This window comes from Coregonus lavaretus, assembly GCF_964263955.1.
Source record: "Coregonus lavaretus genome assembly, contig: HAP1_SCAFFOLD_1316, whole genome shotgun sequence".
NCBI lineage: Eukaryota > Metazoa > Chordata > Actinopteri > Salmoniformes > Salmonidae > Coregonus > Coregonus lavaretus.
In genome coordinates this window covers 14,609-86,697 of record NW_028160031.1, presented here as the reverse complement: position 1 = coordinate 86,697, position 72,089 = coordinate 14,609, and the positions used below count along the sequence as shown (strand labels likewise).

General features: G+C 43.2%; 2 protein-coding genes across 2 annotated transcripts in view; both read right to left on the bottom strand.

Moving 5' to 3' along the window:
- The window catches only part of LOC311122258 (ATP-binding cassette sub-family B member 6-like), a 28,081-nt gene extending 14,924 nt beyond the window's left edge, over positions 1-13,157 (bottom strand). Inside the window, exons 1-6 of the mRNA XM_084196649.1 lie at positions 12,935-13,157; positions 11,119-11,655; positions 5,054-5,197; positions 4,689-4,878; positions 4,418-4,510; positions 4,029-4,221 (exon numbers count right to left, since the gene is read on the bottom strand). Coding sequence (XP_084052775.1) covers positions 4,029-4,221; positions 4,418-4,510; positions 4,689-4,878; positions 5,054-5,197; positions 11,119-11,643 — 1,145 coding nt within the window. The 5' untranslated portion in view covers positions 11,644-11,655; positions 12,935-13,157. The remainder of the gene's footprint in view (positions 1-4,028; positions 4,222-4,417; positions 4,511-4,688; positions 4,879-5,053; positions 5,198-11,118; positions 11,656-12,934) is intronic.
- Positions 13,158-22,841: 9,684 nt separating this feature from the next.
- On the bottom strand, positions 22,842-59,776 carry LOC311122253 (ATP-binding cassette sub-family B member 6-like). Its single transcript, XM_084196645.1, has 20 exons — positions 59,594-59,776; positions 57,768-58,304; positions 55,569-55,712; positions 52,573-52,762; positions 52,202-52,294; positions 50,438-50,630; positions 43,097-43,218; positions 42,743-42,852; positions 42,431-42,496; positions 38,832-38,957; positions 33,904-33,980; positions 33,575-33,638; positions 33,076-33,161; positions 32,840-32,897; positions 32,573-32,677; positions 30,129-30,303; positions 28,208-28,320; positions 27,741-27,835; positions 25,850-25,918; positions 22,842-24,996 (listed from the first exon to the last, which is right to left on the bottom strand). The coding sequence occupies exons 2-20, from the start codon at positions 58,290-58,292 to the stop codon at positions 24,837-24,839; spliced, it is 2,571 nt and encodes an 856-aa protein (XP_084052771.1). The 5' UTR covers positions 58,293-58,304; positions 59,594-59,776; the 3' UTR covers positions 22,842-24,836.
- Between the last annotated feature and the right edge of the window lie 12,313 nt (positions 59,777-72,089).

Below are 72,089 nucleotides of genomic sequence, written 5' to 3'. Positions count from 1 at the left end.
AGTGCCGTATCGTCAAAAACAATGGAGAAAATGTATCCCATAACATTTTAACATGGAAATAACTGTTCTATCATTCAGCCTACAGTAGCAGCCAATGTGAGTTGTTCAATGTAGTCCTACATTCCATAACACTTTTGAAAAAACAAAAACATGCATGGCTTGACATTAACCTGTTTATCCACTTGTCCTTCAGACACGGAGGTGACTGAAAATGTTGTTGTGGTGTTTGATGCAAGAAACCACTTTACAAAATAAAATCATTATTCCCATACCATTATTACAGAGAATCAGACAAATTATGCTATCCTCTGCATATTGGCTACTTAGCTTTTTCAAGCAATCACTCCCCCATTGCGGACTACAAATGATCTATAACTGGGCTAATAACTCACTCACTAGCAAAGGATATGAACAAATATGCACAGGTGGCTACATGTAGCTCTCGCTTTGATCTCAAAACAAGCGTATCTACTAACGACCACTCATGCTGTAAACACAGTCCAGTTCAAAGTGAGTGGCACAGGTTCCATATTTCCATATATGGCAATGGTCTATTTGCATATAGGCCTACTGCAACTCTGATTGGTTATGGCGCACCGGTCTGTGTATAGAGTACGGGCCTGAGTCTTGCCTGTCAATCCGATGCGTTCTCCCTACAACAAAATCTCTTGGATAGTTTGTTTTGTTTCGGTATGTTGCATTTAAAGTGGCTAATATTGCGTTGATTCGATCGCAATTACAACAGTAAAAGGAAAACATTGGTAGTGTTATCTTACGGGGGAAACTCTAGAAAGTTGGGTGAAGTTCAATATGATATGATATTTCTTCTGCGCAGTAGTCCCGGGGGAGCTGCGCGCCCATCTTAGAGGGAACATTGCCTCAGACAGTGTTTGACATATCCGACCAGTGTCTGAAAGTAATCATTTGTAATCTACGGCAGGTGAGTTTCCCTCTTATAATGGGTGTGTTCGTAAATTCAATCTGGAGTGCCAGAGTGCACTCAGAATGCATTGTCAGATTGTCTCTTCGTAAATTCAGAGCGTTTCGCTCTTAGAGCGTTCAGAGAGCACACTGGACGCTCTGGCCGAGGGTTGATCCGAGCATTCTGACCTCACAACGGCAGTCAAGCACCCAAGCTAACTGGCTAACATTGTCTAGCTTGCTAGTTACTTCCAGACACAAATGAGAGAGAATCTCACTGACCATTTTACTCACCCTAGCAGAGCTGGTTAGGGCGTTTTCATGTTATCCAGAGCATTGGTGACTGTAACTGTGCTGCTGGCAACAATTTAATTATGCTTTTTTGCCGACGTTTACTGACACCGGCCATATTCAACGGGTGTTGAGCGTTCGTAAATTCATCAGTTATTCTGCGCTCTGGCACACTCAGACGAGAGTGCTCTGAAATCGGAGAAGATAGCCAGAGTAAATTTACGAACGCACCCAACATAAAACGCTTAGAAAAATGCTATATAACTCCAACACACGCACGCACACAAACACACACCAGACCTGGGCAGAAAGTTGTTTATTTAAAAATACAAACTTTTCAAATACTCTATCTAGGTAGTCGAATATAGAGTTTAAAATATAGCGTTTTCAAAGGCAATATTTTTCTTTGATATTCAAATACAGGTCTAAAAAAAACAAATAATATTTGAAAGTATTTTGAATATTAAAGGTATTTGAATATATGCAAGTTAATTGAAAGCCAACTAAAATTTATTTGATTGCTGCCAAGTATTTGATGAAGAACCAAAAACTATAACAGTTAATTTAATTAGTCTAAATATATAATATTAGCACGTGGTTTGGAGGACTCTAAGATATGAATCTTAATATATAGCCTGGAATTAAATATGTGAGGGACATGGAATGATCTCAACATTAGAGTAGACCACTTTTGCAGCTTCAAAATGACTAACATATATATTTTCATAATGAGTGCGACATAAGGTAATACATCTGTAGTAACCTTGTGATTATTACAATAGCAACATTGTTGCAATTTAGGACTTTGCTTTATAATTGCATAATAGGGGAGTTATTACATAAGTGGGATAAGGAACAGTCACTATTCCTCTTATAGTAACAGTAGTTACAAAAACTCTGCTAATTGCTATGCAATTAAAATACAATATTACCAAAGTATTATGTAACATGCAAATCAAATTTGTTTTATTACACAGGTATAAGAACAGTTTAATGTTAAGTGTTACTGAGAATGATAACAGTTACAAAATAAGGCTTTTAATGTCGACACGAAACTAAATATCCAAGAACTGCCTTCAACTACAGCCAATGTTTGTACAGTTGAAATCGTAAGTTTACATACACTTAGGTTGGAGTCATTAAAACTCCTTTTTCAACCACTCCACAAATTTCTTTTTAACAAATTATAGTTTTGGCAAGTCGGTTAGGACATCTACTTTGTGCATGACACAAGTAATTTTTCCAACAATTGTTTACAGACTGTATCACAATTCCAGTGGGTCAGAAGTTTACATAGACTAAGTTGACTGTGCCTTTAAACAGCTTGGAAAATTCCAGAAAATTATGTCATGGCTTTAGAAGCTTCTGATAGGCTAATTGACATAATTTGAGTCAATTTGAGGTGTACCTGTGGATGTATTTCAAGGCCTACCTTCAAACTCAGTGCCTCTTTGCTTGACATCATGGGAAAATCAAAAGAAATCAGCCAAGACCTCAGAAAACAAATTCTAGACCTCCACAAGTCTGGTTCATCCTTCATTCCAAACGCTGAAAGGCTGCTCAGCAAGGAAGAAGCGACTGATCCAAAACCGCCATAAAAAAGCCAGACTACGGTTTGCAACTGCACATGGGGACAAAGATCGTACTTTTTGGAGAAATGTCCTCTGGTCTGATGAAACAAAAATTGAACTGTTTGGCCATAATGACCATCGTTATGTTTGGAGGAAAAAGGGGGATGCTTGCAAGCCGAAGAACACCATCCCAACCGTGAAGCACCGGGGTGGCAGAATCATGCTGTGGGGGTGCTTTGCTGCAGGAGGGACTGGTGCTCTTCACAAAATAGATGGCATCATGAGGGGAAGGAAAATTATGTGATATATTGAAGCAACATCTCAAGACATCAGTCAGAAAGTTAAAGCTTGGTTGCAAATGGGTCTTCCAAATGGACAATGACCCCAAGCATACTTCCAAAGTTGTGGCAAAATGGCTTAAGGACAACAATGTCAAGGTATTGGAATGGCCATCACAAAGCCCTGACCTCAATCCTATAGAAAATTTGTGGGCAGAGCTGAAAAAGCATGCGCGAGCAAGGAGGCCTACAAACCTGACTCAGTTACACCAGCTCTATCAGGAGGAATGGGCTAAAATTCACCCAACTTATTGTGGGAAGCTTGTGCAAGGCTATCCGAAACGTTTGACCCATGTTAAACAATTTAAAGGCAACGCTACTAAATACTAATTGAGTGTATGTAAACTTCTGACCCACTGGGAATGTGATGAAATAAATAAAAGCTTAAATAAATAATTATCTGTACTATTATTCTGACATTTCACATTCTTAAAATAAAGTGGTGATCCTAACTGACCTAAGACAGGGAATTTTTACTAGGATTAAATGTCAGGAATTGTGAAAAACTGAGTTTAAATGTATTTGGCTAAGGTGTATGTAAACTTCCGACTTCAACTATATGTAAAAGCTATTTCTTCTACTTTCAGGTTTTCCGAACTCACTTCACTCGCGAATAAGAGGGAGGCTTGCGCCACTGATTCTGGCACATGCGCAGATCAAATTCACTGCTGGAACGCCGATTAAGCGGTTTATATGTCCTAATAATTCAAAAGACTGCTCAGAAAATCAGGTGTTTTAATCGGCGTATGCTTACTTCGATTTTGACCTTTTAAGATAAGCAGAGTAAGGTGTTTACATGACTATTGTCATACTCGGCCTACTGCCATAATCAGTTTAATATCGAATTATTAGTGTGCATGTAAACGTACTCATTGACACACACACAATTTATTATTAGGAGACTCACCTGAGCAGGCTGTTGATGGAGGCGGTGCCGCGGTCGATGCTGCGCAGGACGTCCCCGGTGCGCCGGCCCAGGTGCCAGCGCATCGACAGCGAGTGCAGGTGGCCGAACAGACGCACCTGCACCACCCGGTTGGTGTACTGCTGCACGCGGATCCACAGGAAGGAGCGTATGTTACTGATGAAGCCAGAGGCACCTAGGAAAGAAAGGAGAAAGAAAGTGGAGGGGAAGGGGGAGAGCGTGGTTGGGGAGAGAGAAAGGGAAGGCGAAAGGGGAGAAGAGTGATAGAGACCGAGGAAACAAGAGAGATAATTAAAATAACAGCACTCAAGGAGTCCAAGGAATGGGTAAAGTGGTAGAGAAAGAAAATATGGGGTTTAAGTCCCACTCACCTGCCCCTCCACCTTGCAGGAACTTGAGCAGGACGTAGAGACACACAGTGGTGACCAAGGTCTTCCAGCTGCTTCCATCAGTCAGCTCATTCACTGTGACAGAGAAAGGAATGACAGTTCCAGGTCATCTTTTCTGCAGTTGTGCTGGGTAGATATTCAGATGTCAGCCTCAATGATATCACAAAGCCTTCAAAAAATTTTAATAATAAAAGGTGTTCAGAAAAAAGCTGGTTCTAGGGCAGACATTCAGAAATGAGGGAGGATCTCTCACCGATGTTCTTGTAGTAGATGGGCACAAAGACGTTGATGACCCTCTCCACGCCAAGCAGGCACAGGCAGAGCAGCACCAGGCCCTGTAGTAGAACATTGCCCCGGGGCCACATGTAGGGCACCAGCAGACGCACCTTCTGCCCAAACCCCTGCCAGGTAGACTGGGACTCCTCCGCACCATCCAACAGGGGCTGAGGTAGAGATAGAGATAGGGGTTATTATGGGACATGGTGGCATAGCACACCTACTATGCTATGCAGACAGACACACATTACAAACTTACACACACAAACTGAATCAGGATACATTCTTATTTATACAGTCATTGGATATTATACACACATAAGGGATGTGATTATAGGTTACCTGGCCAGTGCCGCCCTCCACATCACGTTCGTCCTCGTTGATCAGGAGCATGTATGGTCTCTGTGGCAACCCCGGAGCCTTCAGGCCCAGGAAGAAGAGTGTTCCTGTGCCGAGGTAGCGCATCAACCACAGAGAAAACTCCACCTCAGGTAATGAATGAAAAATGCTTAGTCATAACTGAACTTTTAAAGGGGCAATCCGCAGTTGAAACAATAACAAAGTGGGCACCCTGCCTGTTTTGGTAAAAAGTTGAGGGATGTGCCTGGAGAAATGAAACCACTCAAATTCATAGACCAAGCTATGTGTGCAAGGACTGACCATCCATAATATAAAAATTATAGTTTTAAATCATGCTTTGAGGCTATACAGTGTTTGTTAACATTTACAATGTTACCAACCATTGGAGTAAAACAAGCTTATATTTTGGGTTCTGATGGGGTGTGAAAGCTGAACTAAGCTTATGAGGCATTTTAAGTTATATTCTTCAAGAATCAATCAGAAAGTTTTAAGTCTTGAAATCTTTGGTTGTTTACTACCTTACTCACTCTGTTTAGCACATGGCCTTACATGTGAATCCTTAAAGAGATGGGTGGGGCTAAGGCTTAAGAGGGTGTGAACACTGCTGAATAGGTGTAAACAAAGAAGAGCTCTTTAGTAGGTGTACCAAAACATTCATGTGCATTCAAGGGCATTGTACACAATTTTGAAGCTCTGAGTCAGTACTTTTATCCAATGTAGAAAAAATAAATAATTTCGGAACATAAGACTGAAAAACCTAGGTCACATACAGTGAATGATTTATAAGTCCAAAAATGTGATGCAGCAACTGAAGATTGATCCTTTAAAGGAATACTACACTCAAAAACTATATTTTAGTATGTTGTCCATTAGTGCACTGTTAATTCAATCCCAATGGGACACAGACAGTGACTGTATAGAGTAAACTACTCTACACATTACAACACAAAGTAAACAGTGGACTGTGTAATATACATTGTGGTATAACGACTAGGGTTGAATATTTTCCTGGTATTTTACAAATGTTCCATCCCGAGAATAAATCACTTTTCTCCCGGGTAACACGGTATTTCCCGCCAAAACCGGAAGTGCCCATCAAAAGCAGTATAAAGCATATAAATAGGCCTATGTCTGGATTTGACTAGAGCTTTGATCTAAAATTCAAGCCTGAAGCTACCTGAGCCTGATGAGCCATACATTAAATACATTTTATGAGCCCTACATTAAAAATACATTTAATGAGCCCAAGCCCAAAAAAGCCCAAATGATTGTGCCGTTATCCAATACATACAGTATATGATATAGGCTACTGCACATTACGCAAGACAGAAAAACATAAAAGCCCATAGTTGTAGCTAGCCATATGCTCTCTTCAGTAAATAAATTAAACTAGCTCCAGCATGCTAATCATTGAGTGTGAAATGTATTACTGTACTGTATTATACTGTATTATATGGACTGAAATTACGCACATCGTTCAAGCCATGATAAAGCAGGGAGATAGCATGCAATTCTGGTGCAGCACATGCGGCCTACAAAGTTACAAGTAGCCTATAGGCTAGTGAATATGATTTTAACTTTGAAATATAATAAGGCCTATTTGTAAAGTTAGTAGGCTAACACATATATACCTTTCATAATATTTCCCCTAATGTTATTAGCCTACCTCATCTCCTTTTGTTGCTTCATTCCTTCCTCGCTTTCAACAGTTGTCCTTATCTTCATCATTCTAATGACATCCTTAAATAATATAGGACTAGAATTAGATGCAGAAGGCTTTCACTTCTCTTCACGAAGATTGAATGGTTATGGGTCTGAATAAATAACTGATATAGCCTACTGCCATCGCATGTTCGCTCTTCTTTCAAACTACCCGTGAGTTCTATAATGTCCATCAAGCTATTCTAGTCTAGCTTTTCCTGCATGGGACTCCAAAAGCTAAGGAGAGTTTTTTAAGTAGAGGCCAGCGGTGCACAGGTGCGTGCGTATTACGCAAGAGACATAGGCTATAAGTTAGATGCTTATATGCATAACCCATCATTAATTCGCTAAATATAAGGCTAATACTGCATTGAATGTATTACCTGAAAGAGGTAGGCTAGGATATCTATATACAGTTTACACATACATACATACATACATACATACATACATACATACATACATACATACATACATACATACATACATACATATATATATATACACAGTGCTTTCGGAAAGTATTCAGACCCCTTGACTCTTTCCACATTTTGTTAGGTTACAGCCTTATTCTAAAATTGATTACATTGTTTTTTTCCCTCATCAATCTACACACAATACCCCATAATGACAAAGCTAAAACATGTTTTTAGAAATTGTTGCTAATTTATTAAATATAAAAAACAGAAATATCACATTTACATAAGTATTCAGACCCTTTACTCAGTACTTTGTGGAAGCACCTTTGGCAGCGATTACAGCCTCGAGTCTTCTTGGGTATGAAGCTACAAGCTTGGCACACCTGTATTTGGGGAGGTTCTCCCATTCTTCTCTGCAGATCCTCTCAAGCTCTGTCAGGTTGGATGGGGAGTGTTGCTGCACAGCTATTTTCAGGTCTCTCCAGAGATGTTTGATCGGGTTCAAGTCAAGGCTCTGGCTGGGCCACTCAAGGACATTCAGAGATTTGTCCCGAAGCCACTCCTGCGTTGTCTTGGCTGTGTGCTTAGGGTCATTGTCCTGTTGGAAGGTGAAACTCGCCCCAGTCCGAGGTCCTGAGCACTCTGGAGCAGGTTTCATTAAGAATCTCTCTGTACTTTGCTCCGTTCAGCTTTGCCTCAATCCTGACTAGTCTCCCAGTCCCTGCCGCTGAAAACATCCCCACAGCATGATGCTGCCACCACAATGCTTCACCGTAAGGGTTTGGTGCCACGTTGCCTCCAGACATGACGCTTGGCATTCAGGCTAAAGAGTTCAATCTTGGTTTCATCAGACCAGAGAATCTTGTTTCTCATAGTCTGAGAGTCTTTAGGTGCCTTTTGGCAAACTCCAAGTGGGCTGTCATGTGCCTTTTACTGAGGAGTGGTTTCCGTCTTGCCACTCTACCATACCTGATTGGTGGAGTGCTGCAGAGATGGTTGTCCTTCTGGAAGGTTCTCCCATCTCCACATAGGAACTCTAGAGCTCTGTCTCTAGAGCTCTGTCAAAGTGACCATTGGGTTCTTGGTCACCTCCCTGACCAAGGCCCTTCTCCCCCGATTGCTCAGTTTGGCCGGGCAGCCACCTCTAGGAAGAGTCTTGGTGGTTCCAAATGTCTTCCATTTAAGAATGATGGAGGCCACTGTGTTCTTGGGGACCTTCAATGCTGCAGACATTTTTTGTCCCCTTCCCCAGATCTCTGCCTCGACACAATTCTGTCTCGGAACTCTACGGACAATTCCTTTGACCTCATGGCTTGGTTTTTGCTCTGACATGCACTGTCAACTGTAGGACCTTATATAGACAGGTGTGTGCCTTTCCAAATCATGTCCGATCAATTGAATTTTCCACAGGTAGACTCCAATCTAGTTGTAGAAACATCTCAAGGATGATCACTGGAAACAGGATGGACCTGAGTCTCATAGCAAAGTGTCTGAATGCTTATGTAAATAAGGTATTTTTCTGTTTGTAATTTTTCGAAATACCTGTTTTCGCTTTGTCATTATCGGGTATTGTGTGTAGATTGCTTTTTAATCCAGTTAATACATTTTAGAATAAGGCTGTACCGTAACAAAATGTGGAAAAAGTCAAGGAGTCTGAATACTTTCTGAAGGCACTATACATAATACTGAACAAAAATATAAACGCAACATCGCAGCCTCCAGTATCTATGCTGCAATAGTCAATGTGCCAGGGGGCTAGGGTCAGTCTGTTATATCTGGTGTTATTCTCCTGTCTTATCTGGTGTCCTGTGTGAATTTAAGCTCCCTCTAATTCTCTCTCCCTCCCCTCCCGGAGGACCTGAGACCTAGGACCATGCCTCAAGACTACCTGGCCTGATGACTCCTTGCTGTCCCCAGTACACCTGGTCGTGCTGCTGCTCCAGTTTCAACTCTTCTGCCTGCGGCTATGGAACCCTAACCTGTTCACCGGACGTGCAACCTTGTCCAAGACCTGCTGTTTTCAACTCTCTCTCTCTACCACACCTGCTATTTCAACCTCTAAATGCCCAGCTATGAAAAGCCAAGTGACATTTACTCCAGATGTACTGACCTGTTGCAAACTCTACAACCACTGTGATTATTATTTGACCCTGCTGGTCATCTATGAACGTTTGAACATCTTGGAGAAAAATCTGGCCTTAATGGCCATGTACTGCTATAATCTCCACCCGGCACAGCCAGAGCCCTGGTTCCTCTCTAGGTTTCTGCCTTTCTAGGGAGTTTTTCCTAACCACTGTGCTTCTACATCTGCATTGCTTGCTGTTTGGGGTTTTAGGCTGGGTTTCTGTATAGCACTTTGTGACATCTGCTGAAGTAAAAAGGGCTTTATAAATACATTTGATTGATTGATAAAATGTTGGTCCCATGTTTCATGAACTGAAATAAAAGATCCCAGAAATGTTCCATATGGACAAAAAGCTTATTTCTCTCAAATGTTGTGCACAAATTTGTTTACATCCCTGTTAGTGAGTATTTCTCCTTTGGCAAGACAATCCATCTACCTGACAGGTGTGGCATATCAAGAAGCTGATTAAACGGCATGATCATTACATAGGTGCACCATGTGCTGGGTACAATAAAAGGCCACACTAAAACGTGTAGTTGTCACACAACACAATGCTACAGATTTTGAAGGAGCGTGCAATTGGCATGCTGACTGCAGGAATGTCCACCAGAACTGTTGCCAGAGAATGTAATGTTTATTTCTCTACCAAACATTTTGTTTTTGAGAATTTGGCACTACGTCCAACCGGCCTCACAACCGCAGCCACGTGTAACCACCCAGCCCAGGACCTCCACATCCGGCTTCTTTACCTGCGGGATCATCTGAGACCAGCCACCCAGACAGCTGATGAAACTGAGGAGTATTTCTGTCTTTAATAAATCCCTTTTGTGGGGAAAAACTCATTCTGATTAGCTGGGCCTGGCTCCCCAGTGGGTGGCCTAGTCATGTGAAATCCATAGATTAGGGCCTAATGAATTTATTTCAATTGACCGATTTCCTTATATGAACTGTAACTCAGTACAATCGTTGAAATTGTTGTGTTATATATATATATATATATATATATATATTTATTTATTTGGGGGAGTGGCCAGAGGGAGAGGAATGTGGAAGGGCAAGATGGGACAGTGACTCAGCACTTCAAGAGTTACTCATAGCTGACTAATGATCATGGCTTCTCCCCCTTCCACTGCTGTTTAATGGTTGGAAAACCAGTTTCTATTTTAGCAGTTTTAATGTGAGAAACTGCTTTGTAATAGATTGTTAAAAAAAAAAAAAATCACAACACTCATGATGAATAAGGGCTTTAGAGGTTATTAAGTAGGTACTTGATAAGAACCATTTTAAATCTAGCCTATGTGTCCCATTTACATGGATATCACACCCTATGAGCAGACTAACTTACTTTTTTATAAAGCCCACTACTACACTTGTGTAATGGAGTGTTGAAACTAAGTTTAATACTAATATCAAGCAACATTATATGTCAACGTTTGAACAACCTCAATGAAACTATGGAGTGGGATGGCAGTTCATCCTCACTGAGGGTTGAGCTGTGGGGTTAATTCAAAGAGGTGAAACATTTGTAACGATGCAGATAGAAAGGCAATGAAACGATCTAACACCATTTCCAGCTTAACCTGACAATTAAACGTTTGTTCTACAACAATATACTTCTATCTGAAGGTCCTGTAATGCTACACCCCCCTGAAATGACTCCAGTGCCACGTTCAGTAGGCAAACGTTGTGCAACGTTCAGATATAAATAAATAATGTATAATAGACGTGCCTCTCTGAGTAATATGTAGATTGAGGACATTCTAAAATGTTACACCTTCCTGAACATACCCCTCCTCTCTCACCTGCTTCTGTGTGTTCTCCAGGCCCCACCACCAGTAGGGGCTGGCCCAGGAGACGAAGGCCAGGTTCTCCGCCGAAAATGCCACAGCCCAGAAGAGCAGCAGCACCGTGCTGTGGCCCCGCGTCCGGTCCCTCACCAGAACCCTCCTCCTCTCCAGCCTTAGCAGGGCCACGGCCCAGACCCAGCCCAGCATGGACAGGCAGCCGTACAGCACCACGTAGCCAGGGAGTTCCCCTACCCCGCCTCCACCAGTCGCCCTCCACACCAGCCCCCCCAGGAACTGCAGCAGGAGGAGCAGGGAGACTGCCAGTTGGAGGCCATAGAGGCGCGAGCGCGGTATGAACTTGGGCTCCATCTCGGTGCCGTAGCGGCGGTAGCAGACGCAGTGGAAGGTGCCGAAGAAGAAGGAGAGGGTAAGCAGGACGGTGGGCACCAGGGTGAAGTAGAAGCAGGGTGAGATGCCGCCCTCCAGCCAGGCTTCGGAGATGGAAGCGCTGGCCTCACAGTAGCTTTGCACTGCCACCATGGTGGCTGGGAGCTGGGGAGACAGGGAGGGGGAAAGAGAGTACTCACTATTACAGACATATTACTACAACATTAGGCCTACACATAGGGCTCAAGATCATCATCCTGGTCCACATGGATGTTAAGAGATTTTAAAAAGGCAGGACTGGCGAAGGAAATCATACAGTAGACTGCATGAATTTAGTTTTCAAAAATACATTCTCTACAGTATTTTCGGATTTGCACCGGACCTTATTTGTATCCTATTCTAAACTGCTATTCATGATGACGTTTAACTAGTCTAACTTCCATTCATAACTCCCCCAGCAGCGATCAAAAGTGAAATTAGTCAACACAATGAACACTTGTTCATTATTTTGCAGGACAAACATGCTATATGCTACCCTACTTAACGTATCAGGGTCAAGAGCAGATTGAATCTCAGTGTGCGTGTTGTACTATGAAGCAAAACACAGCAAGCATCTCTTCCTAGTCTATAATGATTCAACAGACTTGAATAGGCCTAAGAGATCCAGGCCAGCCCTGCTATATCAGGCTGTGAACTTTACAATATGGTTAGTGCTTCAGTCATGGCTCCTAACAGCACCCCAGCCAGTCAGGCGAATCCACACCCCATAGTGTCATCTGGAGTGGGCGAAGGACCAATTCTGATTCAGTCAAGGAAGTTATGACACATAATATTTCATCAACTGATATTCATTCAAAATATCACACTAGAATTAGGTTACAGTGGTATGCCGACACATGGCTAATGTACCATGGAGTAGCTTGGCATGTTGGAACGAAGCCCAGTTCAGAGAGAGGTCAGAATGCACATTGTAATTTCAACTAATACAATTATTCATTTGGATGTATATGACTTATCTTAATGAAAGAACAACTGTACCTTATTATCATAACCCCCCAAAACGATTAACCCCTACTACTCCATTGTTTATGTTTTCGTTGTCATATGATATGGAACTTTGTAAACAAATGTTTCAGAAGATGTTTTACAAAAAAGTTGTTGCTCTCATGGAATCATTTCTTGAGCACTACAGATATTATCATAGGAATCAAGATGCATTTGCCCCAGTGGAATTGTTTAGCCTATGTGTTTCTTGGTTGCCGCTCTTTGACAGACAGAGCCTATTTAAACAATGTGGCAACAACGACGACAGAGCGTCAGGTATAACCTTAGCAGTATAGTTTTTCTGTAGCTACCATTTGTGGCGTTTCTGTCTTGACCTATCAAGATAGCTAGCTAGCTAAATTAGATAGATTAGATCTGTTGCTGTTATTACAACACTCACCTTCTCAAGACAAGCTGGCGCTGGAAAGCGATTTCGTGAATTGAAACTCCCAACAAATAACCAGTTTTACGCGAAGAGTTATTAAAAGTCAAAAATAACAATAATGGTAATGTTGTTGTATTAACTTGTAAATTGTCATTATTCTTCTTGCGGCATAAATGGAACAAAGTAATCCATGACTCGGCAATCGACACTTTCTTACAAAACACTACTGCCTGAACCGGGTCCTAGCGCCCCATGGCTCACACGCATGTTCAAAACGAATGTTACGCAATCTCGTATATGGCCAGTAGATGATAGTATATACAAAGACATCATACCCGATGGAAAATCATTTGTTACTATTAAATGAATACTAATAACTACATTATTTATGTTGCCATTTGTCATTATTATGTATTTTACTTTATTTGTATTGCTGTGTTATGTTGTATAATAATGTTGCATAATCACCTTCTGGTGTAAAAACCATGGAAATTAAAAAAAGTAGGCATTGGTCTGAAGCCGAAAAAGAAAGGAAATTCACATGAGCACCACAATGCGTACTCCAGCCACGCTCTACCAAGGTTTACAACCACAAAGCTTGGAACTACTACAGTGGCTATGTTGGTCTATTGTACTTCAAACAATGTGTAGGCAGGTTGCTTAGGATTCAAACCTTCTTCAGAGGGATAATGAACTTTACAGTGTCCTGCTATTAAAATAATGTATACAGCGCATTTGGAAAGTATTCAGACCCCTTGACTTTTTACACATTTAGTTACGTTACAGCCTTATTCTAAAATGGATTAAAGTAATGTATATCCCCATTAATCTACACACCATACCCCATAATGACAAAGCGAGAACACGTTTTTAGAATTTTTTGCAAATGCATTAAAAACAAAAAACAGAAATACCTTATTTACATAAGTATTCAGACCCTTTGCTATGAGACTCAAAATTGAGCTCAGATGCATCCTGTTTCCATTGATCATCCTTCAGATGTTTCTACAACTTGATTGGAGTACACCTGTGGTAAATTCAATTGATTGGACATGATTTGGAAAGGCACACACCTGTCTATATAAGGTCCCACAGTTGACAGCGCAAGTCAGAGCAAAAATCAAGCCATGAGGTCGAAGGATTGTGCCGAGGCAGAGATATGGGGAAGGTTAGCAAAACATTTCTACAGCATTGAAGGTCCCCAAGAACACAGTGGCCTCCATCATTCTTAAATGGAAGAAGTTTGGAACCACCAAGACTCTTCCTAGAGCTGGCTGCCCGGCCAAACTGAGCAATCGGGGGAGAAGGGCCTTGGTCAGGGAGGTGACCAAGAACCCGATGGTCACTCTGACAGAGCTCCAGAGTTCCTCTGTGGAGGTGCCAGAACCTTCCAGAAAGACAACCATCTCTGCAGCACTCCACCAATCAGGCCTTTATGGTAGTGGCCAGACAGAAGCCACTCCTCAGTAAAAGGCACATGACAGCCCACTTGGGCTTTGCCAAAAGGCACCTAAAGGACTCTCAGACCATGAGAAACAAGATTCTCTAGTCTGATGAAACCAAGTTGCCAAGCGTAACGTCTGGAGAAAACCTGGCACCATCCCTACGGTGAAGCATGGTGCCAGGTGAAGAGGCAACAGCGCCTCTTCAAGCTAAGGAGGCTGAAGAAATTTGGCTTGGCACCGTAAACCCTCACAAACTTTTACAGATTTACAATTGAGAGCATCCTGTCGGGCTGTATCACCACCTGGTACGGCAACTGCACCGCCCGCAACCGCATGGCTCTCCAGAGGGTGGTGCGGTCTGCCCAATGCATCACCGGGGGAAAACTACCAGCCCTCCAGGACACCTACAGCACCCGATGTCACAGGAAGGCCAAAAAGATAATCAAGGAACACAACCACCCGTGCCACTGCCTGTTCACCCCGCTATCATCCAGAAGGCGAGGTCAGTACAGGTGCCTCAAAGCTGGGACCGAGAGACTATCGCAAGGCCATCAGACTGTTAAATAGTCTTCACTATCACATTAGAGGCTGCTGCCTATATACATAGATTAGAAATCACTGGCCACTTTAATAAATTGAACACTAGTCACTTTAATAATGTTTACATATCTTGCATTACTCATCTCATATGTGTATACTATATTCTATACTATTCTACTGTATCTTAGTCTATGCTGCTCTGATGTTGCTTGTCCATATATTTATTTATATATTCTTAATTCCATTGCTTTACTTAGATGTGTGTGTATTGGGTATATGTTGTGAAATTGTTAGATATTCCTTGTTAGATATTACTGCACTGTCGGAGCTAGAAACACAAGCATTTCGCTACATCCGCAATAACATCTGCTAAACACGTGTATGTGACCAATAATATTTGATTTGATTTGATTTGGTGGTGGCAGCATCATGCTGTGGGGATGTTTTTCAGCGGCAGAGACTGGGAGACTAGTCAGGACTGAGGGAAAGATGAACGGAGCAAAGTACAGAGAGATCCTTAATGAAAACCTGCACCAGAGCACCAGGACCTCAGACTGAGGCGAAGTTTCACGGCCCTAAGCACACAGCCAAGACAACGCAGGAGTGGCTTCGGGACAAGTCTCTGAATGTCCTTGAGTGGCCCAGCCAGAACCCGATCGAACATCTCTGGAGAGACCTGAAAATAGCTGTGCAGTGGCGCGCCCCATCCAACCTCACAGAGCTTGAGAGGATCTGCAGAGAAGAATGGGAGAAACTTGTAGCTTGTAGCGTCATACCCAAGAAGACTCGAGGCTGTAATCGCTGCCAAAGGTGCTTCAACAAAGTACTGAGTAAAGGGTCTGAATACTTATGTAAATGTATATTTCAGTTTTTTTATTTTTATAAATTAGCAAACATTTCTAAAAACCAGTTTTTGCTTTGTCATTATCGGGTATTGTGTGTAGATCGATGAGGAAAAATAACAATTTAATCCATTTTAGAATAAGGCTGTAACGTAACAAAATGTGGCAAAAGTCAAGGGCTCTGAATTCTTTCTGAATGCACTGTATAGGCCAATATATATTATATATATATACCAAACAAAAATATAAACGCAACATGCAACAATTTCATTGATTTTACTGAGTTACAGTTCATATGAGGAAATCAGTCAATTGAAATAAATTTATTAGGCCCTAATCTACGGATTTCACATGACTGGGAATACAGATATGCATCTGTTGGTCACAGATACCTTAACAAAATGGGCCTCACAATGCTCCTCAGGATCTCGTCACGGTATTTTTGTGCATTCAAATTACCATCAAAAGGGGCCTACCGAGTGGCGCAGCGGTCTAAGGCACTGCATTTCAGTGCTAGAGGCGTTACTACAGACCCGGGTTAATTCCCGGGCTGTGCCACAACCCGCCGTGGCCAGGAGTCCCATAGGACGGCGCACAATTGGCCCAGCGTTGTCCGGGTTAAGGGAGGGTTTGTCCGGTGGGGCTTTACTTGGCTCATCGCGCTCTAGCGACTCCTTGTGGCAGGCCAGGTACCTGCGGGCTGACACTGGTCGCCAGTTGTACAGTGTTTCCTTCGACATATTGGTGCGGCTGGCTTCCGGGTTAAGCTGGTGGGTGTTAAGGAGCGCGGTTAGGCGGGTCATGTTTTGGAGGACGCATGACTCCACCTTCACTTCTCCTGAGCCAGTTGGGGAGTTGCAGCGATGAGACAAGATCGAGAAAAGGGGGGTAAAAAATAAATAATTGTTCGTTGTCCGTAGCTTATGCCTGCCCATACCATAACCCCACAGCCACCATGGGGGACTCTGTTCACAACGTTGACATCAGCAAACAGCTCGCCCACACAGTGCCATACATGTCGTCTGTGGTTGTGAGGCCGGTTGGACGTACTGCCAAATTCTCTAAAATGACGTTGGAGGTGGCTTATGGTAGAGAAATGAACATTCAATTCTCTGGCAACAGCTCTGGTGGGCATTCCTGCAGTCAGCATGCCAATTGCACACTCCCTCAAAACTTGAGACATCTGTGGAACTGTGTTGTGTGACAAAACTGCACATTTTAAAGTGGCCTTTTATTTTCCCCAGCACAACGTGCACCTGAGTTATTCTCATGCTGTTTAATCAGCTTCTTGATATGCCACACCTGTCAGGTGGATGGATTATCTTGGCAAAGAAGAAATACTCACTGACAGGGATGTAAACAAAATTGTGCACAAAATTAGATAGAAATAAGCTTTTTGTGAGGATGAAACATTTCTGGGATCTTTTATTTCAGCTCATGAAACATGGGACACCCCCCTTGGCATTTTTCCTATTTTGTTGCCTTACAACCTGGACTTAAATTGATTTTTGGGGGGTTTGTATCATTTGATTTACACAACATGCCTACCACTTAAACAAACAAGAAATAAGGCAAAAAAAAACAGAAAACCTGAGTGTGCATAACTATTCACCCCCCCAAAAGTCAATACTTTGTAGAGCCACCTCTTTGGGTATGTCTCTATAAGCTTGGCACATCTAGCCACTGGGATTTTTGCCCATTCTTCAAGGCAAAATTGCTCCAGCTCCTTCAAGTTGGATGGGTTCCGCTGGTGTACAGCAATCTTTAAGTCATACCACAGATTCTCAATTGGATTGAGGTCTGGGCTTTGACTAGGCCATTCCTAGTCAAAGCCCTGTTTCCCCTTAAACCACTCGAGTATTGCTTTAGCAGTATGCTTAGGGTCATTGTCCTGCTGGAAGGTGAACCTCCGTCTCAGTCTCAAATCTCTGAAAGACTGAAACAGTCTACCAATTCTGACCAGTTTCCCAGTCCCTGCCGATGAAACACATCCCCACAGCATGATGCTGCCACCACCATGCTTCACTGTGGGGATGGTGTTCTCGGGTGATGAGAGGTGTTGGTTTTGCGCTAGACATAGCGTTTTCCTTGATGGCCAAAAAGCTCAATTTTAGTCTCATCTGACCAGAGTACCTTCTTCCATATGTTTGGGGAGTCTCCCATATGCCTTTTGGTGAACACCAAACGTGTTTTCGCTTATTTTTTTCTATAAGCAATGACTTTTTTCTGGCCACTCTTCTGTAAAGCCCAGCTCTGTGGAGTGTACGGCTTAAAGTGGTCCTATGGACAGATACTCCAATCTCCTCTGTGGAGCATTGCAGCTCCTTCAGGGTTATCTTTGGTATCTTTGTTGCATCTCTGATTAATGCCTTCTTGCCTGGTCCGTGAGTTTAGGTGGGTGGCCCTCTCTTGGCAGGTTTGTTGTGGTGCCAAATTCTTTCAATTTTTTTTATAATGGATTTAATGGTGCTCCATGGGATGTTCAAAGTTTCTGATATTTTTTTATAACCCAACTCTGATCTGTACTTCTCCACAACTTTGTCCCTGACCTGTTTGGAGAGCTCCTTGGTCTTCATGGTGCCGCTTGCTTGGTGGTGCCGCTTGCTTGGTGGTGCCCCTTGCTTAGTGGTGTTGCAGACTCTGGGGCCTTTCAGAACAGGTGTATATATACTGAGATCATGTGACACTTAGATTGCACACAGGTGGACTTTATTTAACTAATTATGTGACTGCTGAAGGTAATTGGTTGCACCAGATCTTATTTAGGGGCTTCATAGCAAAGGGGGTGAATACATATGCATGCACCACTTTTCTGTTATTGATTTTTTAGAATATCTTGAAACAAGTTATTTTTTTTCATTTCACTTCACAAATTTGGACTATTTTGTGTATGTCCATTACATGAAATCCAAATAAAAATCCATTTAAATTACAGGTTGTAATGCAACAAAATAGGAAAAACGCAAAGGGGGATGAGTACTTTTGCAAGGCACTGTATATATCATTAGGCTGTATGTATTTTTAGATATAGGCCTATTGCAAATGGGTATTATTGTAGCGTCATCATCTTCTCTGCAAAAAGAAATACAATTACAAACATCACTTCAAGGTACATATTCATTTGACAGAGGTAATGAACTGTCCATTGGTCAGCACAGCAAATGATAAAACAGGAACATGTTTGCAAAACAAGTGGTTCTGAGCTTATGTCAATATTAGGTAAGCTAACGGTTACAGAAATCAGGAATGCAGACAGGCTAGCTCATTATATCTATATGAGTGCCTGTGTCCAACACACCACCACCAGTTGTTATGATGGGCACCTACTGACAAAAGAAAAGGATGGTATTATAAAAAGAATGTCTCAATGACATGTATTGCTAAAATAAAGGTTTAAGGAAATACAGACAGGCACAACATTACTACAAGATAAAACAGCTCACTTGAACAAGCCTGATGGTCTTGTAAGTATAAAAGAAAAGCTTACTTTGGTAGTGGAATGGGATAATGTCTTAGTGTGGTGTGTGAAGAATCCAATTGTATGCGGTACAAATCACATTATTGTGAATTAGGCAGTTTTTTGTATTTAATAAACTTATAGTTTGGGTTATGATGATTGGGTAAGAAAGTTGTACTAAGCTCATGAGGCATTTTATTCTATTATCTGGGTATATATCCTTATTTGAAATGACAAATCAAATGACGTGTAGGACATCTTCTAGATTGTTGCATTAGCAAAATTCCTTAAAATTAATTTTACATAGAAGTATTAACAAAATCCTTGAAAGCAATTTTACATATAAGTAACAAACTAATAACAAGAATCATTAAAAGCAATTTTACATAGAAGTAACACATTATTAAAGTAAAGTAACATTTTTCAAAGAAATTTTAAAATCTTTTTTCTCAAGTGGAGCTATTTTTAACAATTGGACCAATCAAAACTTACTCAATATCAATGTCTTTATGTCTAAAACACCATCCAATATATATTCATATGTGCAAACTCCAAAGACAAAGTCACTGTACAAGTTGATTTGAACATACTTAAAATTACTTTCAAATGTATTTTTTGCACTAAGGTATAGCTGCCCTACGCAATTACATTAGCTATGTTACATGCACAAAAATATTAGCCAGAAGCTACTGAAAGTAAGAAAACAACCCGAATGTGCACTTTAAACCGGTCTGGATCAATTGAGCAAGTGAAAAAACAGATTAAAATGTTAAAGTCCTCTTTTCTCTTCCCTTAATTCACTCACCTCTCTCACTCTCCTCTTCCACTCTGCTGTTCTGCTACCAAACGTCTTGGCTGCAGACAATAATGTTCTTCAGGGAAGCCTGGTTTCTTCTCCTGGTCTTCAGGGAAGCCTGGTCTCTTCTCCTGTTCTTCAGGTTCACAATGATCACAGCAAAGACCATCCCCAGCAGAGCACAGCCCAGCAGTCGACGCCAAACGGATATCTCTCCCCTTCGATCAAGAGGGTTGTAGTTATTGATAAACAGACCATGTTCTTCTGGTCAGAGATGAGAGCACACCAGTATTCCCCACTGTCCTCCAGTGAGAGGTTAGAGAGGACCAGAGAGAGGTAAGGGCGAAATACATTCATTCTGCCCTCCAAATCTTCACGGAATTGTATATACTTATCCATATATCTTGTGTCCAGAATAACATTGCCCACCTTTGTAGTCTTTCTGTACCACATAACCATGTCATACTCTGGGACATCAGAGCTGCATGTGAGGGCAACCTCCCCTCCCTCTGAGAATACCTCTTTGAGGGGCTCAGACTTAGGGCACATCATTAGACAATATGATATGATGACTCTTGATGGCGGCTTCTTCTGGCGATCATAAAACCCTGAGTGGTTGAGCATCAGTGATGGAATGACTAGGGAGTAATTTCCTCACAATCTTCCATCCACAAAATACAATGTCTGCTTCCCTTGATGACTGAGGATTCTCCTCCACCATGTCTTTGTCCCAGGGTTGAAACAGGGAAGCACAGCCTTCTCTCCCACATAATACTGACTATACAGTACGCTGTCTTATAGATCGCTAAGATGGTCTGACTGTAAACACAACGCTGTCCCTCCACTACCAGGCATTAAATGTGAAGTTGGTCATATGGAGAGAGGATCCGTTGGCAGCCAGCAGCACTCGGCCCCTTTCTTCCTCCATAAAGGGCTTTGCGGATTCGTTCATGTCCCAAAAGTGTTTGCAGAGCCATCTGACCGTAAAGTTACCATCCCCCCAGGAATCTCCACACTGGTCTAATTTCACTCCCAAATGAGCATACATATAAACTGATGATACTGCAGACACTGAGGTTGATGCTTTTCTGGAGTTTCACTTTGCCAGCTGTCCAGCACTCCGCCCTGTATAGTCCAGTGTCTGACAGAGAGGTTCTGGATCAGGACAGTTGAAATATTATGAATCAATTTCAGTTTCAGTCGATCCCTTAATTCTGCATTCAGTGTGGAATTTTCAGGTGAAGTGTTAGAGGTGTTCCACAAAAGCAGGCTCTCTTCAGCTTCGGATTTAAAGATCAAACTGTTGTCTTTTCCCACATTATTGTAAAAAGCATCATTTTCTCCTTCTGCTTTAATTTAATAGATTTCTTGGACAGCATGGATGGTTCCCATCAGAACAGCCAGTAGAATATTCAGCTTTGTGACAGAAGTCATTGTACACACTCTGTCTCTGCTGATGTGTTGTGACAAACCACTAGCCTTATATCTGCTTTTGCTCAGTTATCTTATGCCTCGATGTTGCAATACTGGTGACCCCATGATGTTGAGTGTAATATCTACTCATATCTTTCTCTGAAACGCTGAGGGCCTGACATGTCATTGAAGAGAGAGCAGAGTGCAGTGTTAAAGGTCACTGATAGGTCAAAATGCTGATAGTGGCAAAACCAGAGCCAAATGGTGCTTCGTAAACCATGGTTGCATTATGGGCCTGTCCCTGTCAACTGAAAGTTTCCACTTTCTTTAAACATTTGCCCAACACTTTATTTTAGTCTTACACAAAGAGATTTTGTTTAAGAAGTACACATGAACTATGATTGCATCATGGGACTGTTTCTTGCTTCAGTAGCACGTTTCATTTACATATCTAGAAAAGCCAGTAGCACTTTTCATATACAGTGCATTCGGAAAGTATTCAGACCCCTTGACTTTTTCCACATTTTGTTACGTTACAGCCTTATTCTAAAATGTATAAAATAATGACAAAGCAAAAACAGTTTAGAAATAAACTGAAATACACATTTACATAAGTATTCAGACCCTTTACTCAGTACTTTGTTGAAGAACCTTTGAAAGCGATTACAGCCACGAGTCTTCTTGGGTATGACGCTACAAGCGTGGCACACCTGTATTTGGGGAGTTTCTTCCATTCTTCTCTGCATATCACCTCAAGCTCTGTCAGGTTGAATGGGAAGCGTCGCTGCACAGCTATTTTCAGGTCTCTCCAGAAATGTTTGATCGGGTTCAAGTCCGGGCTCTGGCTGGACCACTCAAGGACATTCAGAGACTTGTCCCAAAGCCACTCCTGCGTTGTTGGCTGTGTGCTTAGGGTCGTTGTCCTGTTGGAAGGTGAATCTTCGCCCCAGTCTGAGATCCTGAGAGCTGTCATAGTTAGCTAAATAACTAGCTAAAAACTAGCCAACTCAGCTAGCGTCAACGTAGCTAGCTAAATAGCCAGCTACTGTAGGCTCAATGACAGGCCAAGGCGAGTGAAAACATAACTTTCCTGAAAGTCAGAAAATTGAAATGTTCGTTCACTAAATAATGAGTTGAAATCCATGCTGTCTATCCAACATTAGCCAAATACTAGAAAGAGAGAACTCCAGCTGAATATCTATAAAACGGCGTCTGGTCTTACTCAGGCTAGCTAGCTAGCACATCAGCAACCCCCGTTGTGATGGCTGACAAGCCCGCTTAGAAACCAATCAACAGCTGAGATGAAGGAGGGAGGGAACAGTCTAGGGAACAATTATGTAATGTACTGTATGGCTACAAACAATTGTCTAATAATATAAAGCTAGCAATATGGTAAATTAGTAAAAACAGAGCCCACTTTGTTATAATACACCTTTAATTATACCCTTTATTAACATATAAATACAAAGAAAAACATTTATGTATTTGACATCCAGGCATGGACTGATGCCACAAACATTGGAAGAGTGACAAAGGCAAAGAACACACTAAAAACAAACTATGCTCCCAAATCACATACAAAACAATTTGACATTGTGTCAAAGCAGTTAATATCAAAACAAAAACGTTGCATTTCTTTAGATTTTGGTTGGGTGCATTTTTCTCTGTGTCAATCAGTGGAGGCTGCTGAGGGGAGGACGGCTCATAATAATGGCTGGAATGGCGTAAATTGAATGGCATCAAACACATGGAAACCAATTGTTTGATGTATTTGATACCATTCCACTTATTCCGCTCCAGTCATTACCACAAGCCCATCCTCCCCAATTAAGGTGCCACCAACCTCCTGTGGTGTCAATGTCACTCATTGACACAGAACGTTTTAAACTCATGGTGCATTAGTGTAAATAATTTGACTGCACCAGTTCACAGTCTGACATAACGCTTCATGATGTAAAGTCCGCTGTGCACTATACGGATGGTAAGAATGTCAGTTTTCACTTCCCCCTGATTAATGCAGACAGTTTCCAATTCCGATTCAACCCCAAACCCGTAAACCTAGGGACTTCATGAAGACATAAAGTCCCCATTCTCTCTCAAATAACTCAAGTTCAGCTAAATGGCTAGATCTTCCCTTATGACTATTTTTTAAATAAATGAAACAGAATTTGACAATATGTACTGTAAATGAAGTGTGATTATTATCAACAGATATTGACAAACTCCACACTGCCTTGGGAATGCAAGGCATAGATATTTACAAATTCAAATACAGACTAATTTATTCCATTAAAATAAAGATACACTGTCAGTAGTTCTTTACTCAAAACGGGTAGCAGCATAGACAGGGTTGAGAATAGAGTTCATTCATAGATAAAGGTTTTCTTTTCCGCTGGGAATTGTCAACTCTATTGATTCTGTTCTCTATAATATACAGCCAGTAGTTCTTATTGATCACCATTGGTGACAAATAAAAGTTACAGCCAGGATAATTTTGCATGTATCAGTCAACACCTAGACTGTACATGATAATGCCAGAGTCTGATTGGAGTAAAATTGATGCAGCTTGGATGTGAAACGGACCAAATACAGACTAAATATCTGTTTTACTAATAACCAAATGTGTATTTTCAAGTTGAAGTTATCGTACACATACCTTTGTACTTTGTAACAATTAAGAGTACAATTGATTTCTTTGTTAAACATTCAAAATCGGTCTGAATCTTTTCATTAAGTCTATAAAGTATAATGTAAGTATATTGCTTGTATAGTAGATAACAAAATAAGGTTAAAGTGGGTATAGTAAAAACAAAAAAATAATTTACAATGAACCTGTTCAATAACACCATCTCTAGATGTTGTAAATAAAACAAATTTCTCAACCCCTAAACATTAGTCAACAATTCAAGGTGCCTAACTGCCTATACCTGCGCTAAAGGGTAGGTATTCGTCTACTTTGGACTTCCTGCCATTTCTCTGGCCGGCTGCAGTCAATCAACTTCAGACAGCAAGAGGATGGATTATACTGAGTCCTGGGTCGTGTTAATTAGGCACTAATCTCTCGTGGACAGACGCATGTAACATAACTGGTATCGTAGTGTCTGTCAATGCGATAACAGCGAGGAACTTTGTTCCGGTGTTTTAAAACATTTTCTGTTAGTTGCCCTAATGAACACGATCCAGAATACACTTAAAAACAACTGGCCTGAGGCATTCATGGCACAAACATTTTGACTGAATGATCAAACATAAAATACCCAATAAATATGTGCTTAAAACTTCACTCATAACAGAATGAACCTCAATGGACGGATACCCTAAAAAAGTGCAGAAAAAACAGCCTTTTGAGGCATCTAATCCTCTCCCTGCATCCCTCGTCCACCTCCTCACAATATCTACATATCCTTGACCTCTCACTCTATCCTCAGTGGCTCCTGTGGCCTGCAGTGGGTGATGGGGGCTGTAGTTTCTCAGACTTTCTGTCTTTGGCTTCTGTGTCAGAGGCTGAGTCCGAGTCCTGGGCCTGTTGCTGATTCATCCACATGTCACAGTACAACCCTCCCTTAGCCAGCAGCTCATCATGCCTGGGAGGGAGAAAGTGGAGAATATGTAGTTAAAATGGGGACATACAATCACCATTAACATCATCATCATGTACTATGCCGACATGTTCCCACATGGGCACTGAATGGTTTTGAGAATAGGACTATAGTGTGAGCAGTGGTGTAAAGTACTTAAGTAAAAATACTTTAAAGGACTACTTAAGTCGTGTTTTGGGGTATCTGTACTTCACTATTTATACTTTTGCCAACTTTTACTTCACTACATTCCTAAAGAAAATAATGCACTTTTTACACCATACATTTTCCCTGACACCCAAAAGTACTCGTTACATTTTGACAGGAAAATGTTCCAATTCACATACTTATCAAGAGAACATCACTGGTCATCCCTACTGCCTCTGATCAGGCGGACTCACTAAACACAAAATGCTTTGTTTGTAAATTATGTCTGAGTGTTGGAATGTGCCACTGGCTATTCCTAAAAAAAAAAAAAAAAGACAATTGTGCCTGGTTTGCTTAATATAAGGAATTTGACATTTTTACTTTTGATACTTAAGTACATTTTAGCAATTACATTTACTATTGATACTTAAGTATATTTAAAACCAAATACTTTTAGACTTTTACTCAAGTAGTATTTTACTGGGTGACTTTCACTTTTACTTTTATTTTCTATTAAGGTATCTTTACTTTTCAGTACTTTTTCCACCACTGAGTGTGAGAAGCATCATAAACATTGGTCTGTCCCATTTTTGGCGTTTACATACATTCTTTAGATGTTTGTTTCTTGAACAGCATAAAATAATATTTTGATTGGAATAGGCTTGTGGAGTGTGCAACAATAGAACAATCACTCTTTCAACCATTCACTCACCGTCCTCGCTCTGCAATCTGACCGTCACTTAGAACAAGAATCTGGTCGGCGCTGATGATGGTCGACAACCTGAAGACAGACAATTCACAATCAAACTACAGACCAGACAGATCCAAACCATACAAACTTAGCATTAGAGGGGAGAAATGTGTGTGTCCTAATCACAGGAGGTTGGTGGCACCTTAATTGGGGAGGACGGGCTCGTGGTAATGGTTGGAGAGGAATGGTATCCAATACATCATGATGCCATTCCATTCGCTCTGTTCTAGCCATTATTATGAGCCGTCCTCCCCTCAGCAGCCTCCACTGATCCTAATGTACAGTTGCTTGCGAAAGTATTCACCCCCCTTGCCATTTTTCCTATTTTATTGCCTTACAACCTGGAATTAAAATAGATTTTTGTTTGTATCATTTGATTTACACAACATGCCTACCACTTTGAAGAAGCAAAAATATTTTTTATTGTGAAACAAACAAGAAATAAGACAAAAAAAAACAGAACTATTCACCCCCCCCCAAAGTCAATACTTTGTAGAGCCACCTTTTGCAGCAATTACAGCTAGCCACTGGGATTTTTGCCCATTCTTCAAGGCAAAACTGCTCCAGCTCCTTCAAGTTGGATGGGTTCCGCTGGTGTACAGCAATCTTTAAGTCATACCACAGATTCTCAATTGGATTGAGGTCTGGACTTTGACTAGGCCATTCCAAGACATCTAAATGTTTCCCCTTAAACCACTCGAGTGTTGCTTTAGCAGTATGCTTAGGGTCATTGTCCTGCTGGAAGGTGAACCGTCCCAGTCTCAAATCTCTGGAAGACTGAAACAGGTTTCCCTCAAGAATTTACCTGTATTTAGCGCCATCCATCATTCCTTCAATTCTGACCAGTTTCCCAGTCCCTGCCGATGAAAAACATCCCCACAGCATGATGCTGATGGTGTTCTCGGGGTGATGAGAGGTGTTGGGTTTGCGCCAGACATAGCGTTTTCCTTGTTGGCCAAAAAGCTAAATTTTAGTCTCATCTGACCAGAGTACCTTCTTCCATATGTTTGGGGAGTCTCCCACAGGCCTTTTGGCGAACACCAAACGTGTTTGCTTATTTTTTTCTTTAAGCAATGGCTTTTTTCTGGCCACTCTTCCGTAAAGCCCAGCTCTGTGGAGTGTACGGCTTAAAGTGGTCCTATGGACAGATACTCCAAACTCCACTGTGGAAATTTGCAGCTCCTTCAGGGTTATCTTTGGTCTCTTTGTTGCCTCTGATTAATGCCCTCCTTGCCTGGTCCGTGAGTTTTGGTGGGCGGCTCTCTCTTGGCAGGTTTGTTGTGGTGCCATATTCTTTCCATTTTTTAATAATGGATTTAATGGTGCTACGTGGGATGTTCAAAGTTTTTTATAACCCAACCCTGATCTGTACTTCTCCACAACTTTGTCCCTGACCTGTTTGGAGAGTTCCTTGATCTTCATGGTGGTGCCCCTTGCTTAGTGGTGTTGCAGACTCTGGGGCCTTTCAGAACAGGTGTGTATATATACTGAGATCATGTGACAGATCATGTGACACTTAGATTGCAGACAGGTGGACTTTATTTAACTAATTACGTGACTGCTGAAGGTAATTGGTTGCACCAGATATTATTTAGGGGCTTCATAGCAAAGGGGGTGAATACATATGCATGCACCAGTTTTCCGTTATTGATTTTTTTGAAACAAGTTACTTTTTTCATTTCACTTCACCAATTTGGACTATTTTGTGTATGTCTATTACATGATATCCAAATAAAAATAATTTGAAATTACAGGTTGTAATGCAACAAAATAGGAAAAACGCCAAGGGGGATGATTACTTTTGCAAGGCACTGTATGGGTACCCTCTATCCACCTGAGACCCATCCCTTACCTGTGAGCCACGACGATGGTGGTCCGATTGGAGCACACTTTGGTGAGCGACGCCTGAATGTTGCGCTCCGTCTGTGTGTCTAGAGCAGATGTGGCCTGTGCAGAGGGAAAGTTTTATGAGATAGGACACATGACTAAAATATTCAAGTTCAGTGAACTCGTATTAATCCACAGTAACACAATATGAAAGGGGGATCAGTGGTGTGGGGGCAAACATTGTCCCTCTTCGAATACATCCTTCCTTCCTCTCATCCTTGAAGAAATATCTGATCTGACATGGCTGGACTGGTGAAAGCTAAGTGAAAGAGCTGTTGCTTTCACCTATCAATTTGTGACAGCTCAGCAATAACTTCAAGGAAAGGAGGGAGGAAGTGTGTGTTTTTAAAGTATTTGTCTAGGGGCATCTTCACCCTACACCTATTTGAACAAAGTCATTGACCCTCCTGGTGGCCCTTCCTGAAAGTTTACCTCATCCAGCAGGATGATGTGAGGGGCCTTGAGGATAGTCCGGGCGATAGCCACCCTCTGCTTCTCCCCTCCACTCAGCTTCAGACCCCTCTCGCCCACCTGGGTGTCATATCCTGGGAGGGGGACAGACAGAGACAACACAGAGACAAACGTCACTCACCTCATACAGTAACAATGCACCTGGCAGCTAATGTGTGACCTCTGCAAATATCACCACTTGTTTGAGGAGATTTAGATGTGCATGCCAAAATGCTTCGGCAAATGTGGTTGGCAAATAAAAAACACCTATACAAACCCTTAAAACAACAATAATAATAATAATAATAATAATAATATGCCATTTAGCAGATGCTTTTATCCAAAGCGACTTACAGTCATGTGTGCATACATTCTTACGTATGGGTGGTCCCGGGGATCGAACCCACTACCCTGGCGTTACAAGCGCCATGCTCTACCAATTGAGCTACACACGACCACAATATTGACACCCATAACATCTGAGATCCCCAGAGATTGGAAAGCTGCCGCGGTCATCCCCCTCTTCAAAAGGGGCTGACACTCTAGATCCAAACTGTTACAGACCTATATCCATCCTGCCCTGCCTTTCGAAAGTTTTTGAAAGCCAAGTTAACAAACAGATCACCGACCATTTCGAATCCCACCGTACCTTCTCCGCTATGCAATCCGGTTTCCGAGCTGGTCATGGGTGCACGTCAACCATGCTCAAGGTCCTAAAATATATTATAACCACGATTGATAATAGACAGTACTGTGCAGCAGTCTTCATCGACCTGGCCAAGGCTTTCGACTCTGTCAAACACCGCATTCTTATTGGCAGACTAAATAGCCTTGGTTTCTCAAATGACTGCCTCGCCTGGTTCACCAACTACTTCTCAGATAGAGTTCAATGTGTCAAATCGGAGGGCCTGTTGTCTGGACCTATGGCAGTCTCTATGGGGGTGCCACAGGGTTCAATTCTTGGGCCGACTCTTTTCTCTGTGTATATCAATGATGTCGCTCTTGCTGCTGGTGACTCTCAGATCCACCTCTACGCAGACGACACCATTTTGTATACATCTGGCCCGTCATTGGACACTGTGTTAACAAACCTCCAAACGAGCTTCAATGCCATACAACACTCCTTCCGTAACCTCCAACTGCTCTTAAACACTAGTAAAACTAAATGCATGCTCTTCAATCGAACGCTGCTGGCACCCGCCCACCCGACTAGAATCACTACTCTCGACGGGTCTGACCTAGAGTATGTGGACAACTACAAATACCTAGGTGTCTGGTTAGACTGTAAACTCTCCTTCCAGACTCACATCAAGCATCTCCAATCCAAAGTGAAATCTAGAATTGGCTTCCTATCTCTCAACAAAGCCAACTACCTCATCCCCATATTGTTATTTATTTTGCTCATTTGCACTCCAGTATCTCTATTTGCACATCATCTCTTGCACATCTATCATTCCAGTGTTAATACTAATTGTAATTATTTTGCACTATGGCCTATTTATTGCCTTACCTCCATAACTTGCTACATTTGCACACACTGTATATATATTTTCTGTGGTATTTTTGACTTTATGTTTTGTTTTACCCCATATGTAACTCTGTGTTGTTGTTTTTATCGCACTGCTTTGCTTTATCTTGGCCAGGTCGCAGTTGTAAATGAGAACTTGTTTTCAACTGGCTTACCTGGTTAAATAAAAGGTGAAAAAAAATAAAAAAAAATAAGCCAACTTCAGGTTAACTACAGACAGAAATATAATGGCAACATACAGCTCTGTTTTCCAGTTACAGATTAAGCCTAATCCTGGACTCAATGGAGAATCTCCATTTAAAAAGTGTTTTAGTCTAGGACGAGGCTTAATCGGTGTCCGGGAAACCGTCAAAAGAGACGGTGGTATTTCCGTACCTTCTGGGAACGTCTGGATCTTCTCATGAATGTCTGCGGCGATAGCCGCCTCCTCCACTTCGTGGTCGCTGGCGGAGACGCGCCCGTAGCGGATGTTGTCACGGATGTTGTCGTTGAAGAGGACCGTGTCCTGGGGCACCACACCGATGTGGGCACGCAGAGACACCTGCTTAACCTGCACCCAGATACCAAGAGGCTCAGAATACACTATATTAATACAGGGTCAAGCTCATTAGGACATGCAACGGGAAAATGTTTTCAATCGTCCAGATAATAATTGTTTTTTCTTAATTTGGTGCCTAATGAACACGACCCAGGTGTATCATATTAACAATACTGTATACCTCAACCAGTAGACCACCAACGTATAACAAACCTAATGTTATATACAGTGTTAGGTTCTAACGAATACACAAAAAATGCACGGACAACTACGGAAAGCTCAAACCAAGTTTATTCGCCCAATGGGTCAGACAGCTGCACAGACAAAAAACATGTTCCAACCAACACATTTACAGTGAGGGAAAAACGTATTTGATCCCCTGCTGATTTTGTACGTTTGCCCACTGACAAAGAAATGACCAGTCTATAATTTTAATGGTAGGTGTATTTGAACAGTGAGAGACAGAATAACAACAAAAACATCCAGAAAAACGCATGTCAAAAATGTTATAAATTGATTTGCATTTTAATGAGGGAAATAAGTATTTGACCCCCTCTCAATCAGAAAGATTTCTGGCTCCCGGGTGTCTTTTATACAGGTAACGAGCTGAGATTAGGAGCACACTCTTAAAGGGAGTGCTCCTAATCTCAGTTTGTTACCTGTATAAAAGACACCTGTCCACAGAAGCAATCAATCAGATTCCAAACTCTCCACCATGGCCACGACCAAAGAGCTCTCTAAGGATGTCAGGGACAAGATTGTACACCTACACAAGGCTGGAATGGGCTACAAGACCTTCGCCAAAGCAGCTTGGTGAGAAGGTGACAACAGTTGGTGCGATTATTCGCAAATGGAAGAAACACAAAATAACTGTCAATCTCCATCGGCCTGGGGCTCCATGCAAGATCTCACCTCGTGGAGTTGCAATGATCATGAGAACGGTGAGGAATCAGCCCAAAACTACACGGGAGGATCTTGTCAATGATCTCAAGGCAGCTGGGACCATAGTCACCAAGAAAACAATTGGTAAGACACTACACCGTGAAGGACTGAAATCCTGCAGCGCCCGCAAGGTCCCCCTGCTCAAGAAAGCACATATACAGGGCCGTCTGAAGTTTGCCAATGAACATCTGAATGATTCAGAGGAGAAATGGGTGAAAGTGTTGTGGTCAGATGAGACCAAAATCGAGCTCTTTGGCATCAACTCAACTCGCGGTGTTTGGAGGAGGAGAAATGCTGCCTATGACCCCAAGAACACCATCCCCACCGTCAAACATGGAGGTGGAAACATTATGCTTTGGGGGTGTTTTTCTGCTAAGGGGACAGGACAACTTCACCTCATCAAAGGGACGATGGACGGGGCCATGTACCGTCAAATCTTGGGTGAGAACCTCCTTCCCTCAGCCAGGGCATTGAAAATGGGTCGTGGATGGGTATTCCAGCATGACAATGACCCAAAACACACAGCCAAGGCAACAAAAGAGTGGCTCAAGAAGAAGCACATTAAGGTCCTGGAGTGGCCTAGCCAGTCTCCAGACCTTAATCCCATAGAAAATCTGTGGAGGGAGCTGAAAGTTCGAGTTGCCAAATGTCAGCCTCGAAAGCTTAATAACTTGGAGAAGATCTGCAAAGAGGAGTGGAACAAAATCCCTACTGAGATGTGTGCAAACCTGGTGGCCAACTACAAGAAACGTCTGACCTCTGTGATTGCCAACAAGGGTTTTGCCATCAAGTACTAAGTCATGTTTTGCAGAGGGGTCAAATACTTATTTCCCTCATTAAAATGCAAATCAATTTATAACATTTTTGACATGCGTTTTTCTGGATTTTGTTGTTGTTATTCTGTCTCTCACTGTTCAAATAAACCTACCATTAAAATTAGACTGATCATGTCTTTGTCAGTGGGCAAACGTACAAAATCAGCAGGGGATCAAATACTTTTTCCCCTCACTGTATATATACTCCAATTTAGGTGAACTCCTCCTTCGCTCTAAACATTACATCTTTATTGCTAGGCAGGAAGTTAAGTGATGTGGGTAATAAACTGTTCCTTTACTCAGTACATTCCAAAGCCCCCTGGCTCCTATCCAACCTTAATTGACTCCACCATATACATTCCTCCTACAGATAACCTTTAACCAGACTATGGCACTCCTCCTTTCTAAAGGATAACTGATGATTAACAATATTTCAAGTTTAGAAGTCAGAATCCATCAACAGCATGTGCTAACAAGGCAGTTTGTCTGGGAACTATTTTCTTGCAACTGGGTAAATTACTCACCTTAGAGATGTCCTGGCCATCGATGCTGATGCATCCCCCCTGGACGTCATAGAAACGGAAGAGCAGGCGAAGGATGGTGCTCTTACCACACCCTGACGGGCCAACCTAGGGATGTCAACACAAACGCACAAACTGTTGAGAAGCAAGAAACATCTGTACTACACATGGTCCAGACACAAACCATCACATGACTGATAGAGAAATCAAACACTGCTCAAGTGTGCGTAACCTCTGGGTAATGCTTGGAAGCTTGGAATTCAATCTTACCAATGCAACAGTCTGGCCTGGCTGCACAGTGAATGATACGTTCTTAAGGATCTCCTTCCTTAAAAAAACACACAGAAGCACAAAATATATATTTAATCAAAGGAGAACGCTGGAACTACCACAACTATGATTATTCATCAAACTGTTTCTGAATCAGTATCCGTGTATAGCTTACACACAACTCATCAGTACAAACAAGACCTAAATATAAATTTTAAAAAAATCTTAGGACTTACCCATCAATGTAATTAAAGTACACATTCTCAAACTCCACTTTTCCCAGTTTATAAAGAAGGTTCCCTGCATTCACCACATCCTTCACCTGAAGAGAAATCAAGATAAAGCACATAAAAATATATAAATTACAGCAAAATAAATGTTTAAAGTGATAAAAAACAAAATTAGCTAGTTGTGCAAGACATTTTATAGATAAAAGGATAAGTAGTGTAGTGTATAGTTCTCCTTCGAGAAAACAAAAGCTGATTCAAAGGGATTTTAAAACACTTCCGTGCTACCTGCCGCAAGGATAATATTGTGCATCCTCTGTCGAAGTAGGTAATCGAGGATGGGAGAAGACTACCTACTTACAAATTGGCACTTCTCGATCACTCGACCACTTAACGGTTTATGGGTCACGGAGGACGGAGGAGTCAAGGAGAGGACAGACTTTTGCCCAATTGAAAAGCTCCCATACACACCAAAAAGCTGGTCATTGACAACCAATTTCAAAATTACCTCCTCTTCCTCTGTGAAGAGCTTAAACATGCTCTCCATGTCGATAAAGGAGTTCTGGATCATTCTGTGGAGGATGAGAACATATGTATTATACAGAGCCCATGTTGTGCATTATGGGTACTGTAGTACATTATAATATAAACAACACCTCTCATAGATGTGTCAATAGTCTAGCTTCATTTGCTTGTGTCTTTCCTGATCTAGTAAGACAATGTGGAAGCAATAGGGTGGAAACATATACAGTCCATTTAGCTATAAGTGATAGACATAAGAGACTAGGGAAGGATGCCAGGAAGTAGAATTGAAACCCAGCCCATAACAACTCTCACCTGTAGTAGGTTCCAAACCAGTTGAGAGGGGTGTAGAGCTGGATGATGTAGGTGCCAAAGAGGACAAAGTCTCCAACCTGGAAATAGAGTGCATTAGCCTGGTTAAACATGCCTGAACACTTGGCTCACTATTGTTTCATTCCATTCAGTTTGGTTTAACCAGGCTACGATTCACAGCAGCTGACTTGAATGTACAGTCGTCGTCAAACGTTTTGAGAATGACACAAGTATTGGTCTTCACAAAGTTCGCTGCTTCAGTGTTATGAGATATTTTTGTCAGATGTTACTATGGTATACTGAAGTATAATTACAAGCATTCCGTAAGTGTCAAAGGTTTTTATTGACAATTACATTAAGTTTATGCAAAGAGTCAATATTTGCAGTGTTGACCCTTCTTTTTCAAGACCTCTGCAATCCGCCCGGGCATGCTGTCAATTAACTTCTGGGCCACATCCTGACTGATGGCAGCCCATTCTTGCATAATCAACGCTTGGAGTTTGTCAGAATTTGTGGGTTTTTGTTTGTCCACCCGCCTGTTGAGGATCGACCACAAGTTCTCAATGGGATTAAGGTCTGGGGAGTTTCCTGGCCATGGACCCAAAATGTCAATGTTTTGTTCCCCGAGCCACTTAGTTATCACTTTTGCCTTATGGCAAGGTGCTCCATCATGCTGGAAAAGGCATTGGTCGTCACCAAACTGTTCTTGGATGGTTGGGAGAAGTTGCTCTCTGAGGATGTGTTGGTACCATTCTTTATTCATGGCTGTGTTCTTAGGCAAATTTGTGAGTGAGCCCACTCCCTTGGCTGAGAAGCAACCCCACACATGAATGGTCTCAGGATGCTTTACTGTTGGCATGACACAGGACTGATGGTAGTGCTCACCTTGTCTTCTCCGGACAAGGTGTTTTCCGGATGCCCCAAACAATCAGAAAGGTGATTCATCAGAGAAAATGACTTTAACCCAGGCCTCAGCAGTCCAATCCCTGTACCTTTTGCAGAATATCAGTCTGTCCCTGATGTTTTTCCTGGAGGGAAGTGGGTTCTTTGCTGCCCTTCTTGACACCAGGCCATCCTCCAAAAGTCTTCGCCTCACTGTGCGTGCAGATGCACTCACATCTGCCGGCTGCCATTCCTGAGCAAGCTCTGCACTGGTGGTGCCCCGATCCCGCAGCTGAATCAACTTTAGGAGACGGTCCTGGCGCTTGCTGGACTTTCTTGGGCGACCTGACGCCTTCTTCACAACAATTGAACGTCTCTCCTTGAAGTTCTTGATGATCCGATAAATGGTTGATTTAGGTGCAATCTTACTAGCAGCAATATCCTTGCCTGTGAAGCCCTTTTTGTGCAAAGCAATGATGACGGCACGTATTTCCTTGCAGGTAACCATGGTTAACAGAGGAAGAACAATGATTTCAAGCACCACCCTCCTTTTAAAGCTTCCATTCTGTTATTCTAACTCAATCAGCATGACAGAGTGATCTCCAGCCTTGTCCTCGTCAACACTCTCACCTGTGTTAACGAGAGAATCACTGACATGATGGCAGCTGGTCCTTTTGTGGCAGGGCTGAAATGCAGTGGAAATGTTTTTTGGGGATTAAATTCATTTTCATGGCAAAGAGGGACTTTGCAATTAATTGCAATTCATCTGATCACTCTTCATGACATTCTGGAGTATATGCAAATTGCCACCATCAAAACTGAGGCAGCAGTTCAAAACGTTTGACCACGACTGTACAGTACCAGTCAAAAGTTTGGACACACCTACTCATTCAAGGCTTTTTCTTTATTTTTACTATTTTCTACATGGTAGAATAATAGTGAAGACATCAAAACTATGAAATAACACATACGGAATCATGTAGTAACCAAGAAATTGTTAAACAAATTAAAATATATTTTACATTTGAGATTCTTCAAATAGCCACCCTTTGCCTTGATGACAGCTTTGCACACTCTTGGCATTCTCTCAACCAGCTTCACCTGGAATGCTTTTCCAACAGTATTGAAGGAGTTCCCACATATGCTGAGCATGATTTTTAAGCAATTAATTTGCATTTTATTGCATGACATAAGTATTTGATACATCAGAAAAGCAGAACTTAATATTTGGTACAGAAAGCTTTGTTTGCAATTACAGAGATCATACGTTTCCTGTAAGTCTTGACCAGGTTTGCACACACTGCAGCAGAGATTTTGGCCCACTTCTCCATACAGACCTTCTCCAGATCCTTCAGGTTTCGGGGCTGTCGCTGGGCAATACGGACTTTCAGCTCCCTCCAAAGATTTTCTATTGGGTTCAGGTCTGGAGACTGGCTAGGCCACTCCAGGACCTTGAGATGCTTCTTACGGAGCCACTCCTTAGTTGCCCTGGCTGTGTGTTTCGGGTCGTTGTCATGCTGGAAGACCCAGCCACGACCCATCTTCAATGCTCTTACTGAGGGAAGGAGGTTGTTGGCCAAGATCTCGCGATACATGGCCCCATCCATCCTCCCCTCAATATGGTGCAGTCGTCCTGTCCCCTTTACAGAAAAGCATCCCCAAATAATGCTTCACTGTTGGGATGGTGTTCTTGGGGTTGTACTCATCCTTCTTCTTCCTCCAAACACAGCGAGTGGAGTTTAGACCAAAAAGCTATATTTTTGTCTCATCAGACCACATGACTTTCTCCCATTCCTCCTCTGGATCATCCAGATTGTCATTGGCAAACTTCAGACGGGCCTGGACATGCGCTGGCTTGAGCAGGGGGACCTTGCGTGCGCTGCAGGATTTTAATCCATGATGGCGTAGTGTGTTACTAATGGTTTTCTTTGAGACTGTGGTCCCAGCTCTCTTCAGGTCATTGACCAGGTCCTGCCGTGTAGTTCTGGGCTGATCCCTCACCTTCCTCATGATCATTGATGCCCCACGAGGTGAGATCTTGCATGGAGCCCCAGACCGAGGGTGATTGACCGTCATCTTGAACTTCTACCATTTTCTAATAATTGCGCCAACAGTTGTTGCCTTCTCACCAAGCTGCTTGCCTATTGTCCTGTAGCCCATCCCAGCCTTGTGCAGGTCTACAATTGAATCCCTGATGTCCTTACACAGCTCTCTGGTCTTGGCTATTGTGGAGAGGTTGGAGTCTGTTTGATTGAGTGTGTGGACAGATGTCTTTTATACAGGTAATGAGTTCAAAACAGGTGCAGTTAATAAAGGTAATGAGTGGAGAACAGGAGGGCTTCTTAAAGAAAAACTAACAGGTCTGTGAGAGCCGGAATTCTTACTGGTTGGTAGGTGATCAAATACTTATGTCATGCAATAAAATGCAAATGAATTACTTAAAAATCATACAAATGTGATTTTCTGGATTTTTGTTTTAGATTCTGTCTCTCACAGTTGAAGTGTACCTATGATAAAAATTACAGACCTCTACATGCTTTGTAAGTAGGAAAACCTGCAAAATCGAGTTATTTCCTCTTCTGGCGCACAGCTTCAGGATAGTCCTCGTTGAGAAAGATATACATTCCTCTCAAGTTCTTGGCTCTTTCCAGAACAGCTACCTTGTCGTTGAACCTCAGGAACTTGACCACTATCGGCCTGGGCCTGTCACCTGGGCCGGTGGTGGGTTTTCCAGTCCTGTGGGCGCGCTCCACCTCAATCTTCCTGTTGTCCATCTTCAATTTCTCAGAGATCATTTCCCTCACTTTGTCCTCAGACTCCGTCCAGGTCTCGTGTGGAGATTCTGCAATTCCATCTACAACCATGTTGTTACACTTTGATTGTCCCTCGAAATTGTTATCATGGATTCACACACAGAACTGATGTCCTCTCTTAATGACTTACAGATTGCTGTAATCTTGCCGTTCTCCTGTTTCAACTCATCGAGCTGACCATGAGAGAACTGCAAACTGTTCTTTAGGTCCTGGACCACTCTGGTCAGGTCGTCCATTATTTTATTAGTTGAACCCACCATTATTTGGACAAAGCACTTGAAGCTATTTTCTTGTTGTTGTAACAACTGCTTGTAGAACTCTTTTTGTTTGTTTAAAAGATCCTTCACGTGTGATAGAGAGACACCACTGTCCTCGACAACGGTACTCCCGCCGGTTTTAGTCTTTTGTCATGGTAGCTAGCAACGTAGGTTACGCTGTTACTCCTCGCAGTTCCAGACAGGGCAGGACACGGGGATGATTGAAAACAACAAACAGCAGGGATCTAGACAGCCACAAACCCGGAACAATCTGCAGTCCCAGCCACAATGGCTAACCGTGTCGCGGGCTGCGTTCAAGCCCTCAAGAAAACCCAGCTAGCTTGATATGCTGCTAGCGAGCAGCTAGGCTAGCTGCAACGCCAAATAGTGCCTCAGACCCGTCCTTGGTCGGCAGGATCACTGGACAGAGACTAGCAATAACAGCAACTGATGCCAACTGTGTCGCAGGATCCAAACTAAAAAGTTAGCTAGCTACTATGAACTTTGTATTTGTATTGATTGCTTTTGTCTGCAAGGCAAGCTGCAAAGAATTTACTTATTAGAGTACAATAAAGTTTTCTAATCTAATGTAGGACAAAACAACGTAGCCCTAGCATAGAAGATAGAAAAGTGGATGAGCAGAGAGAGTTTGAGGTGGGCCAATAGGGCTTTTTACACTACTGAGCCAAACTAAGCTGCACTGGTCAGGTTAGGCATCCAGACATTCACCATAAGGACAATAGTCGGCTCAATAGTGTGAAAAGGGTAGTATAATGAGTATCTAGGCCTTTAACAGGGAACTTTTACAACTTCATGTTAAATGGTTTCTCACCCTGAAAGTGGCTCTTTAACAAAATCCAAACATGGATTATAGTTTGTCCTGGCTCATAGACTATTGTCAGAGTGAGGAACCATCTAACATGAATTAGTAAAATACTAAACTTCCCCTTTAAGCTAGTAAGGGCTCCGAGCTCAGTACCTTAAACTTGCCGTCCTGGACAAAGTAGGCACAGAGCAGTGACCCGGCCAGTAGGCCTGAGCCGATGATCAGGTTCTGGGTCTGGTTCAGGAAGGCTAGAGAGGCTTGTGTCTTCCATTCTGAGATCTAGGACGGGAGAGGACAGACAGACAAACAGGCAGCAAACGTAACATTACAATCAATAGAGTTATAGCCTGGTCCAAGATCTGTTTGTGCTGTCTGTTTGCACTGCTGAACAGACCTAGAACCAGGCTAATAGAGATGAAAAAGTTAAAGCAGTTTCTGCTGGTTGCAGTTCTAAAATCCTAGAACATCATCAATGATGGCAAGCTCTATTTAACTATTTTATTTATTTATTTTTTTGTCATTTAGCAGACGCTCTTATCCAGAGCGACTTACAGGAGCAATTAGGGTTAAGTGCCTTGCTCAAGGGCACATTGACAGATTTTTCACCTAGTCGGCTCGGGGATTAGAACCAGCGACCTTTCGGTTACTGGCACAACGCTCTTACCCACTAAGCTACCTGCCGCCCAACTATGCATCTCAGATGGTCAAACACATTTCGTATATATCTATTAATCCTGCTACTGGTCACTATTACTCCTGTTTACATGTATATATTATCATTAGTATATTACCATATTTCTGCTACAATCACTTTTCAGCCCTGTTTACATGTACTTCAGAAAGTATTCACACACCTTGACTTTTTCCACATTTTGTTGTGTTACAGCCTGAATTTAAAATGGATAAAATTGTGATTTTTGTCGCTGGCCTACACACAATACCCCATAATGTCAAAGTGGAATAATAATTTTTGAAATGTTTACAAATTAATAAAAAATGAAAAGCTGAAATGTCTTGCGTCAATAAGTATTTAACCCCTTTGTAAAGTCTAAATAAGTTCAGGAGTAAAAATGGGCTTAAAAAGTCACACAAGTTGCATGGACTCACTCTGTGTGCAATAAGTGTTTAACATGATTTTTGAATGACAACCTCATCGCTGTACTCCACACATACAATTATCTGTAAGGTCCCTCAGTCGAGCAGTGAATTTCAAACACAAATTCAAACGCAAAGACCAAGGAGATTTTCCAATGTCTCGCAAAGAAAAATAAAAAATAGCTATTAACTACACTTTGGATGGTGTATCAATACACCAAGTCACTACAAAAATACAGGCATCCTTCCTAACTCAGTTGCCCGAGGAGGGAAACCGCTCAGGGATTTCACCATGGGGCCAATGGTGACTTTAAAACAGTTACAGAGTTTAATGGCTGTGATAGGAGAAAACTGAGGATGGATCGACAACATTCTAGTTACTCCACAATACTAATCTAATTGACAAAGTGAAATGAAGGAAGCCTGTACAGAATAAAAATATTCCAAAACATGCATCCTGTTTCCAACAAGGCACTAAAGTAATACTGCAAAACATCTGGCAAAGCAATTAACTGAGCACCGCATCTCTCCATATTTTCAAGCATAGTGGTGGCTGAATCATGTTATTGGTATGCTTGTAATCGTTAAGGACTGGGGTGTTTTTCAGGATCAAAAAAATTAATGGAATGGAACTAAGCACAGGCAAAATCCTTGAGCAAAACCTGGTTCAGTCTGCTTTCCACCAGACACTGGGAGATACATTTACATTTTAGTCATTTAGCAGATGCTCTTATCCAGAGCGACTTACAGGAGCAATTAGGGTTAAGTGCCTTGCTTAAGGGCACTTCGACAGATTTTTCACCTAGTCGGCTCGGGGATTAGAACCAGCGACCTTTCGGTTACTGGCACAACGCTCTTACCCACTAAGCTACCTGCCGCCCTGATGAATTCACTTTTCAGCAGGACAATAACCTAAAACACAAAGCCAAATCTACACTGGAGTTACTTACCAAGAAGACAGTGAATGTTCCTGAGTAGCTGAGATACAGTTTTGACTATGGTTCCAGTTAAATCTATGGCAAGACCTGAAAATAGTTGTCTAGCAATGATCAACAACCAATTTGACAGAGCTTGAAGAATAATACTTTTTTAAAGAATAAAATGGGCAAATGTTGCACAATCCAGGTGTGGAAGGTTCTTAGAGACTTAACCAAAAAGACTCACAGCTGTAATCACTGCCAAAAGTGCTCCTACAAAGAATTGACTGGGTGTGAATACTTATGTAAATTAGATATTTCTGTATTTCATTTTCAATACATTTGTAAAAATGTCTAAAAACATGTTTTCATTTTGTCATTATGGGGTATTGTGTGAGATGTAAATTAGATTTCTGTATTTAATTTTCTATAAATTCGCAAATATTTAAAAACATGTTTTTTTTTACTTTGTCATTATGGGGTATTATGTGTGTTGATGGTTGAGAAAAAAAAATCGATTTAAATCCATTTTTAATTCAGGCTGTACAAACAAAATGTGGATTAAGTCAAGGGGTATGAATACTTTCTGAAGGCACTGTGTATCCATCCGCCTGTGACGCCTACTGACCTCTTGCACACACATACTAACACTAATACCCACACACTTACATACACTCACCACCACGCACACACCCACATGCTGCTGGCATCCTGTTTACTATTACATTATTATTTATCCTGCTACCAGTCACTTTCTCCTAATCCCTGCCTACATGTACATATCTACCTCAAATACTCCAGTATCCCTGCACATTGTACATTTACCCTGTATATAGCTTCCTCTCTTATTTGTCATGTTATTATATGTATTTTTCTTATTAGTTACACTTTTTTGATAGGGCTTGCAAGTTAACTAAATGAGCCCCACAGTAATGCCGGCGTGATTTAGGACTTCCAACTCATTTTATAGATTGTTTGTTTGAGCTACAGACTTCTGGGTTGTAACATTGGATTTGTCTATTTCTTCTGCATCCATTAGCCTGTATGACGAACAGGGATTGAGCTAGAGCGGTTTTTGTGAGACAAGGGTGGATCTTGAAGGGGACCAGGGCAGGGTTTTTAAACAAATACATCTGTAGAGTCCGAATGGTTTGAGCTACAAACTATTAAAAGCTATATATGAAAAGCCGAGACTCCCACAAACACTCACAAGATACACAAGAGTCATTAGAAGGTAAGGGGTTCTTCTACATAGAAGATCATTGGAAATCCCAAGACATAATATGGTAATAAGCTCACATAGTTGCTGTCACAAACTCCACACAGTTGTCACTGACTAGTTGGATATTCATTTCCCAAAGAACAAAACACTTCTGTAAATTCATTTTTATCAGGTTTTTGCTTTGGCTGGACTTGTTTTTTAAATTTACATTTGTCAATAAAACTCATGAATGCAACTGTTTATGTTAAATTGTTTTGTATTCTACTTGTAGCCTTGGTTGTCCTGAAAAGAAAACAGTAAAACACTTCCTTGTGAGGCTAAATATAAAAGGCTGGACAGATAAATGAAAGTCAGATAAATGAAAAGCCGATTTTTGCTGGGGTCTCGGGACTGTGCATGTGACAAATATAATGTGAAACTTGAATTTACCTGAATAACCAAAGCAAGCACTCTGGTGTAACTTTAAACAGATCTACATTCTCAACTTTTCAGCGTTTGGCATCTATGGTCTAGATTACCTGATACTTCAGGATGGCGTCCTCAAAACGGTTCACCTCGTAATTCTCTGCGTTGTAGTACTTCACCTGTTGGAAAAACATTACAATCGCAGCCATGAAGCAACTTTGAAGCTGCAGAAATGCAATATGTTTGTGGGCAGCTTCATGTGCCACCATGGCAAGTGGGGATTCTGGGTCGTGTTCATTAGGCATCAAACAGACAAAACATTTTTAGTTTCTCGTTGAATAATGTTTTTAAACATTTTCTGTTGCGTGCCCTAATGAAGACAATCCAAGTATTGAGGTTAAAGGTCAATGGGACCGTCTCGGTACCGTCTCAAAGTTGAGCAGGGAGTCCACCGCCTTGGACTTGGTGTTGTTGTCCTGGGTGTTCATGTCTCGCCTGTACTTGGTCCTCCATTCCGTGATGATGATGGTAAGGGCTGAAGAGATATATTGATAGACCATTATGAAATACATTGGTGTTACCAGAACTCAGTCGAATGCATATGTAAAATGCTTTCAAGTAGGTGTGCTTGAATTAGCTTGTAGTTGTTTTAATTTACACTTTTGGGACTATTCTATTGGTGCAGCTCAAGTCATTTGAAAGTATTTCACACATATCGGATTATTGTTACTTTATAAAAATAACTAAATTAGCTCTCGAAAAGGAGGCCTTGTACTCACTGAGATAGAGGAACATGCAGACGAATACGATGAGTCCGAACCAGGCGTTGAAGTAGGTGATGAAGTAGATGATGGAGATAACGATATCTGCGATGGTGGGGAAGATGCTGAATACGATGTAGCTGTGGAGAGAAATAGAGGGGTTTACCTCTGAATTCACACACAGAAACTCTACTGACTGTCTAGAGGTTAGGATGACACTAAGAAACTAAGACATACTACAGGGGGATCGCAGTTGGGTCACATTACACTGGTTGGTAGTGATGGAAGAAATGGAATGTAGACTACATTTTCGACAATTGAGTAAACCCCTGAGGGAGCAGTCTATCTAAGCTTTGAGAATAAGATAATCAGACCTAGATCAAACATGTATTTTCAGTGTTTCCCCTATATTCATTTAGCACACAGCTGTACATTTCGATGAAACATGGTAAAGCCCCAAAATTGCCTACCCTGGAAGCCTGTGTTTCAGACATAAGGAAGTGGATGGAGGCAAATCTTTTACTTTTAAACTCGGACAAAACAGAGATGCTAGTTCTAGGTCCCAAGAAACAAAGAGATATGCTGTTGGATCTGACAATTAATCTTGATGGCTGTACAGTCGTCTCAAATAAAACTGTGAAGGACCTCAGCGTTACTCTGGACACTGTTCTCTCTTTTGATGAACATATCAAGAATATTTCAAGGACAGCTTTTTTCAATCTTCGTAACATTGCAAAAATCAGACACTTTTTGTCCAAAAATGATGCAGAAAAGCTAATCCATGCTTTTGTCACTTCTAGATTAGACTACTGCAATGCTCTACTCTCCGGCTACCCGGATAAAGCACTAAATAAACTTCAGTTAGTGCTAAACACACCTGCTAGAATCCTGACTAGAACCTACAAATTTGATCATATTTCTTTAGTGCTAGCCTCTCTACATTAGCTTCCTGTTAAGGCTAGGGCTGATTTCAAGGTTGTACTGCTAACCTACAAAGCATTACATGGCCTTGCTCCTACTTATCTCACCGATTTGGTCCTGCCGTACATACCTACACATACGCTACGGTCACAAGACGCAGGCCTCCTTATTGTCCCTAGAATTTCTAAGCAAACAGCTGGAGGCAGGGCTTTCTCCTATAGATCTAAATTTTTATGGAATGGTCTGCCTATCCATGTGAGAGACGCAGACTCGGTCTCGACCTTTAAGTCTTTACTGAAGATTCATCTCTTCAGTAGGTCCTATGATTGAGTGTAGTCTGGCCCAGGGGTGCAAAGGTGAACGGCAAGGCACTGGAGTGACGAACCGCCCTTGCTGTCTCTGCCTGGCCGGCTCCCCTCTCTCCACTGGGATTCTCTGCCTCTGACCCTATTACGGGGGCTGAGTCACTGGCTTACTAGTGCTCTTCCATGCTGTCCCTAGGAGGGGTGCGTCACTTGAGTGGGTTGAGTCACAGACGTGATCTTCCTGTCCGGTTTTGCGCCCCCTTGGGCGGTGGAAGAGATCTTCGTGGGCTATACTCAGCTTTGTCTCAGGGTAGTAAGTTGGTGGTCTGTTGATATCCCTCTAGTGGTGTGGGGTCTGTGCTTTGGCAAAGTGGGTGGGGTTATATCCTGCCTGGTTGGCCCTGTCCGGGGGTATCGTCGGACGGGGCCACAGTGTCCCCTGACGCACCCGTCTCAGTCTCCAGTATCTATGCTGCAATAGTCTATGTGCCGGGGGGCTAGGGTCAGTCTGTTATATCTGGTGTAATTCTCCTGTCTTATCTGGTGTCCTGTGTGAATTTAAGTATGCTCCCTCTAATTCTCTCGCTCTCCCTCCCGGAGGACCTGAGCCCTAGGATCAGGACTACCTGGCCTGATGTCTCCTGGATGTCCCCAGTCCACCTGATCGTGCTGCTGCTCCAGTTTCAACTGTTCTGCCTGCGGCTAGGGAACCCTGATTTATTCAACGGACGTGCTACCTTGTCCCGGACCTGCTGTTTTCGACTCTCTCTACCACATCTGCTGTCTCGACCTCTGAATGCTCGGCTATGAAAAGCCAACTGACATTTACTCCTGAGGTACTGACTGTTGCACCCTCTACAACCACTGTGATTATTATTTGACCCTGCTGGTCATCTATGAACGTTTGATCATCTTGAAGAACAATCTGGCCTTAAACGGCCATGTACTCTTATAATCTCCACCCGGCACAGCCAGAAGAGGAGTGGCCACCCCTCAGAGCCTGGTTCCTCTCTAGGTTTCTTCTTAGGTTTTCGTACGTATTTCCCCATCACACTTTTCATCCTTCTACTAAATATACCTTCCTGCAACCCGCCTCACTCAATGTGGAACGGATTCTATTATTGACTTAACTTTTATCTAGAATCTCCAGTTGAAACTAGCTAGCCAGCTAACTAGCTACTTGCTATTAGCCACCGTTAGCGGTATTCACCCAGAATGGAATAACTGAATCACTGGACATTAACACCGGATCGCAACTAGCTAGCCGCAACCGAATGGATGTTGCTGTTGGCTAATCACCACTGCCCCCGAAGCAAGCACCAGTTAGCCTCGAGCCAGGCCCATATCCCGGCTATCTACCTCTCTGTCTACCGGACGGGAGTAGCCAGCTAACTAGCTACTTGCTATTAGCCACCGTTAGCGGTTTTTCATCATTGTCCGTGGCCTGCACTACCTACCAGCCAGCTCTAGCCTGGACTATTATCGGCCAGTCTGCACTGTCTGCACAGTGCGTTATCGACCCAGAACATATTGGTTTTTCTGTCGGAATCACTGGACCTTTAACACAGGATCATCGCAACTAGCTAGCTGCAACCAAATGGATGTTGTTGTTGGCTAATCAGACTTGAGCTAGCCTTGAGTCAGGCCCATCTCCCGGCTATCTACCTCTCTGTCAACCGGACGGGACCTCCTAGAGTCGACACGGAGCCCCGCCAATCCATCACGACTGGTCTGCCGACGTAATCGTCTGTGGTTTCAACAGGCTTCCCGTTGTGACGACCACGACGATCCATCTGCTAGCCCCGGCCCGCTAGCACACACAAACAACAGCCGTGCTTCCTGCTAGCCTGTGCTGTAGCACCAATTCGAACTGCTCTCGGACTCACATATTGCTGTTCACTGGACCTTATGATCACTCAGCTGCACAGCTGATGCCTGCTGGACTGTTCCTTTACACGGTACCCTGTCCTATTTATCTGTTTAGCCTCAGCCCAAACTTTCATCGCCATTACCAGTTGTTGTCTTAGCTCTCTCGAATAACACCTGTGATTGCTTTATGCCTCTTTCCCATGTCAATATGCCTTGCCTATTGCTGTTCCAGTTAGTTCTTATTATACAATTTCACTGTAGAGTCCCATGTCCCTCTCAAACTGCCTCAAATAGTTCCTTTGTTCCACCCCCCATACACACGGAAACCGGCTCAATCGGTGCCTCCAGTGATGCTATCTCTTTCATTGTTACCCAACGCTTAGGTTTACCTCCACTGTACTCATATCCTTCCATATCCTTGTCTGTACATAATGCCCTGAATCTATTCTACAACGCCCGGAAATCTGCCCCCTTTATTCTCTGTACCCAACGCACTAGAAGACCAGTTCTTAAAGCCTTTAGCCGTATACTTATTCTAGTCCTCCTCTGTTCCTCTTGTGATGTAGAGGTTAACCCAGGCCCTGCAGCCCCCAGTATCACTCCTACTCCCCAGGAGCTATCATTTGTTGACTTCTGTAACCGTAAAAGCATTGGATTTTTGCATGTTAACATCAGAAGCCTCCTCCCTAAGTTTGAGTTATTCACTGCGTTAGCACACTCCGCCAACCCTGATGTTCTAGCAGTGTCTGAATCCTGGCTTAGGAAGGCCACCAAGAATTCAGAAATGCCCATCCCCATGTCCAACATTTTCCGTCTAGATAGAACTGCCAAAGGGGGTGGAGTTGCAATCTACTGTAGAGATCGCCTGCAGAGCTCTATCATACTATCCAGGTCTGTGCCCAAAGAGTTTGAGCTTCTACTTCTAAAAATCCACCTTTCCAGAAATAAGTCTCTCACTGTTGCCGCTTGCTACAGCCCCCCCTCAGCCCCCAGCTGTGCCCTGGACACCATATGTGAATTGATTGCCCCCCATCTATCCTCAGAGTTCGTACTGCTTGGTGACCTAAACTGGGATATGCTTAATACACCGGCCATCCTACAATCCAAACTAGATGCCCTCAATCACACACAAATTATCAAGGAACCTACCAGGTACAACCCTAAATCCGTAAACATGGGCACCCTTATAGATATCATCCTGACTAACTTACCCTCTAAATACACCTCCGTTGTCTTCAACCAGGATCTAAGTGATCACTGCCTTATTGCCTGCGTCTGTAACAGGTCCGCGGTCAAACGACCACCCCTCATCACTGTCAAACGCTCCCTAAAACACTTTAGCGAGCAGACCCTCCTAATTGACCTGGCCCAGGTATCCTGGATGGATATCAATCTCATTCCGTCAGTAGAGGATGCCTGGTTGTTCTTTAAAAGTGCTTTCCTCTCCATCTTAAATAAGCATGCCCCATTCAAAAAATTCAGAACTAAGAACAGATATAGCCCCTGGTTCTCCTCCGACTTGACTGCCCTTGACCAGCACAAAAACATCCTGTGGCGCACGGCATTAGCATCGAATAGCCCCCGCGATATGCAACTTTTCAGGGAAGTTAGGAACCAATATACATAAGCAGTTAGGAAAGCAAAGGCTATCTTTTTCAAACAGAAATGTGCATCCTGTTGCACTAACTCCAAAAAGTTTGGGCACCTCCTCCCAGCTGCCCACTGCACTGAGGCTAGGAAACACTATCACCACTGATAAATCTACAATAATCAAGAATTTCAACAAGCATTTTGCTACGGCTGGCCATGCTTTCCACCTGGCTACCACTACCCCGGTCACCAGCTCTGCACCCTCCGCTGCAACCAAACCTCTGCTGCCAAACATGCCCTCGTAAAACTGACTATCCTACCGATCCTTGACTTCGGCGATGTCATTTACAAAATAGCTTCCAACACTCTACGCAGCAAATTGGATGAAGTCTATCACAGTGCCATCCGTGTTGTCACCTCACCAAAGCCCCATATACTACCCACCAATGTGACCTGTACGCTCTTGTTGGCTGGTCCTCACTACATATTCGTCGGCAAACCCACTGGCTCCAGGCCATCTATAAATCACTACTAGGCAAATCCCCGCCTTATCTTAGCTCATTGGTCACCATAGCAACACCCACCCGTAGTATGCGCTCCAGCAGGTATATCTCACTGGTCATCCCCAAAGCCAACACCTCCTTTGACTGCCATTCCTTCCAGTTCTCTGCTGCCAATGACTGGAACGAACAGCAAAAATCTCTGAAGCTGGAGACTCTGATCTCCCTCACTAACTTTAAGCATCAGTTGTCAGAGCACCTTACCGATCACTGCACCTGTACACAGCCCATCTGAAATTAGCCCACACAACTACCTCATCCCCATATTGTTATTTATTTTGCTAATTTGCACCCCAGTATCTCTATTTGCACATCATCTTTTGCACATCTATCATTCCAGTGTTAATACTAATTGTAATTATTTTGCACTATGGCCTATTTATTGCCTTACCTCCATAACTTGCTACATTTGCACACACTGTATATATATTTTCTGTTGTATTTTTGACTTTGTTTGTTTTACCCCATATGTAACTATGTGTTGTTGTTTTTATCGCACTGCTTTGCTTTATCTTGGCCAGGTCGCAGTTGTAAGTTGGCTTAACTGGTTAAATAAAGGTAAAAAAAAAAAAAAAAAAAAAAAGGTTCCTGCCTTTCTAGGGAGTTTTCCTAGCCACCGTGCTTCTACATCTGCATTGCTTGCTGCTTGGGGTTTTAGGCTGGGTTTCTGTATAGCACTTTGTGACATCTGCTGATGTAAAAAGTGCTTTATAAATACATTTGATTGATTGACTTATTCCACATTTTTATGTGTTACAGCCTGAATTCAAAATTGATTAAATATATTTTTTGTCCTCATCCATCTACACACACACACACAATACCCCATAATGACAAAGTAACATAAATAAAATATTTGCTAATTTATAGAAAATTAAATACAGAAATCTTATTTACATAACTATTCACACCCTGAGTCAATACATGTACATGTTAGAATCACCTGTGGCAGCGATTACAGCAGTGAGTCTTTCTGGGTAAGTCTCTAAGAGCTTTGTTCACCTGGATTGTACAATATTTGCGCATTATTCTTTTAAAATTCTTCAAGACGATTTATGACAAAACCTATAACTAGGCCACTCAGGAACATTCATTGTCTTCTTGGTAAGCAACTCCAGTTCAGATTTTGGCTTTGTGTTGTAGGTTGAGTGTCTGGTGGAAAGCAGAAAGAACCAGGTTTTCCTCTAGGATTTTGCCTGTGCTTAGCTCCATTCCATTTCTTTGTATCCTAAAAAAGTCTCTAGTCCTTGCCGATTACAAGCATGCCCATAACATGATGCAGTGGCACTGTAAGAACTGTAAAGCTGCTGGGTTTTTCACGCCCAACAGTTTCCTGTGTGTATCAAGAATGGTCCACCACCCAAAGGACATCCAGCCAACTAGACACAACTGTGGGAAGCATTGGAATCAACATGAGCCTGCATCCCTGTGGAACGCTTTCGACCCCTTGTAGAGTCCATGCCCCGACGAATTGATGCTATTCTGAGGGCAAAAGGGGGTGTTGCAACTAATCATGTTAATGTTTTGTACACTCAGTGTATATTTGTAAACAATCTTTGAGAACTAACAACCACCAGAATGAAAACTAGACAGTCAGTGAGAATAAAACATTTTAAAAATGTCATGACATTGGGCTCCCATTGATGTTGTTATAATGTTTGAGTCACTCAGATAGCATGAGAACACATTTTTTTTTTTTGAAATTGCAGGAAATTATCTTTAAAACTAACCAAAAAGAATATCTGCGGCCAAGAGGAAGGCCACTGGCCACGCCATCACCCCCCCCAAACCGACCTTAATTTTGCCACAGCTGCTGAAAAGAATCCTAGGAGAAACACTGATATCAAATACTTTTAAACACTTGAGCTGCACTTGATACAGTTAGTCTGGTACAATGGAGCATATTAAATAAATGGAATAATCCCGAAAGTGCAAAGCAAATTTAAAGCGCACCTCAGACAATTTCAAGTATTTGACATATTCGACCAGTGTCTGAAAGTAATCATTAGTAATCTACCGCAGGTAGACGTAAAGCGCTTTGAGCATCTGGAAAAACGCTATATAACTTCAATCAACACACACACAAACGCACAATTTATTATTAGGAGACCCACCTGAGCAGGCTATTGATGGAGGAGGTGCCGCGGTCGATGCTACGCAGGACGTCCCCGGTGCGCCGGCCCAGGTGCCAGCGCAGCGACAATGAGTGCAGGTGGCCGAACAGACGCACCTGCACCACCCGATTGGTGTACTGCTGCACGCGGATCCACAGGAAGGACCGCAGGTTACTGACGAAGCCGGACGCACCTAGAGAGAGAGTAAGGTACAGGAAAGAGAAGAAGAGAGAGAGGGAGAAGGGGGGAGGGTAAGAGTGGGGTTGGGGAGAGTAGAGAGAGGGGGGAAGGAGAAAGGGGAGCGGAGATATAGAGAGCGAGGGAACAAGAGAGATAATTAAAATAACAGTACTCAAGGAGTCCAAGGAATGGGTGTAGCAGAGAAAGACAATATGGAGGTGAAATTCCCACTCACCCAGGGCTCTAAATTATTTATATTTTTTTAAATTGGTAGCACTGGTGTTCCCAACTTAAAAAAGTTAGGAGCACCACATGAAATTTAGGAGCACCAGAAAATACGATTTTTTAAAAATTGATTAATATACAGCCTATATTGGGCCTATATGAATTATAGCTACTTTCGAAGCACATGTTGTGCCCTATAAACTAACATGTAACACTGTAAATACATTAGTTTATTATAAAAGCTAAAACGTTGATACAAATACCTGTCATTGAAATTACAAAGTCATCTGTGGAATATTAGGTTTCTACATTGTGTAAAAGCACTATTTTCCTATTGAGAGAGAAGGGTGTAATTGCAGACCGCAATTAGGGGCGTTTTCTGATATAGGCGTTTCTTGATATCACGATGCTCACCATTGGTCCGTGGCCATTTCTTTCGCGTCGGGACAACAGTTGTTGACAACTGTAGCATTGTAGCTAAGCCTAACCCTTTTCCTAACTTTAACCTCATTCTCCTAACCTGCCACACTAATTCACCTGACACGTTAATAATCCTAACCTGCCACGTTACTGATCCTAACCTGCCACGTTAATGATCCTAACCTGCCAAGTTTAATGATCCTAACCTGCCACGTTAATGATCCTAACCTGCTATGTAAACAAATCATATTTGTCGAGAAACCATCCGTCTCGTAACACCAGAATTGACCAATGGCAGGCACCAATGGACGTTTCCTGATATCAAGGAATGACCACATCAGGAAACGCCCCAAATTGCGGTCTGCAAATACACCATATTGTTTGAGATGCATTAGATAAAACATTTTACACTCTCTCTTTAAAAGGTCAGGTTTGTGATGATGAAATGCAAGATATCTGTCATTCATTCATTGCTATGTTCATTGATCTCCTGAAGAAGCTGTCCCTTTTCCTTTCTTTCTGTGCCCCCAAATGTTTGGATATACTGGTCAAGTTACCAGGTTGTTAGCTAGCTAGCCAATGCAGTAACATGACTGAACAAAGTGTCAACAAATGGTTAACGCGCGAGTAGTTTTAGAACAACCCACAACATGGTTTATGAATGTAAAATGTCGTCCCAGCTTTTCACTATAGGAAGATAAAAATGTTGCGCCAGTAATATGGGTCAGATCTTTTGACCTGGTTGGGCTGGAAGCAAGCAGCTTTCGCTGTAGAAATGGTGCAACGATGACGCTAACGAATCTCCACTCGCTTGTTTCACTAGGGCACTCGGAAACAACGGTACGGCGAAGCCTTATCATTACAACCAAAATAAAACTCCTAGTCGCACAGCAAAATATTATTGACAAAATTGGTCGCACTTTAGAACCCTGCACTCACCTGCCCCTCCACCTTGCAGGAACTTGAGCAAGACGTAGACACACACAGTGGTGGCCAAGGTCGTCCAGCTGCTTCCATCAGTCAGCTCATTCACTGTGAGTGTGTGAGAGAGAGAGAGAGAGAGAGAGAGAGGTTTTGAAAAGGGTTGACAGTCCCAGGTCATCTTTTCTACAGTTTTGCTGGGCAGGTTATCAGATGTCAGCCACAATGATATCCTAAAAAACTTCTGAGAATGTGCAGCGCAGCACCAATAAAGACAACCTGCAACGCAACCAATAAGGCTATGACAGCAACAAGTAGGAATTTAAAAAGGCATCCAGATAAAAGCTGGATCTAGGGGAGATGTTGTGAAACAAGGGATGCTCTCTCACCGATGTTCTTGTAGTAGATGGGCACAAAGACATTGATGACCCTCTCCAGACCCAGCAGGCACAGGCAGAGGAGCACCAGGCCCTGTAACAGCATGCTGCCTTTGGGCCACATGTAGGGCACCAGCAGACGCACCTTCTGCCTAAAGTCCTGCCAGGTAGACTGGGATTCCTCTGCCCCATCCAACAGAGGCTGGGGTACAGATAGAGATATTAGGGGTTATTATGGGCATACATATGCAGACCTACTGTAGAGGTATGTCGTGAACTTAATAAATATAGACAGACAGTATAGACTCATTACAAACTACTGTACGTTACACACCCAATCACACTGAAAAGGGACACATTCTTATTTATACAAGATATATATTGGATATTGTACACACATAAACAACAACAAAAAAGGTTGTGGCCGGGGACTTTAATGCAGGCAAACTTAAATTGGTTTTACCAGCATGTCACATGTGCAACCAGAGGGGAAAAAACTCTAGACCACCTTTATTTCACACACAGAGACGCGTACAAAGCTCTCCCTCAATTTGGCAAATCTGACCATAATTCTATCCTCCTGATTCCTGCTTACAAGCAAAAACTAAAGCAGGAAGTACCAGTGACTCGCTCAATACGGAAGTGGTCAGATGGCGCGGATGCTAAGCTACAGGACTGTTTTGCTAGCACAGACTGGAATATGTTCCGGGATTCATCCAATGGCATTGAGGAGTATATCACCTCCGTCACTGGCTTCATCAATAAGTGCATCGATGATGTCGTCCCCACAGTGACCGTACGTACATATCCCAACCAGAAGCCATGGAGTTGCCGCTTTCAAGGAGCGGGACACTAATCCGGACGCTTATAAGAAATCCTGCTATGCCCTCAGACAAACCATCAAACAGGCAAAGCGTCAATACAGGACTAAGATTGAATCCTACCTTACCAGCTCTGATGCTCGTCGGATGTGGCAGAGCTTACAAACTATTACGGACTACAAAAGGGAAACCCAGCCGCGAGCTGCCCAGTGACGAGAGCCTAACAGACAGGCTAAATGCCTTTTATGCTCGCTTCGAGGCAAGCAACACTGAAGCAGGCATGAGAGCACCAGCTGTTCCGAATGACTGTGAGATCACGCTCTCCGTAGCCGATGTGAGCAAGACCTTTAAACAGGTCAACATTCACAAGGCCGTGGGGCCAGACAGATTACCAGGATGTGTACTCAGAGCATGCGCGGACCAACTGGCAAGTGTCTTCACAGACATTTTCAACCTCTCCCTGACCGAGTCTGTAATACCTACATGTTTCAAGCAGATCACCATAGTCCCTGTGCCCAAGAACTTCAAGGTAACCTGCCTAAATGATTACCGCCCAGTAGCACCCACGTCGGTAGCCATGAAGTGCTTTGAAAGGCTGGTCATGGCTCACATCAACACCATCATCCCAGAAACCCTAGACCCACTCCAATTCGCATACCGCCCCAACAGATTCACAGATGATGCAATCTCAATTGCACTCCACACTTTCCCACCTGGACAAAAGGAACACCTATGTGAGAATGCTGTTAATTGACTACAGCTCAGTGTTCAACACCATAGTGCCCACAAAGCTCATCACTAAGCTAAGGACCCTGGGACAAAACACCTCCCTCTGCAACTGGATCCTGGACTTCCTGATGGGTTTCCCCCAGGTGGTAAGGGTAGGCAACAACACATCTGCCACGCTGATCCTCAACACGGGTCCCCTCAGGGGTGCATTCTTAGTCCCCTCCTGTACTCCCTGTTCACCCACGATTGCGTGGCCAAGCACGACTCCAACACCATCATTACGTTTTCTGACGACACAATGGTGGTAGGCCTGATCACCGACAACGATGAGACAGCCTATAGGGAGGAGGTCAGAGACCTGGCAGTGTGGTGCCAGGACAACAACCTCTCCCTCAACGTGAGCAAGACAAAGGAGCTGATCGTGGACTACAGGAAAAGGAGGGCCAAACACGCCCCCATTCACATCGACAGGGCTGTGGTGGAGCGGGTCGAGAGCTTCAAGTTCCTTGGTGTCCACATCACCAACAAACTATCATGGTCCAAACAGACCAAGACAGTCGTGAAGAGTGCATGACAATGCCTATTCCCCCTCAGGAGACTGAAAAGATTTGGCATTGGTCCCCAGAATCTTAAACATTTCTACAGCTGCACCATTGAGAGCATCCTGACTGGTTGCATCGCCGCCTGGTATGACAACTGCTCGGCATCCGACCGTAAAGTGCTACAGAGGGTAGTGCATACTGTCCAGTTCATCACTGGGGCCAAGCTTCATGCCATCCAGGACTTCTATACTAGGCAAGTGTCAGAAGGCCCAAAAAAAACTCCAGTCACCCAAGTCATAGACTGTTCTCTCTGCTACCGCACGGCAAGCGGTACCGGAGCGCTAAGTCTAGGTCCAAAAGGCTCCTTAACAGCTTCTACCCCCAAGTCATAAGACTGCTGAACAATTAATCAAATGGCTACCCGGACTATTTGCATTTATTTATTTTTACACTGAGGCTACTCGCTGTTTATTATTTATGAATAGTCACTTTACCCCTACCTACATGTACATATTACCTCAATTACATTTACATTTTAGTCATTTAGCAGACGCTCTTATCCAGAGCGACTTACAGTTAGTGAGTGCATACATATTTTCATACTGGCCCCCCGTGGGAAACGAACCCACAACCCTGGCGTTGCAAGCGCCATGCTCTACCAACTGAGCTACACGAGCTACTCGACTAACCTGTACCCACACACATTGACTCGGTACTGGTACCCCCTGTATTTAGCCTCGTTATTGTTATTTAATTATGTTACTTTTTATAAACTTTTGTTTATTTAGTAAATATTTTCTTAACTCTTTTTTCTTAAAACGGCATTGTTGGTTAAGGGCTTGTAAGTAAGCATTTCACCTGTTGTATGCGGCGCATGTGACAAATTACATATTATTTTATTTTTTTACTAGGTTACCTGGCCAGTGCTGCCCTCCACGTCACGTTCGTCCTCGTTGATCAGGAGCATGTACGGTCTCCGTGGTAAACCCGGAGCCTTCAGGCCCAGGAAGAAGAGTGTTCCCGTGCCGACGTAGCGCATCAACCAAAGAGAAAATTCCACCTGAGGTAATGAATGAAAAATGCTAAGTCATGACTGAACCTTTAAAGGGGAAATCTGCAGTTTTGGTAAAAAGCTGAGGGAATGGCCTGGTGAAATGGAACCACTCTCAAATACATAGACAGAGCTATGGATGCAAGGACTGACCATCCATGATATCAAAATTATAGCTTTAACCATGTTTTGAGGCTATACACTGTTTGTTTACATTTACAATGTTTATATTAAAGTAAAACAAGCTTATATTTTGGTTGTGATGGGGTGTGACAGTTGAACTAAGCTCGAGGTATTTATAAGTTATAATCTTCAAGAATCAATGGGTATATATCATTAGTCCAAAAATGGATGTAGCAATTGCAGATTGACTCTTTAAAGGAATACTACACTCATAAACTATATTTTAGTATGTTGTCCACTGTTAATTCAATTCCAATGGGACTCTTAATACAATCCCATCACAATCCCAAATGGTGCATGTCAGCAGTCAAAATTTTTATTTTTTGAGTGTAGTATTCCTGCTGACTGACAAGCATAACTGCATAAAACACAGAAAAACCATATTTCAATACTTCATTCAACACATAACATTTGTCTTACATTTACATTTGAGTAATTTAGCAGACACTCTTATCCAGAGTGATTTACATGGTTAAGTGCCTTGCTCAAGGGCACATTGACAGATTTTTCACCTAGTCTGCTCTGGGATTCAAACTAGCGACCTTTCGGTTACTGGTCCAACGCTCTTTAACGGTGGTCTACCTGCTGCCCCAACTTCAATGTGAGGCCGAGGCTATCATTCAAAAAGTCATTTACTCAGGAGTTGTTGGATCATTCAGGATTGGAGGAGAGGTGAGTCAGTGGTTACAGTCAGACTAACTGTACAAAGTAAACTACTGTACACATTATGACACAAAGTAACCAGTGGACTGTGTCATATACTTTGTGGCATAACAACCCATTGGAAGAGCTAAGATGGTGAAAGCTTGGTAAAAAGCTAATGAAGATGCATTCAGAACGCATTAGTTGAATACAACTGGGAGACATACTAAACAGCCATACCTCAAGACTTGTACAACCTAAAGTCATGCTGAGTGGGACGACCAATGACAGCCACTGGGAGGGGCTAAGAAAAGGCGTGATCTGATTAGTTACAAAATGTATATTTGGGGGCGTGGCCAGAGGGAGAGGGATGTAGACGGCAAGATGGGGCAATGACTCAGCACTTCTAGAGTTACTCAAAGCTGACTAATGATCATGGCTCCTCCCCCTTCCACTGCTGTGTCATGGTTGGAATGGCAGTTTCTATTTTAGCAGTCTTCTTGTGAGAAACTGCTTTGTAATAGATTTTTTTTTTTTTTTTTTACAATCACAACAGTCATGACAAAATGGGATTTAGAGGTTATTAAGTAGGTACTTAGGGTTGATAAGAAACATTAAACCTAGCCTATGTGTCCAATTTACACAGATACAGTATCACACCCTATGAGTAGACTGAGGTTGTTAAAACGTTGACATATAATGTTACTGGCTATTAGCATTAAACTTAACATTGCGTTTCCACACTCCATTACACAAGTGTAGTAGTGGGCTTTCTTAAAAGTAAGTCAGTCTACTCATAGGGTGTGATACTGTATCTGTGTAAATGGGACAAATAGGCTTGGTGAAAGAACCGCAATGAAACTAGGGAGTGGGATGGCACTTCTTCCTCACTTAAGTTTGAGCTGTGGGGGTTCATTCAAAGAGGTGAAACGTTTGAAGTGATGCAGATAGAAACGCAAGGAACAGATCTAGCACCATTTCCAACTTAACCTGACAGTTAAACATGTTTATTCTACACCAATACATTTTTATCTGACGGTCCTCTAACGCTACACACTCCTGAACAGACCCCAGTGCCACGTTCAATAGGCAAGGTTGTGGAACATTCAGATAGAAATACATTATGTAGAACAGACGTGTCTATTTGAGTGATATGTAGAGTGAGGAATCACGTCAGCTCTATTGGGGACATTCTACAATGTTACACCCTCCTCAACAATACCCCTGGTCCTATCTCACTTGCTGCTGTGTGTTCTCCAGGCCCCACCACCAGTAAGGGCTTGCCCAGGAGACGAAGGCCAGGTTCTCCGCCGAAAATGCCACAGCCCAGAAGAGCAGCAGCACCGTGCTGTGACCCCGCGTCCGGTCCCTCACCAGAACCCTCCTCCTCTCCAGCCTTAGCAGGGCCACGGCCCAGACCCAGCCCAGCATGGACAGGCAGCCGTACAGCACCACGTAGCCAGGGAGTTCCCCTACCCCGCCTCCACCAGTCGCCCTCCACACCAGCCCCCCCAGGAACTGCAGCAGGAGGAGCAGGGAGACTGCCAGTTGGAGGCCATAGAGGCGCGAGCGCGGTATGAACTTGGGCTCCATCTCGGTGCCGTAGCGGCGGTAGCAGACGCAGTGGAAGGTGCCGAAGAAGAAGGAGAGGGTAAGCAGGACGGTGGGCACCAGGGTGAAGTAGAAGCAGGGTGAGATGCCGCCCTCCAGCCAGGCTTCGGAGATGGAAGCGCTGGCCTCACAGTAGCTTTGCACTGCCACCATGGTGGCTGGGAGCTGGGGAGACAGGGAGGGGGAAAGAGAGTACTCACTATTACAGACATATTACTACAACATTAGGCCTACACATAGGGCTCAAGATCACCATCCTGGTCCACATGGATGTTAAGAGATTTTAAAAAGGCAGGACAGGCAAAGGAAATCATACAGTAGACTGCATGAAATTAGTTTTCAAAAATACATTCTGCACAGTATTTTCAGATTTGCACCGGACCTTATTTGTGTCCTATTATAAACTGCTATTCATGATGACATTCAACTAGTCTAACTTCTTCCATTCATAACTACACCAGCAGCGATCAAAAGTGAAGTTAGTCAACACAATGAACACATGTTCATTATTTTGCAGGACAAACATGCTACCCTACGTATCAGGCTCAAGAGTTTATTGAATCTCCTTGAGGTGTATGTGTTGTACTATGAAGCAAAACACAACAAGCATCTCTTCCTAGTGTATAATCATTCAACAGACTTGAATAGGCCTAAGAGATCCAGGCCAGCCCTGCTATATCAGGCTGTGAACTTTAGGATATGGTTAGTGCTTCAGTCATGGCTCCTAACAGCACCCCAGCCAGTCAGGCGAATCCACAACCCATAGTGTCATCTGGGGTGGGCAGTGGACCACTTATAATTCAGTCAAGGCACTTAAGACACTAAAGACAACCAAAACACATCACATTTCATCAACTGATATTCATTAAAAATATCACACCAGCATTAGGTTACAGTGATATGCCGACACATGTCTAATGTACCATGGAGTAGCTTGGCATGTTGGAACGAAGACCTCACAAGCTCACAAGTTCAGAGAGAGGTCAGACTGCACGTTGTAATTTCAACCAATAAAATGATTCATTTGGATGTATATGATCTTAATTAAAGAACAACTGTACCTTATTATCATAACTCCCCAAAAACTATTAACCGCTAACGTTATTACTCCATTGTTTATGTTTTCGTTGTCATATGATATATAACTTTGTAAACAAATGATTCAGATGATGTTTTACAAAAAAGTTGTTGCTCTCATGGAATTTCATGAGCACTACAAATATTATCATAGGAATCAAGACGCATTTGCCCCAGTGGAATTGTTTAGACTATGTGTTTATTGGTGGCCCACTCTTTGACAGACAGAGCCTATTTAAACAACGTGGCAACGACGACGACTGAGCGTCATGCTAACCTTAGCAGTAAAGTTTTTCTCTAGCTACCATTTGTGGAGTAATCTATCTGACCTATCAAGATAGCTAGCTAAGATCTGTTGCTGTCATTACAACACTCACCTTCTCAGGACAAACTGGTGCTGGAAAGCGATTTAGTGAATTGAAGCACCCAACAAATAAACCGTTTTACGCGAAGAGATATTAGAAGTCGATGCCTCCAAAAATAACAATAATGCTCATCTTGTTGTATCAACTTGTAAATTGTCCTTATTCTTCTTGCGGCATGCATGTAGCGAAGTAATCCATGACTCGGCAATCGACACTTTCTTACAAAACAATACTGCCTGAACCGGGTCCTAGCGCACCCATGTCTCACACGCATGTTCAAAACTAATGTTATGCAATCTCATATATGGCCAGTAGATGACAGTATATACAAAGACATCATACCTCACACCAAAATGCCATCTGAACGCTGGGTCTCATCATACAGTCAGTCAGTATACCAAAATCTTAGCTACAGAAGATTAAAATGGATGAGAAAATACATGTGGCCTCCCGAGTGGCGCAGCGTTCTAAGGCACTGCATCACAGTGCTTGAGGCGTCACTACAGACTGTGTTATAACCAGCAGTGACAGGGAGTCCCATAGGGCGGAGCACAATTGGCCCAGAGTCGTCCGGGTTTGGCAGGTGGGGCTTTACTTGGCTCATCGCACTCTAGCGTCTCCTTGTGGTAGGCCGAGCGCCTGCTGACTTCGGTCGTAAGTTGAACAGTGTCTCCTCCGACACGTTGGTGCAGCTGGCTTCCGGGTTAAGCTTGCGGGTGTTAAGAAGTGCGGTTAGGCAGGTCATGTTTCGGAGGACTCATGACTCGACCTTCGTCTCTCCCGAGCCCGTTGGGGAGTTGCAACGATGAGACAAGATCACAATTGGATATCACTAAATTGGGGGGAAAAAAGGGGGTAAAATACACAAAATAACAAACTAAAAAAATACATTTGATCATTCCTACAAGTCCTATCAAAATGAGGAGTAGCAATTTCAATGCATTACAAATCAAATTGTATTTGTCATATGCTTTGTAAACAACATGTGCAGACAAACAGCGAAATGTTTACTTACGGCCCCTCCCAACAATGCAGAGAGAAGGAAAATAGAGAAATAATATAAAAGTAATAATAAATAGACAATGAGTAGCGATAACTTGGCTATATACTGTACACAGGGTACCAGTACTGAATTGATGTGCAGGGGCACGAGGTAATTGAGATAGATATGTACATATAACTAGGAATAAAGTGACTAGTCAACAGGACAGATAATAAACAGTAGAAGCAGCGTATGTGATGAGTCAAAAAAGTGAGTTAAAAAGGGTCAATGCAGATAGTCCGGGTAGCTATTTTTAAAACTATTTAACTAACGATGTAGCATCCTTATGGCTTGGGGTAGAAGCTGTTCAGGGTCTTGTTGGTTCTAGACTTAGTGCATCGGTACTGCTTACCATGCGGTAGCAGAGAGAACAGTCTATGACTTGGGTGTCTGGAGTCTTTGCAAATTTTTAGGGCCTTCCTCTGACTCCGCCTGGTATAGAGGAACTGGATGGCAGGGAGCTCGGCCTACCCTCTGTAGCGCCTTGCGGTCGGATGCCAAGCAGTTGTCATACCAAGCAATGATGTAGCCATTCAAGATGCTCTCAATTGAGGATCTGAGGGACCATGACAAATCTTTTCAGCCTCCTGAGGGCGAAGAGGTGTTGTCGTGCCCTCTTCACGACTGTGTTGGTGTGTATGGACCATGATAGATCCTTAGTGATGTGGACATCGAGGAACTTGAAGCTCTCGACCCGCTCCACTACAGTCCCTTCGATGTGAATGGGGGCGTGTTCGGCCCTCCTTTTCCTGTAGTCCACAATCAGCTCCTTTGTCTTGCTCACGTTGAGGGAGAGGTTGTTGTCCTGGCACCACACTGCCAGGGCTCTGACCTCCTCCCTATAAGCGGTCTCATCGTCATCGGTGATCAGCACTCTTAATGATGGTGTTTGAGTTGTGCGCGGCCACGCAGTCGTGGGTGAACAGGGAGTGCAGGAAAGGACTAAGCCACACCCCTGAGTGGCCCCAGTGTTGAGGATCAGCGTGGCAGATGTGTTGTTGCCTACCCTCACCACCTGGGGGCGGCCCGTCAGGAAGTCTAGGATCTAGTTGCAGAGGGAGGTGTTCAGTCCCAGGGTCCTTACCTTAGTGATGAACTTGTAGGGCATTGTGGTATTGAACGCTGAGCTGTAGTCAATGATAAGCATTCTCACATAGGTGTTCCTCTTGTCCAGGTGGGAGAGGGCAGTGTGGATCTGTTCGGGCGGTATGCGAACTGGAGTGGGTCCAGGGTGTCTAGCATAGTGGTGTTGATGTGTGCCATGACCAGCCTTTCAAAGCCTTTTTATGAATACAGATGTGAGTACTAGTTACAGTGCTGTGAAAAAGTATTTGCCCACTTTCTAATTTTCCTTACTTTTGCATGTTTTTTATACTGAATATTATCAGATCTTCAACCAAAACCTAGTATTAGATAAAGGAGAGCTGAGTTAACAAAGAACAACAATTACATACATATTTCATTTATTTCATGAACAAAGTCATGCAACACCCAATGCCCTTGTGTGAAAAAGTAATTGTCCCCTTACACTCAGTAACTGGTTGTGCCACCTTTAGCTGCAATGACTCCAACCAAACGCTTCCTGTAGTTGTTGATCAGTCTCTCACGTCGCTGTGGAGGAATTTTGGCCCACTCTTCCATGCAGAAATGCTTTAACTCAGTAACATTTGTGGGTTTGGTTTTTCACCAGGCATAATGGGACCCATGTCGTCCAGAAAGTTATACGTTTGACTCATCTGTCCATAGAACATTCTTCCAAGACTCTTGATGATCATCCAGGTGCTTCCAGGTGCTTTTTGGCAAACTTGAGTCAACTTTTTGGATGAGATGGGTCCCACTATGTCTTGCGAAAACCAAACACTGAATTCCACAGTAAGAACCTCATACCAACGGCAAGCATGGTGGTGATAATGTGATGGTTTGGGGATGCTTTGCTGCCTAAGGACCTGGACGACTTGCCTGAATTCTGTTCTGTATCAGAGAATTCTACCGGAGAATGTCAGCCATCCGTCTGTGAGCTGAAGCTGAAGCGCAGCTAGGTCATGCAGCAAGACAATGATCCAAAACACACAATCAAGTCTATATAGGCCTCTTGTAGCTCAGTTGGTAGAGCATGGCGCTTGCAACGCCAGGGTTGTGGGTTCGATTCCCACGGGGGTCCAGTATGAAAAATGTATGCACTCATTAACTGTAAGTCGCTCTGGATAAGAGCGTCTGCTAAATGACGTAAATATATGAAAATAGTTAAAAAGCAACAAATTTGAAGTTTTGGAACGACCTAGTCAAAGTTAAAATGAGTAGTTCATGCTTGACAACCCACAAATGTCACTGAGTTAAAGCAATTCTGCATGCAAGAGTGGGCCAAAATTCCTCCACAGCGATGTGAGAGACTGATCAACAACTACAGGAAGCATTTGGTTGCAGTCATTGCAGCTAATGGTGGCACAACCAGTTATTGAGTGTAAGGGCAATTACTTTTTCACACAGGGGAATTGGGTGTTGCATAACTTTGTTAATTAAATAAATAAATAAAGTATACTTTTTGTGGGTTATTTGTAAACTCAGGTTCCCTGTATCTAATATTTGGTTTTGTTTGAAGATCTGATAACATTCAGTATGAAAAATATGCAAAAATAAAGAAAATCAGAAAAGGGGCAAATACTTTTCACGATACTGTATTTAGACATGTTACCTTGGCATTCTTTGGCACAGGGACTATGGTGGTTTGCTTGAAACATGTAGGTATTACAGGGTCAGGGAGAGGTTGAAAATGTCAGTGAAGACACTTGCCAGCTGGTCAGCGCATGCTCTGAGTACGTGTCCTGGTAATCGTTCTAAATGTTAACCTGTTGAAAGGTCTTACTCACATCGGCTACAGAGAGCACGATCACGCAGTCATCTGGAACAGCTGGTGCTCTTATGCATGGTTCAGTGTTGCTTGCCTCGAAGCGAGCATAGAAGGCATTTAGCTCGTCTGGTAGGCTTGCGTCAATGGGCAGCTGGTGGCTTGTTTTACCTTTGTAATCTGTGATAGTTTGCATGCACTGCCAAATCCGACGAGCGTCAGAGCCAGCGTAATAGGATTCGATCTTAGTCCTGTATTGACGCTTTGCCTGTTTGATGGGATTTCTTATAAGCATCCAGGTGAGTGTCCTGCTCCTTGAAAGCAGCAGCTCTAGCCTTTAGCTCAGTGCGGATGTTGCCTGTAATCCATGGCTTCTGGTTGGGATAAGTACGTACGGTCAGTGTGGGGATGACGTCGTCGATGCACTTATTAATGAAGCCAGTGACTGATGTGGTAAACTCCTCAATGCCATCGGATAAATCCCGGAACATATTCCAGTCTGTGCTAGCGAAACAGTCATGTAGCTTAGCATCTTCATCAGACCACTTCCGTATTGAGCTGGTACTTCCTATTCAGATTTGCAAAATGGAGGGCGAGGGAGAGCTTTGTATGCGTTTTTGTGTGTGGAGTAAAGGTGATGTAGAGTTTTTTCACCTCTAGTTGCACAGGTGACATGCTGGTGTAAATAAGATAAGACAGATTTCAGTATTCCTGCATTACAATCACCGGCACTAGGATCGTCGCCTCTGGATGAGCATTTTCTTGTTTGCTTATGGCCCTTTACAGCTAGTTGAGTGCGGTCTTAGTGCCAGCATCGGTTTGTGGTGGTAAATAGACAGCTACGAAAATAGTATGGTCTACACGGGCCCGTGTAGCTCAGTTGGTAGAGCATGGCGCTTGCAACGCCAGGGTTGTGGGTTCGTTTCCCACCGGGGGCCAGTATGAAAATGTATGCACTCACTGACTGTAAGTCGCTCTGGACAAGAGCATCTGCTAAATGACTAAAATGTAAAAAATGTACAGGTTAGCATGAGGTATTCTAACTCAGGTGAGCAGAACCTCGAGAGATCGCACGCCAGCTGTTGTTAACATAGACACACACCTCCCCCTTGAGCTTACCCAACACTGCTGTTCTGTCCTGCCGATGCATAGAAAAACCAGCCAGATATTATCCATGTCCTTGTTCAGCCACGAGTCCGAGAAACATAGGACAATATAGTTCTTCAGGTCCCGTTGATAGGATAGTCTTGAACGGAGCTCGTCCAGTTTGTTCTCCAGAGATTATACCTTTGCCAATAGAATGTAGAGGCGGTTTATGTACTCGCCGACGTCGTTTCGTCAGGATGCCTGCATGTCGGCCTCTCATGCACCTGAAAAAGAAAAGGAAAGCCGCACACTCTAGGAGCTCAGATGCAATAATTGAATATCCTAATAACCAACGTCTTCATCAGAGTATAATCATTTATTTCGCCTTTATATGGCCTCTCTTGCACCGTCTTTATATTTTGCTAGTCTTGGGAATTGGGGCCTGGTCAGGGGTGAGCAGTATGTCCTGCCCCTCCGACTCATTTAAGTAGAAATCTTCATCCAAATCGAGGTTAGTGATCGCTGTTCTGGTGTCCAGAAGCTATTTTCGGTCATAGGAAACGATGTCGGAAACATTATGTACCAAAAAAGTTACAATCAGCACAAACCCCCCCACAAAATAGCAGAATTGGTCAGGAGCCCGTAAAACGGCAGCTATCCATTGCAGTGCCATTCTTTCAATCACATGTTCATAATATAGCTGTGGTCTACATGTAAAAATAAATCTACATCTATATCAGGGGTTTCAATTCAATACATAGGCTAATGTGTCGGAGAGATCGGAAAATCTTTCAAACCAATTCAACTAGCATCCACATGACACATGAAGCATGCAACCTTGCAAACATTACAATCTTATCAGATTTAGCTAATCATCTGAATGAAACTCTTTGATTGGGAAACATAGGCCAACATTTCACATCTTTCATGTCTCTGCTCTGCAAAAATTAACGTTGTTGTGATTCAGAGACACCTCACCCAAAACATTAAAAATGAACTATTTACATACATTATTGACTGTCACATAAGGTGGCTCGGAGGGCAAGGCATGAAATGACACAAACTGCTCGGTGTTCTGCGCCAGCATAGGACCTGTGCTACTTATCCCCCTGACATCCTAGTCATCCACCTCAGTGGAAACGACTTGGGATACACACCAAGGATACAGCCGGGATATACCAAGGGGACGACACTGGTGCGGCAGATGCATGCAGATTTAGAGATGGTTATTCAAATGTTCCCCAGGACAACGTTATTGCGCAGTGGAGGAGCTGGATGTCCCAGTGGGCCCAGAATATATGCAAAGAGAGAGCCCCGAGCTCCATCAATCAGCTGGTGTACGCATTTCTCAGTGACAGGGAACACAATCCGCCACCCTGCCATTAAGCAGTGTGTCCCTGGGGTGTAACGTAGGGAAGGAGTGCATCTGTCAGATGAGGGCAACTACATATTCCTTGAGAGTTGGTCTCTCAACCGTTCTCTACTCTGTAGTAGCAAGACGCGCGCAGTAGTACACAAATCACACTGCCTGTCCATTACCACTCAACGATGCTCAAAGAACCCAAGGGCTATTTTAAGAGCCACCTACTAATTTAAAAGTCAGGACTGGAGAAGGGGGTGTCAACACTATACACAAAAAGAACGGTCAAAATGTTCCATCTGGACAGTCTGGTAATGCCAGAAAGCTTTCGTTGCATAATGTTTTTGTTGCTCATTCTCTCAGTACTGATTGCACGTTTATTTATCTTGCTTGTTTAAAACAAAATGTCTAAAACAGCTGATGTGTTAAAAACTGTCTCATTTAATCACATAGCTAACCAAGTTAGCAAGCATGGCGTTTTCTTTTGACTGTGCAAATGGTGTGCGAGCAAGCAATGATGTTGGTGTTGTTTAACCTGGGTGCACCTGCACCCCCTGGCTACTTTTACTTGGATGCCGACTTCAGGTATACGGGAACACGTTGAAAAGTAACTTGTTTTTCTGTCCTCGTGGGGACATTTCCCACGTCCCCACGAGGACAAAGGCTATTTTAACCTTAGGGGTTAGGGTTATAATTATGGTTAGGTGGTAGGGGGTAGGTTTATGGTTAGGCGTTAGGTTTAGAGGTAGAGGTAAGGGTTAGGGATAGGGGTTAGGGAAAATAGGATTTTTTAAGGAAATCAATTGTAAGTCCCCACAAGGATAGAAAAACAAGTGTGTGTGTGTGTGCGTGCGTGTGCCTATGTGTGGGTGTATGTGTATGGATGCGTGCGTGCGTGCGCATATATGTACAGTATGTTTTTGTGTGTTTACCTACAGTACCAGTCAAAAGTTTGGACACACCTACTCATTCCAGGGTTTTTCTTAATTTTTTTTATATTTTCTACATTGTAGAATAATAGTGAAGACATCAAAACTATGAAATAACACATATGGAATCATGTAGTAACCAAAAAAGTGTTACATCAAAATATATATTTTCTCTCAACCAGCTTCATGAGGTAGTCACCTGGAATGCATTTCAATTAACAGGTGTGCTTGTTAAAATTTAATTTGTGGAATTTCTTTCCTTCTTAATGCGTTTGAGCCAAACACTCTATCCTCCTGATTCCTGCTTATAAGCAACCACTAAAGCAGGAAGCACAAGTGACTTGGATAATAAAAAAGTGGTCAGATGACGCAGATGCTAAGCTACAGGACTGTTTTCCTAGCACAGACTGGAATATGTTCCGGGATTCTTCCTATAGCATTGAGGAGTACACCACATCAGTCACTGGCTTCATCAATAAGTGCATCGATGACGTCGTCCCCACAGTGACCATACGTACATACCCCAACCAGAAGCCATGGATTATAGGCAACATCCGCACTGAGCTAAAGGGTAGAGCTGCCGCGTTCAAGGAACGGGACTCTAGCCCGGACACTTATAAGAAATCCTGCAATGCCCTCCAACAAACCATCAAACAGGCAAAGAGTCAATACAGGACTAAGATTGAATCGTACTACACCGGCTCTGACGCTCGTCGGATGTGACAGGGCTTGAAAACTATTATAGACTACAAAGGGAAGCACAGCCGCGAGCTGCCCAGTGACACAAGCCTACCAGACGAGCTAAATCACTTCTATGCTTGCTTCGAGGCAGGCAACACTGAAGCATGCATGAGAGCATCAGCTGTTCCGGATGACTATGTGATCACGCTCTCCGTAGCTGATGTGAGTAAGACTTTTAAAAAGGTAAACATTCACAAGGCCGCAGGGCCAGACGGATTACCAGGACGTGTACTCCGAGCATGCGCTGACCAACTGGCAAGTGTCTTCACTGACATTTTCAACATGTCCCAGACTGAGTCTGTAATACCAACATGTTTCAAGCAGACCACCATAGTCCCTGTGCCCAAGAACACTAAGATAACCTGCCTAAATGACTACTGACCCGTAGCACTCACATCGGTAGCCATGAAGTGCTTTGAAAGGCTGGTCATGGCTCACATCAACACCATTATCCCAGAAACCCTAGACCCACTCCAATTTGCATATCAACCCAACAGATCCACAGATGATGCCATCTCTTTTGCACTCCACACTGCCCTTTCCCACCTGGACAAGAGGAACACCTACGTGAGAATGCTATTCATTGACTACTGCTCAGCATTCAACACCATAATGCCCTCAAAGCTCATCACTAAGCTAAGGTCCCTGGGACTAAACACCTCCCTCTGCAACTGGATCCTGGACTTCCTGACGGGCCGCACCCAGTTGGTAAGGGTAGGTAACAACACATCTGCCACGCTGATCCTCAACACGGGGGCCCCTCAGGGGTGCGTGCTCAGTCCCCTCCTGTACTCCCTGTTCACCCATTACTGCATGGCCAGGCACGACTCCAACACCATCATTATGTTTTCCGACGACACAACAGTGATAGGCCTGATCACCGACAACGATGAGACAGCCTATAGGGAGGAGGTCAGAGACCTGGCCGTGTGGTGCCAGGATAACAACCTCTCCCTCAATGTGATCAAGACAAAGGAGATGATTGTGGACTACAGGAAAAAAACGGGGCTGTAGTGGAACAGGTTGAGAGTTTCAAGTTCCTTGCTGTCCACATCACCAACAAACGATCATGGTCCAAACACACCAAGACAGTAGTGAAGAGGGCACGACAAAGCTTATTCACCCTCAGGAGACTGAAAAGATTTGTCATGGGTCCTCAGATCCTCCAAATGTTCTACAGCTGCACCATCGAGAGTATCCTTACTGGTTGCATCACCGCCTGGTATGGCAACTGCTCGGCCTCCGACCGCAAGGCACTACAAAGGGTAGTGCGTACGGCCCAGTACATCACTGGGGCCAAGCTTCTTGCCATCCAGGACCTCTATACCAGGCGGTGTCAGAGGAAGGCCCTAAAAATTGTCAAAGTCTCCAGCCACCCTAGTCATAGACTGTTCTCTCTGCTACTGCACGGCAAGCGGTACCGGAGCGCCAAGTCTAGGTCCAAAAGTGTTCTTAACAGCTTCTACTCCCAAGATATAAGACTCCTGAACTGCTAATCATTTGATTTGATCAGTTGTATTGTGACAATGTAGGGTTGGTATACAGAAGATAGCCATGTTTGGTAAATGTCCATATTATGGCAAGAACAGCTCAAATAAGCAAAGAGAAACGACAGGCCATCATTACTTTAAGACATGAAGGTCAGTCAGTACGTAAAATGTCAAGAACTTTGTACGTTTCTTCAAGTGCAGTCGCAAAAACCATCAAGCGCTATGATGAAACTGGCTCTCATGAGGACCGCCACAGGAAAGGAAGACGCAGAGTTACCTCTGCTGCAGAGGATATGTTCATTAGAGTTAACTGCACCTCAGATTGCAGCCCAAATAAATGCTTCACAGAGTTCAAGTAACAGACACATCTCAACATCAACTGTTCAGAGGAGACTGCGTGAATCTGACCTTCATGGTCGAATTGCTGCAAAGAAACCACTACTAAAGGACACCTATAAGAAGAAGAGACTTGATTGGGCCAAGAAACACGAGCAATGGACATTAGACTGGTGGAAATTAGTCTAGAGTCCAAATTTGAGATTATTGGTTCCAAACGCTGTGTCTTTGTGAGACGCAGAGTAGGTGAACGGATGATTTCCGCATGTGTGGTTCCCACTGTGAAGCATGGAGGAGGAGGTGTGATGGTGTGGGGGTGCTGTGCTGGTGACACTGTCAGTGATTTATTTAGAATTCAAGGCACACTTAACCTGAGTGGCTACCACAACATTCTGCAGTGATACGCCATCCCATCTGGTTTGCGCTTAGTGGGACTATCATTTGTTTTTCAACAGGACAATGACCCACAACACCTCCAGGCTGTGTAAGGGCTATTTGACCAAGGAGAGTGATGGACTACTGCATAAGATGACCTGGCCTCCACAAGCCCCCGACCTAAACCCAATTGAGATGGTTTGGGATGAGTTGGACCGCAGAGTGAAGGAAAAGCAGCCAACAAGTGCTCAGCATATGTGGGCACTCCTTCAAGATTGTTGGAAAAGCATTCCTCATGAAGCTGGTTGAGAGAATGCCAAGAGTGTGCAAAGCTGTCATAAAGGCAAAGGGTGGCTACTTTGAAGAATCTCAAATATAAAAATTTGTAGAACACTTTTTTGGTTACTACATGATTCCATATGTGTTATTTCATAGTTTTGATGTCTTCACTATTATTCTACAATGTAGAATAATAGTCAAAATAAAGAAAAACCCTTGAATGAGTAGGTGTGTCCAAACCTTTGACTGGTACTGTATGTGCAATGTGATTTCAGATATAAATAGCCCTCTTAATGGGTACATGTTGATAATTTGTTGGGGATTTTTGTTCAAGTTTACGCCATATTGGCTTAAATAGGTAATACTCCATATTGGCTTAAATGCGTACTCCACCCATGGTCTACCAAGGTTTACAAGTGCCAATCTTTGAACTACTACAGTGGCTATGTTGGTCTATTGTACTTCAAACAATGAGTAGGCAGTTTGCTTAGGATTCAAACCTTCTTCAGAGGGATAATGAATGTTCAGTGTCCTGTTATTAAAATTATGCATATACTGAACAAAAATATAAATGTAACAGGCAACAATTTCAATGATTTACTAAGTTACAGTTCATATGTGAGAGGTGATTTGAAGGAGTCAGGCGCAGGAGGGTAAATCACAGAATACAGAGTTTATTCCGTAGTACAGAGTTACGCTGGAGAGCGTCAAACAGTCCAGTGGGCAAAACAGGCCCACTGGAACAAAACAGGCACACAGGGAAGATATACCCCGGCAATATAAAATACACGTAGCTCAACCGAACTACTCTCTCCTCACATTAAACAATCACCCACAAGGACAAGGGGGCAGAGGGAACACTTATACATATACTAATGAGGGGATATGAACCAGGTGTGTGTAATAGACAAGACAAAACAAATGGAATGATCACAGACAAGAGCAGGCACGTACTGCAGCCCAGCTGGACACTGAGGTGCTCTATATCCGTGTCCATCACCCATTCTACTGGCGCCACAATGCAGGAGGCTGGGAGTATGGGGATGTTGTCTCTGGGCCTCTCCTCTGTGTCATACAGCCGTGACAGTGCGTCTGCCTTCACATTCTTCGTACCCGGGATGTATGATAGTGTGAAATCAAACCGGGTGAAGAATAATGCCCACCTGGCCTGGCGAGGATTCAGCCTCCTCGCTGCCCGGATGTACTCCAGGTTACGGTGGTCCGTCCAGACGAGGAAACGGTGTTTCGCCCCTTCGAGCAAGTGCCTCCACACGGTCAGGGCTCGGACAACAGCCAACAGCTCCCGATCACCAACGTTGTAGTTCTGCTCTGCCGGGCTGAGCTTCTTGGAAAAGAAGGCACAGGGTCAGAGCTTGGGTGGCGGGCCCGAGCATTGAGATAGGACAGCGCCTATCCCTACCTCGGACGCATCCACCTCCACTACGAACAGTAGTGATGGATCGGGTTGGGCCAGTACCGGGGCTGAGGTGAACAGACCCGTCAGTTTACTGAAGGCCCTGTCAGCCTCAGCAGACCAGCGGAGCCGGGATGGCCCACCCTTCAACAGAGATGTAATGGGAGCTGCGACCTTGCCAAAGCCCCGGATAAACCTCAGATAGTAGTTGGCAAAGCCAATAAAGCGCTGCACCTTCTTAACCGTGGTTGGAGTCGGGCCAATTACGCACGGCTGAAATGCGATCTCCCTCGATCTCCACACCTGAGGTGGTAATGCGGTATCCGAGGAAGGAGACGGATTGCTGGAAAAACAGACACTTTTCTGCCTTGGCATAAAGGTCATTTTCCAACAGTCGGGCCAGCACTTTGCCAACCAGGGACACATGCTCGGCGCGCGTAGTGGAATACGCCAGAATGTCATCGATGTAGACCACTACACCGCGACCAAGCATGTCCCGAAACACCTCGTTCACAAAGGACTGGAAGACGGCTGGAGCATTCATCAAACCGTAGGGCATCACAAGGTATTCATAATGCCCTGTGGGTTTGCTGAATGCTGTCTTCCACTCA

Excerpts from the sequence above, each read along its gene's own strand:
- LOC311122253 (XM_084196645.1), bottom strand. The coding sequence starts at position 58,292 with ATGGTGGCAGTGCAAAGCTACTGTGAGGCCAGCGCTTCCATCTCCGAA. Across the intron at positions 43,219-50,437 it reads TCCATCAATAGCCTGCTCAG|CTACATCGTATTCAGCATCT; the intron begins GTGGGTCTCCTA and ends TTCTCTCCACAG. Across the intron at positions 28,321-30,128 it reads GATCCAGACGTTCCCAGAAG|GATATGACACCCAGGTGGGC; the intron begins GTACGGAAATAC and ends TCCCCCTCCCAG.